Source organism: Dendropsophus ebraccatus, chromosome 13 (genome assembly GCF_027789765.1).
Source record: "Dendropsophus ebraccatus isolate aDenEbr1 chromosome 13, aDenEbr1.pat, whole genome shotgun sequence".
Lineage (NCBI taxonomy): Eukaryota > Metazoa > Chordata > Amphibia > Anura > Hylidae > Dendropsophus > Dendropsophus ebraccatus.
Genome location: NC_091466.1, coordinates 23,147,236 through 23,219,324, shown reverse-complemented (window position 1 = coordinate 23,219,324; position 72,089 = coordinate 23,147,236). Strand labels below are relative to the sequence as shown.

General features: G+C 42.5%; 5 protein-coding genes and 1 pseudogene across 5 annotated transcripts; all 6 read left to right on the top strand.

Annotated features, from left to right (window-relative positions):
* Positions 1-1,451: 1,451 nt before the first annotated feature.
* Positions 1,452-3,595, top strand: LOC138770509 (olfactory receptor 2A1/2A42-like). The gene is made up of 2 exons (XM_069949614.1): positions 1,452-1,478; positions 2,642-3,595. Exons 1-2 carry the CDS (start codon positions 1,452-1,454, stop codon positions 3,593-3,595), a joined length of 981 nt encoding a protein of 326 aa, XP_069805715.1.
* Positions 3,596-6,273: 2,678 nt separating this feature from the next.
* On the top strand, positions 6,274-11,572 carry LOC138770508 (olfactory receptor 10A7-like). The gene is made up of 2 exons (XM_069949613.1): positions 6,274-6,348; positions 10,622-11,572. The coding sequence occupies exons 1-2, from the start codon at positions 6,274-6,276 to the stop codon at positions 11,570-11,572; spliced, it is 1,026 nt and encodes a 341-aa protein (XP_069805714.1).
* A 7,349-nt stretch (positions 11,573-18,921) lies between these two features.
* Positions 18,922-19,968, top strand: LOC138770507 (olfactory receptor 10A4-like; annotated as a pseudogene).
* Positions 19,969-30,041: 10,073 nt separating this feature from the next.
* Positions 30,042-30,977, top strand: LOC138770506 (olfactory receptor 6E1-like). The gene has a single exon (XM_069949612.1). The coding sequence runs from the start codon at positions 30,042-30,044 to the stop codon at positions 30,975-30,977; it is 936 nt and encodes a 311-aa protein (XP_069805713.1).
* A 23,916-nt stretch (positions 30,978-54,893) lies between these two features.
* On the top strand, positions 54,894-55,829 carry LOC138770505 (olfactory receptor 6E1-like). Its single transcript, XM_069949610.1, has one exon. It carries the CDS (start codon positions 54,894-54,896, stop codon positions 55,827-55,829), a length of 936 nt encoding a protein of 311 aa, XP_069805711.1.
* An 11,749-nt stretch (positions 55,830-67,578) lies between these two features.
* Positions 67,579-68,508, top strand: LOC138770504 (olfactory receptor 11L1-like). Its single transcript, XM_069949609.1, has one exon. It carries the CDS (start codon positions 67,579-67,581, stop codon positions 68,506-68,508), a length of 930 nt encoding a protein of 309 aa, XP_069805710.1.
* Positions 68,509-72,089: the final 3,581 nt, after the last annotated feature.

The window sequence follows — 72,089 nt, the reverse complement described above, 5'->3', positions numbered from 1 at the left end:
CCCGAGCATTTCCGAAGATTTCCGACGCTGGACGACTGAACCCGGAAGTGAAGCGAAGAAGACGCGTGGACGGCGCGGACCGCAGATCTTCGCTCCGGACGCCCAGATCAGGTGAGTATGGTACACCTGCACCACACACACCTGTTCTGCACCCCTCAGCTACCTAGCTGAGGGGTGCAGAACCCGGCAAAACTGTTTTTTTACAGTATGATCGCCGTGATGGGCTGGTACTGGCCGGCCTATCACAGCGATCGTGGGGGTGGCATCGGCGCCATCTTTGGTGGGGACACTTATGGCGATTGGTGCTATCTCGGACAGCACCAATCGCCATTGCTTTCCGGGTCACCGGGTCACCGATGACCCGGAAAGCTGAATTTAGCTGCTATATGCTGATCTGTATTGATCAGCATATAGCAGCGATCGTTGGCACGGGAGGGGTTAATCACCCCCCGTGCCGACGAGCAGAGATGGCCTGCTATACATTAAAAAAAAATAATAATAATTGTTTGATGTAGAAGGGGGTAACATGCCAAGTCCAGAAGTAGTTAAATAATCTCCATATGGTGTAGAAGTTATGTCTCTGCTTGGCAACTTTATATATGGCCTAGTGGTTGTGCCCATTTGGTATTCATTACAATAACAGGACCCAACATTATTATAGCTATATGTTTCTTTCCATACAGTTAAGGTTTTAAGCCTCACAGGAAAATATTTTCCCTGAACATTAGTTCTTAAGGTCCCTTTACAATTTGTCTCTGTCTATTACATCAATCTCTATATATTATATAATCTGTTGATCTGTGGATGTGTTTAACTTTAGCTGCTATTCACCAGTTATGCATGTTATGACCGACATGAAAATAATGCTCTGGCACCGTTCACTGTCACCTACATTTCCTAATCAATTATGGAAAATAAATCTGAGGTAAACCATTTTTTATCCTACTTTTTTAGCTTGGCACATTGATATTTTACCACAACTGTAGCTGCTTATGTTGTTAAGTATTTTTTTTACATGTGATACCAAGGGGGAAATCCACTGTGAGATCCAGAACAGTCTTCCTTCCTGTAGCATGTGAATGTTACTTTTATTCTTCTACATGCACTCGACTTTTCTGCACATTTTTAGTGCTTTTGTAAACTTTACTTAAAGGGAAACTGACAGCATAGATATACATATATCTATGCTGCCAGTTTCCACTAACCTACTTAGAGGGCATCCTGTAGGTTCCTTCCTCTTCTTTAAGTGATCTGGTATTTTAAGAAAAAAAGATCTTCATTTTGGGCTAACAGTGTTACAGAGGAGGGTCACCACCCCACCCCCACCTCCTCCAGCCGGCTCTGGAGGAGGTGGGGCAGCGTGAAGACACAGCAGCTAGGGGGCACAGTCAGTGTCACAAACCCACCTCTGTGACACTGTCAGCCTCAATAAAGATACTTTTGTTTCGAAAATGCCCGATCACACAAAGAAGAGGATGGTACCTACTGGATGCCTCCTTCGAACGTAACCGGAAACTAGGATGCCTCCTTAGAACGTAACCTCCTTAGAACGAAACCAGAAACTAGCAGCACGGATATATACATCAATTTACCTTTAAATATCACTTAGGGTGAACCATGTGTGAAAAATTTTGATTGTCTATCCAGTAAGTCTATCTAGTAAGTCTTGTGCTCTCTGCAGTTACTGTTTAGAGAAATAGTACATTTCTCCTCTATACCATTGACTATGGTCAGTTATTCCAAAGCATGACTGATGAGAGGGATTCCTTCTGGATCTCCCAAATGCTGCTGTTAAAGTGCACTTGGACCATGCTGTAGAGTGACTTCCCAGACCCAGCGGACAAGGCCTTCAAATCTTCCACCAACTTCTCATCACAGGAATAAATAGTATTTTTTTGGTTCCTATTAGAGATGTGCGAACCTGGAGCATGCTTGAGTCCATCCGAACCCGAACTTTCGGCATTTGATTAGCGGTGGCTGCTGAAGTTTGGTAAAGCCCTAAGGCTATGTAGAAAACATGGATGTAGTCATTGGCTGTATCCATGTTTTCCAGACAACCTTAGAGCTTTATCCAACTTCAGCAGCCACCGCTAATCAAATGCCGAATGATCGGGTTCGGATGGACTCGAGCATGCTCCAGGTTCGCTCATCTCTAGTTCCTATGAAAGACTCTTCCTTGCTTAATTCCTTTTCTTTAACATTTCCCCCTTAAATATGCACCTACAAAATGAATTTTTTCTCCCACATGATGGCCGCATATAGTGCTAAAAAGACAACCATCTATTAATAATGACAGAAGTGAATAATGATTACGATCATTACTTCAGGCCAGCTTTTTAATGTCTTATTGTATCCAGTTTTGGAAACATAACACGTTTTTAGTTTTTTTTTCCCCCCATAGTAATAAAATTTCCCATAGTAAAAACAAATAATCAAGAAAACGGATCTCAAACTAGAAGAATTGTAAAATCGCTAGTTTTTCAAGTAAAGTATACAGGAGTTCTTTACAAATAAAAAGAGAAAAATCTTATATTTTTATCTGATAGCCTTAGTAAAGTGATTTCAACTTCAAGAGTACAAGAGTAGGATAAATCTTATAGTTGTGATTTGCTTTTATGTTTTTTATTTATCTTTAATATAGGAATTGTTTCTTTACAAAACTGATGAATTTAATACGACTGTGGTAACGGAGTTCATTCTTTTGGGTTTCTGCAATTTACATCGTCTACAGATTTTATTTTTTGCATTTGTACTATTGGCATTTATATTCTGTGTTATGGGGAACAGCGCCATCCTTATACTTGTAAGATATGAGCATTCACTTCATACACCAATGTATTTTTTCATTAGTAACTTTGCTGCTTTGGAAATTATTTTTGTATCTGTCACCATTCCTAAATTTTTAGCTAATCTAATTGGAGCTAGCAGGAAAATATCATTTACTGGATGCTTTGTCCAGATTTACACATTTCTCATTCTGGGAGTAGGGGAATGCTATCTTCTGGCAGTTATGGCCTTTGATCGAGATTTAGCCATTAACAACCCTTTACACTATTACAGTATAATGAATAAAACTCTCTGTATTGAACTTGCAGTTGCCCCATGGGTTATTGGATGTCTATTAGCTGCCATACCTACAATAATTACAGCTCAACTGGAGTTTTGTGGGCCCAATAAAGTCAACCATTTCTTCTGTGATTTGGCTCCAATACAGAATATAGCCTGTTCTAATCCGTGGGTCAGTAATGTGGTCACAAGCTCAGCAGCCGTATTTGGGACTGTCCTGCCATTCATGACGATTTTAGGATTCTACATCCACATCATTGTCGCTATCTCAAAAATTAAAAGCACCACAGGCAAACAGAAAGCCTTCTCCACCTGTTCCTCCCACCTCATTGTAGCCAGCATGTTCTACTGCTCAGCCATTGTCGTATATATTAGACCTAAAGGCAGTCATCATGACAAATTCCTTGCCCTCCTGTACACTGTCATTATTCCAGCAATTAATCCGTTTATCTATACTTTAAGGAACAAGGATGTGAAAACAGCTCTAAAAAAATCCACTAAGCCACTAATAGGTCATTGGCTGAAATAGGGCTAGATATTAGGGATGGCCAAACCTGCCGAGGTTCGGGTTCGTACGAACCCGGACCCTCAGCAATGATTCCCGCTGTCTTAAACCTCCGTGCAGAGGGTGGATACAGCGGGAGGACCGCCTGGAAAACCGGGATACAGCCACAGCCATAGGCTGTATCCCAGTTTTCTAGGCGGTCTTCCTGCTTTATCCACCCTTTCCACGGAGGTTTAAGACAGCGGGAATGATTACCGAGGGTCCGGGTTTGTACGAACCCGAACCTCGGCAGGTTCGGACCATCCCTACTAGATACATTCAGCAAAACCATTGCAGATGTCCATGGATGGAAGAAGAAGCAACTTTTACAAAATCTATATAAAACAGAACACATTATGGATACTGTTCCAAGGTTCCCATGAGGCGTTTAGGACATCTGGGGGTATTTTTCCCTCTAACCATAGCTTTGTGGATGGCTACATGGTGCACAATACGTTCTTGACCCCAGGGTATACTTTAATTAGGTGTCTGTGGGTGGTGTACCCCTTTAAGTGTGTGTGCGTTCGACTCAGTCCACACACATAAGTACCCTGTTTCCCCCAAAAAAACACATCCTCAGATAATAAGGTATAGTGAAGGATTTAATGGATAGCTTAAAATAAGGAATCCCTCTGAAATCAAGGCATCCCCGGAGAAAAGAAATCCACCGAAAGTAAGACCCCTGCCACTACCGTGCCTTTACCCTGTCCCACCCTCCACCACCAACACTTTGTGGTCCTTCCCTGGCAGTGGCGCAGGCATAATGCTGGTCCATGGCCCCCACGTAATGCCACATGTCCTACTGCATCCCTGAGGTCCCGTTGCTGGGTGACGTCACTCAGCACTGCCTGGAGCAAGCACATACTCAAGCCCCAGGACTTTGGAAAGTATTCTTGAGTATTCTTCTTTATGAAAAAATAAGACATCCCCTGAAAATAAGACATAGCGCATCTTTGGCAGCAAAATTATTATGACACTGTCTTATTTTTGGGTAAACAGGGTAACTTGAAAAATAGGAAATAACTTTCCCTATCACAGGGCATAGGACAAAATGGTTTTGACTTGTAATCCATGCCCAAAGGGTACAATATTAGCAGAAGAGTCTTTGTACAGCTACCTTCTCTCACTGATCAATTGGGCATCTATGTCTTCTTAAATATAACTGTCAATTTACCCATCCAAGAGTAAGGGTAGCATTACACAGGCCGATGGGGGCCCGATAACAGCTGTAAACTAGCGCCTTTTCTGGGCCTATTACATGGCTGCATGGACATCGTTACCGATGTCCTTGTAGCCCTTGCTAAACTGTATACATTACCTGTCCATGCTTCAGGGCTCCTCTTGCGCTCTGCTTCTCCCTGGATAGGGTTGATTCGGCAAATTATCATTCTATGTAATAGTACCCTAAGAGCACATCTCGAATGACATCACCACTGAACCATGGAAAGAAAAGTTTTTAAGGCAAAGACAAACAGAAGTAAGTAAGTCAAAAAAAGAGAAGAAGAAGAAGAAACCAGTTCAGAAATGAGTAAACACACAGAAGTTGACACAAATACCAGGAAAAAGGAGAAAAACAAGAAAAAAGTACCAACTTGGTAGTGAACATTTCTGATCTAGAGTTAACACCTGATGATTAAGCAGTATAAAGGGTTGGGGTTTGTCCCTACATTAAAGCAGTCCAAATTTGAATTACATTTTTGTGAAACACCATACAGGGTTATCACACTTCCTGAATGTAAGTTTTTATATTTTCAAGAAGGGTACAAAAACATTTCCTGTGCTCTGAAAGTTCCTCAGAGCACAGTGGCCGCCATAATTCTTAATTTTAAAATTAATAAAAAAATAAGTACTCGTCCTTAAGCTGTCTACCTCGCCAAATTAGGTAATCAGAGGAAAGGGGAAAAAGGGGTGACCAAGAATGCACCGATCACTTTGACTGAGCTCCAAAGATACATTATTCGAGATGAGTGAACCGAATCTGGCAAATCAAGATCTGCTGCGAATCGCGCTGTCAATTCACTTTGTTCTGTGAAGCGAATTTCCGCCGTTTCGTTAAGGAAATTAAAAAAAAAAAACTAAATTTCAGCCACACATTATCTCTGGAGCATCACTGGGCGGAAAGAAAGGGATTAACCATAATCCCTAATGCCCGTCCAATCAGCTGCAGGACCCTCTGTGATGTCAGCACCTCCCCCTCACCTTCTATATAGGGCGGTTTGTTAAGGAGGTGGCCAGTCAGCTGTGTGTGGAGGAGAGAACAGGATGGCAGCAGGCAGTTAGAGAAGAGCAGGGAGAGACTGACAGAGCAATTTAGGGACAGAAAGGAAAGGAGAGGAGGGCTGATTGTGGGTTATGTCAGCACCTCCCCCTCCCCCTCTATATACGTTTTTTTCGGTAACACAGGTGGCCAGTCAGCTCTGTGTGGAGGAGAGAGGAGGATGGCAGCAGGCAGTTAGAGCAGAGCAGGGAGAGACTAACACAGTGATATAGGTGCAGAGAGGAGAGGAATTGGATGACTAACTGGCTGATTGACATTTGTGATTTTACGACTTTTGACACTTTTACAACAACATGCTTTAACAAATCTGCCTTTTTGTAATAGTTCAAGTATTGCAACTACTATAGTTCTGGCTGTTTTTATGAAATTTGTTAAGATTTAATTCATGAATCTTAACAAGTTTGACCAAAAATTTGCAAAGCTTGCAAAACGAATTTCAAGCAACTTTGCTTATGGTCATGTACAGTACACAGCTCTGCTCAACTGCATAGAGGCCAGTGCGTAACATGTTTCTCTGGCACTGGGTAAGCTTCTTTGAGCACATAGAGTGACTTTGAGTGTTGCTGATTTTAACCCCTTGCCGCAAAATGCCATGTTTCAAAATGAGTGTATCAACCAAAGTATACCACTAACATAAAGAGGAATGTGTCACGAAAAAACAATCTCAGAATAACTGCGATAGTTAAAAGCATCGCAGAGTTATCACTACATAAAGAGAGACAGGTCAGATTTGAAAAATAGGCCCGAGGCATTAAGGCCAAAACAGGCTGAAGAGGTAAGGGGTTAAAGGGGACCTCTCAGCAGGGTTAGACAACTCTAACCTGCTGAAATATCCCTATTGTGCAGGAAACAACAAGTATAAAGATATGCTCCCATACACAAAGTCATTCACCCCTTGGTCCGGTAAGACTGTTAGTAGAACTTATGGAGTACTCAGGGGTCAGTAATATGAAAAATAATGCACAATTATTATTATTGTTACATTTTTAGTTCATCTAAGAAAACTCCCCTAGCTGAGGATATCAAGTCTCATGGGAACATTTCCCCTCCAGAATTATCCTCATTCTGAGATTCCCTTTCCAATTAAGCACATTATAAAAAATTTAGATTTCAATCTTAGTTTTATTCATCCCTGACCTATAAGAAGATAGTGCTCTGGCACCAAACAACAATATCTACATTGAATTATGGGAAATAAATCAGAGGTAAAGGCAAATATTTTCTTTCCTATGTCTTATTTTCTGCATGGAAAATGCATATTTTGTCATAAAATTGGCCATGGGTTTTCTTCTTTGCAACACCATGGGTAAAATCAATGGCATAATCCAGAACGGCATAATCCAGAACACCAGAACATAGGATGCCACTGATCTGAAAATTCTCCAAATGTGTCTGCATTTTCAACATTGTGTATGAATTGCCGCTTTACTGTACTATTTCAATTTTTCATTGTGGAATTCTCACCAAAACTCCACCAGTTCTCAACCGATTGTATCTTACGTTTCCTCGCCCAGAAATATGTGAAATAAAGAAATTATCATGGAAGTAGGGTTGCTCCGGATTTCCTGTGAGTAATCCCATTGCAGAACATTATGCTCCACTGTTCCTCTCGGAAACGGCTACTTACACAAAATTATCAATGGTACCCACCTATTTCTCGTCCCCCGCTAATGAGCTGAATGTGCATTGTTTCCAATGGGAGGGAGGAACATTGCCACCAGACTTCTCTCAACAAAGCGTCTTGCCAAAGGTCCTGTTACGAATAATAAATTTATACAGAGGTTGCCCCAGTCAGAGTCTCCCGTCACCCAGCCGCAGTGATATGTATATATCTATATGTTTATATCTGGTTATTTTTATTCTCTCTATCACACCAAACTTCACTTTTCTATTATTTTCCATTGATCCCCATGCATACACATATTTTGTCGAGTTTGTTTCAGTCCTTATTTATACCTTTTTCACTTGTATCACTTTTAATGTATCTATTTTTAAAAGATTTATTTCTTCACAATACCTAAGTTTTTGTTTCAATTGCTTAATTCATTTAATTTATCCATACCAGTACATGGATCACATAATTATTTATATAGTTATTATTTCCTGAATATTTTATGTTGCCTGTTATCCAAGTTATCCAGGATTAGAAAAAAAATACTACTTTTCCTTTGCAAAAACAGCACCACCCCTGTCCTCAGGTTGTATGTGGTATTGCAGTTCATTACCATTCACTCAAATGGAACTAATCTGGAAAACCATATCCAAGCTGCATTAAAGAGTGGTTCTATTTTGGAAGAAAGGAGGCATGTTTTCTTAACCTGGATAACCTCTTTAATCACGCTATTTTTATTTTTGTGATTTATTTGTGCCAACACCAATATGTTTATATGCATACAGTAATTGTATATAACCTTGCACACACTTATCACTTCTGATTCACTTTGGATTTTCAAAATGAATTCATATTAGTTTCTTGGGAATGTCTATAATCGACTATTTTATTAGACAAAAGAAATGCAGCAGCTCACCGCTAATGGCAAGATAAAGACCCAATTCAGAAATGAAAATCACTAAAAGCAGCCCCCCCCAACTACTAAAAAAAAACTCCATAAAAATAATGAGGCTCTTGGTTATCATTTGCAAATGGTGTAAACCATCCCACCATTATAAGGTGGCTCCATGCTCGGGATGGACCCTATACTGTACTATGGCGTCTCCATGGCATATAATGAGACTATGCTCTGGGCTTCCAACTAATACTAGCATGTCCATACTGGCATGCCCAGAGCATAGGCTTATTATATGCCATGGAGAGGCTGGTACAGTGTAGGTCCATCCCGGCATGAGGCCACCTTATCATTGGGGGGATGGTTTACACTGTTTGCAAATGGTAACCAAGACCCTTATTATTTTAATGGAGATTTTCTTTACCAGTTGGGGGGCTGCTTTTAGCGTTTTTAATATCTGTACTGGGTTTTTTATCTTGACATTAGCGGTGAGCATTTGTTTATTGTGTTTTTGTGTGTTTGCAATTTCAGCCATAGCAACGTGCTCCTGCCTAGTGTGAATGGTTCTGTAGGAGAGCTGATTAAATTTGTCTTTTTGCCTATTTTATTTGACCACATGAACCCTCTGGTATTCTGCATTCTGGCTTGTCAATAAATTACACTTCCTGGGTAGTCTGCATGTGTGGCCTGCTTCCTTTCGCTTGTGATGTCATTTCTTACTGTGAATTTAATGGTTTTAAGTAAAAACAAAGCTGTTTTTAAATGGTTGGCTTTATGGGTGTGGACAGTAGTATTTTCTGGGGGTTTTTTCTTCACTTTCCTGATATGTGGGGAGTGTGTCAAAAAGACAAAGAGGTTGACTAACTATCAAGACCAACTATCAAGAATTGGTGTCACCCAGACAGATTGTATTTTATATTAGTAGATTATGCATTTGTCTTTGGGGACGTAATTTTTTATTATTTGTGTGATGTTATCTAAAATTCCACTGATGTATATGAATTAACAAGTAAAAATGTGTAATAATAATAGTAATGTATAATTAATTTTTTTTCATGGCTGCTGCTTTCTCCCCTTTTCTTGTTGGTCAAGCAGAGCCAAGGTCAAGTGTAGCCCTTGGTCTGGTAGAGTTGGCAAATCCATGAATAGCATGGACACCTATTAAATTTTACTCTTATCTTAATAACACATTTTCGTATAGATAAAATACTGTATATTTTAGTAAAAAGTGAGTCTTCTATTTGGCAGACTTCTATATATAACACAATTGTGGAAATGTTCCCTCAGTATAAGGCTATGTTCACACACAGTAAAATAAAAATTAAATATAACTGTAAAATACAGAACAATTATGTGTGTTTTTCTCATCTAATAGGCTATGTTCACACACAGGATTTCCGTCATTCTTTTGGTCAGTATTTTTTCAACCAAAATCAGGAGTGAAACTGACAGGGAAAATTTTAATTGAAAATGTTTGCACAGATTCTGCGTTTTCAACCCTCTCCTGATTTGGTGGCAAAAATACTGACCCAAATACTATGTGAAAACCCAGTTGTCTCATCAAATAAACGGCCCCTAATAATGATCATTATAATTGGCGGCCTATGTTACGAGATGGCTGCCTTTCACGATGTGTTCTTGAAGTGGGATCATGAAATTACTATGAATTACTATGAATACTAAAATTACACATAAAAAAATATGCATATACAAGTATATATTTTAAGGATGTTTTTTAACAGCACATTTCATGCCAGATGGAAAACACTTCTTCAGGCCTTGCCCTTGCTACAACTTTTACAACTTTAACTACAGTATATCAGCTTGAGTCTGTGTTCTCACTATGGAAACGTACCGTTCTATATCAGGAATTATAGATAATGATGACTGCTAACAATGATGATGATCAATATTTGCGACTGTTAATATTAAAAGATGGCCGCCTTTACTGCTATAATCCCATATTAGGAACCTATGTTCATACACTGTACAACAAAGGTAAAATATGGCCGTAATTTTGAGATCAAAATATGGCCATATTTTCAAAATAATATTATGCTCCATTGAAGTCAATGGAAAAATTGTATGCATAGTATAAAACAATGGTTGTAATTCATAACTGTTTTCATCACCTGTTCACACATTATTGTAATGTATATAATGCCGCCTGTTAGTGGTACGGTATTTTGCACAGTTATACTAATATTTGTGTTATTTTTGATGTAGAGATGGCCTCACTACAAAACCTATGAAGTCAATAAGACCGTGATAACTGAGTTCTTACTTCTGGCCTTTTCTAATTTTCATAATTTTAAGATTTTACTTTTTGTCTTCATCCTATTGGCATTTATGTCCTGTGTTATGGGGAACAGCACCATACTTCTATTAGTAAGATATGAGCATTGCCTTCATATGCCAATGTATTATTTTATCTGTAACTTTGCTGTTTTGGAAATTATATTTGTATTCATCACTGTTCCTAAACTTCTAGCTAACTTGCTTGAAGCTAGCAGGAAGATATCATTTATTGGATGCTTTGCACAGATGTATTCGTTCCATATTTTAGGAGTAGGAGAATGTTATCTTCTGGCAGTTATGGCCTTTGACCGACATTTAGCCATTAACAACCCTTTGCATTATTCTAGTGTAATGAATAAAGCTCTTTGTATTGGACTTGTCGTTGCCCCATGGGTATTGGGATTTGTCATAACTGGCATTCCTACAATAGTTACAGCTGAACTGGAGTTTTGTGGACCCAATGAAGTAGACCATTTTTTCTGTGATCTGGCTCCGATTCAGAATATCGCCTGTTCTAATCCTTTGGTCAGCAACCTGATCACAAGGGTAGCAGTTGCCTTTGGCACTATGGTTCCATTCATGATCATTTTAGCGTTCTACATCCAAATCATCGCTGCCATCTCTAAAATTAAAGGCACTACAGGCAAACAGAAAGCCTTCTCCACCTGTTCTTCACACCTCATAGTAGCCGGCCTATTCTACTGCTCAGCCATTGTTGTATATAGTAGACCCAAAGGTAGTCAACATGACAAATTCCTTGCCCTCTTGTATACCGTGATTATTCCAGCACTTAATCCATTTATTTACACCTTGAGGAACAAAGATGTCAAAGCAGCTCTAAAAAAATCAAAACCACTAAGAGTTTGCAGTGTGCGTTAACTAGCAGTACGCAGTTGCAGTAGGCTAAAAAAAATCAATTAAATAGACCATAATACTTTTGTATAGAGCTTGTCTTATGTCCAGTAGCCTGGCATGTGGACTGAAGTATGGACTCCCATAGTTACTTTGCAGTTTTACTACTCTATTTTCCTTAGTAGTCTCTCACAGCCGGTTTATAATAATTCAAATACAAACTTTATAAATAAATTGCAAGTAGTATCCAGAGACTGAAAATCAATAAAAAATCAAAAATACTAATATTTAATATTCATATAAAAAAAAAATTATAAACATGTTAGTACCAAAAAATTAAAAAAGGAATATAGGGTCAATGTGCACAGTATATAAGCAAACAACATAGTGTATAAAGCATATCTGTCAGAAAAAACTTTTGACATGTTACAGAGACATACAAAAAAACAAAAAGTGCAATAGCAAGTACTTACCATACATACTCCCCCCGGCGTATACGCGATAAAAACCTGCTCCATGGATATTAAAAAATTAGGATCTTAGCAAACTATTTGATAAACTAGAGTGTACCATGTCACCACGTTAAGGTGTCCTCAGAGACATGGTCCTATTCCACACCAGCAATAGGCTCTCCTAGGCTACTAATAAACCTACAACTGTGCAGATAGAGAGTGAGTAGGACCATGTCTCTGAGGACACCTTAACATGTTGACATGGAACACTCTGCTTAATTAAATGGTTTGCTAAGATCCTCATTTTTTAAAATCTATAGAGCAGGTTTTTATCATGTGTACGTCAGGGGAAGTGTGTACGGTAAGCACTTGCACCTGTGGGTTGCTGTTGCACTTTTTTTTTTTTTACTGTACTTAAGTACTTAAGTACAGTAAAGTACAGTACAGTACTTAAGTACTGTACTGTACTTAAGCCACATGCGGCATGCATCCTACAGTGTGAACAGAGGCATAGAGGTGCTGCCAATTTTTGCTTTTTTATGTCACATGTCATATGTCAAAAGACATGACATGAGACATGTTAAAAGTTTTGATCGGTCGAGGTCTGAGTTTTCAGACCATGAATGATCAGGAGAACCACGTGAAGAAGTCCATGTGCAGCATGTTTTCTCCTGACTGTGAGCTTGCTTCATAGAAGTAACAAAATCAATGACAGGTAGAGATGAGCAAACCTTAATCTCCATAATACTAGTCATCAAAAGGAGGGGGGGGGGCGTGTCTGGAAACCGATGGGAGCAGACACTTAGCTCCGAGCTCCGCTCCAAGCTGCCGATACATTGCTGTTTACACCTGCTTAACCTGCACCGAACCCTCCCACCATGGGCCAGAAATACCCCCAGAAGTCCTCCGACACTCACTGCCCCTTTCAGACCAGGCTTCCTTGACAGGACCCCAGGTTAGTGAGCTGTGACCTAACGCAACTCTTTTTAGGCCAGATGGTCAGACATGTGGGGAGGCTAGCACTCCACCGCACTCCTGCCCTGTTACCAGAAGAGGGGTCTCCAGAGGCACAAGGGAATGACAGAGAGGGGGATCCTCTGACACCTAAACTGCAGCGCGCCTCCATTCGTCAGGGGGTGACCCATGCAGACATGTAGGCCCCAGACACAGCAGCCACAGCACGACGCAGGCTGGCCCGGCATTTTCCCATGTTGCAGGGAACTGACACCAGTGAGGGAGCTGGAGAATAACATCCTTATATGGGGGCTCCCAGAGGCTACCCCAGATAATGACCTGAAATGTACGGTGGAGGCCATATTCAACAAGATCCTAGATGCCCCAGCGACCCACAAGGTTCAGTTGGACAGAGCCCACAGGGCCCTGTGCCCTAGAGAGACCTCCTCCCTGCCTAGGGACATCATTTGCTGCGTCACTGAATACACCCTGAAAGATTCCATTACGGTCAAGGCTTGTGAAAAACAGGACATTGACTTTGATGCAGCACCTCTATAGATTCTGCCGGATCTCTCCTGGGTAACGTTCCAGAAGAGGAGGAAACTACACCCACTGCTCCAGATTCTATGAGACCTGAACATTCCCTATAGGTGGGGGGTTCCCGTTTAGCTTTATGGCGGGAAGAGATGGGAAATCTGCTACCCTTCGGGTTTTGGATGGCCTTGGAGGGTTCTGTGCAGCCCTGGATATTAAGGTCCCACACCTACAGCACTGGGAGTTGACACCTTCCCCCACTTCCTCCAACTGTGTGGACCCCTGTAACTGGCCAGAGGAAGCGGGCTGCTCAAGGGATTTCCCCCTCCCAGTAGAAGTCTTCTGGGCAAACTTGCTCTGCCTGAGATGTGTGGACCCGCCAGCCCACAGCCCCTTAGACTCAGACGTTGTTGGTGTAACCCCGCTCCTCCCACATATGGGTTCGGTTCCAGCTACTGGATACAGCACACTTTACTATTGTTACGGGCAGCCATGGGGCTGCTCTTTGTTCCTGATGGTTCCATGTCACTTTGTGCAATGTCTATTCTTCAAACAAGGGAAAGACTTCCTCACACAGGTTCTTGCTAAGTTGGCACGCCAACCCCTGTCCTTATTGTTCTTTGGTGGGGATTTTAATTTACCACCCTCCAAAACCTGGGATTGGCATGCTGTTGCCAGCCGTTTGCCCCCTAAGGGCACAGTTCAACTTTCCTCAGCCCTTCGCAGACTGATCAGGCAGCATCAGCTGTTTGACCTGTGGCGATGCCACCGAATCTTGAGGTCTGTCCTGTGTGTGGGAAAGTCCCATGGAGGACTCTCTTTCCCGGATGTACACAAGTATTATCTTGCTGTTCATCTACGGAGGATCTCGTTCTGGACTTCTCTCCAGGTCTTCAATAAATGGACAGAGATAGAAAAGGTCTTTATGGCACCAATTCACCCCAGTGAGGTGATCTGGTCTCTTGAATATTCGGCATGACAAACTGGCTCCTAGGGCCAATGAGACACACTAGGGAAGTCCGGCTAGCATGTGATAAGTTATTTTGCCTTAAGTCCACGCCCTTTCTCCTCACCCCATTTCTCTATACTGACTTTGTTCCGAGAAGCTACGACCATCACACTATGTGGCCCTGGCATACTTCCTGACTCTTTCGTTTTGCCAATGTGGTGTGCCCTTTCTCAAGGAAGGTCCTGCCATTCCAGGTTCCTAAGAAGCGGTTTGACTTGCTGCTACGTGTGGCTGCTTTCCATGAACAAGTTTCCCTGTTTGTTTCTGTGATTACTCAACACCAGCCATTTGCAAAATCCACTGTTCAAACTGTTGTGTAAAGGTTCATCCTCTACTAAAGGTCTTATTTCTTTCATCTATTCCATCCTCAATTCCTTTTTAGAAGACCCTGAACGGACTCATCCCTTCATGCCCAAATGGGAAAGCTACCTTAATGGATCCATTCTTCGTGTTCTTTTGCAAGTAATCTGGTCACAGGCGGCTAAGTTCTCCTCCTGTGTCATGTACCGAGAAAATCAATACAAAATTATATTTCACTGGTATCCCACCCCTGACCCCCTCCACCGTTTGTTTCCCTGGACCCCTTCAGTCTGCCGGGGGTGTCTCTCCGCAGAAGGTACTCTTCCCCACATCTTCTGGGACTGCTCAGGTTTTATGCCCTACTGGTCAGGCACCCAGGGCTTGCTGACTGTGGTCCTTCAGCAGGAGGTTCTTTTGGACCCTATTGCCTATAGTCTTAACGTCCCCCTAAAACCAGACGGCCAGGCTGCTTTTACACATGTTAACAGCTGCAAAATGTTTATTAACCAAATACTGGAAGCAGGCCCTTATCCTATCCACTGTAGAGTTGATTAACAGAATACAGGATGTGCAGGAAAACTAGTATCTGCCGACAGTCGAATAGAACAATTCCAACAAATCTGGGCCTCGTGGGATTCATACTATGAGAGGTTCCATGCTACTGGTCGGCCTCTGCTGCCACTGCTACTCCTGTTACTCTGAACACCCGGATACTGTATATCTGTCCTTTTTTGTTGTGTCTCTCCCCTCTTATCTCTATGTTTTTGTTTTCTAATTGATTGCTATTTTGTTTTGCGGGTTTGCATACTGTTGGAGGTTATGGACTACCAGTCGACTTTGAGTGGGTCGAATAATGGTCGGGCTGTCTTCAGCCATTCTAGACTTTCTCTGTGGCCTATTAACAGATGATTACCTATATTGTACCCTTCTTTGAGCCATGACTTTCTCCGTACCCTTTGTTACTTGATTCCTTGACAAACCTGTACACACTGTTACTACCTTTCTGCTGTGTTATAAATCTGTATTTAAAAAAACTTATAAACAATTCATAAATTTATAAAATAAAATAAAAAAATACTAGTCATCAAAAGAACAATTAAATATAACTACACTTAGAGAGATGTAGAAGACATAGCAACAGTCCTCATAAAGACTTTACAAAGCGAGAGTCCTTGTAAAGAGGAGTAAGGACCTTGAGTAGAGACATAAATGTTGTACCACAAACAGTACAGTACTGATTGGGTAGAACAACCTCCTCCCCCCCCCCCTCCTTGGGCAGGAGAGGAACTAAAGATAATCACTAAGGGTGATTATTTGCCCAGTCAGGAAAAATCCTTGCCACATTTAATAAATAACAATCAGCCGAGGAGCCCATCATCAACTGATCATTTTCTTTTAGCTATTTTGAATATAGCCCCCTTAAGCCCTACACTGTTGCGAGTATTGGAACATAAATACGGAAATACCAGGATGGCACCTTTTGTATCAACATCTAACTCAGTTGCGAGTATTGTGACATGACAAGGATTTACCAAAGCCAGGCATCCATCCACAGACAGCTGTTTCGGGGTATTTGCCCCTCACCAGTGTGTAGCAGGATGCTGGCTAACGATCGTAAACGGACTCGTAAAAAATGAACAAGACCATTGTTTGCGGCTGGAAATGTGCAAATTCACGGCCGTGGATTAACAGGCGGTCCGTACGGAGTACGTCTAAAATAGCCGGCAATAATGCCGAATGCCGATGCCTCTAATAGTTAATATATTAAATTAATAAAACACATTTTCTTTGTAATAAAGTCCCTTTCGTTGTTCAATAATTTAATTCTAACGAATCCATCATTGTGCAATTAAATATACTGTCAAAAAATAAATATATATATAAATATACATTTATTTATTTATATATATATTTATTTTAACAGTATATTTAATTGCACAATGATGGATTCGTTTAAATTTAATTATTGAACAATGAAAGGGACTTTATTACAACAAAAATATGTTTTATTAATTTAATAGATTAACCATGAGAGACATCGGCATTACTGCAGAGGATCGCAAACCCCGGTAATAGCGATTCCTGTAAACTGTTTCCCTGCTTTCCCAGATGCATCCAGAGGTGTTTGCATCACTTTCTTAAGATTTTATTTGTTATTTGTAGTTGAACCAGATTTCCAAGTAAATGACCGTATGTTTTCAGCCGCATGTCTATTTTTTCCCACGGCCGTAGTTTCAGCCGCACATTTACAGCCGCATAAAAAATACAGCCGCACAGAACATAGCCTTAGCCTGTAATATGCAGATTTAGTCTTTTTTGGTATTTGGCAAAGTTTTTTATTTTTTATCCAAACAAAGGTGATACACTCTTGCGGAAAATCCTTTTTTTTTTTTCTTTCTTAAACTTAAATTGTTTCTGGAGGTTCCTAGACCTGTCCATCTCTCATTCCTAAGCTGATTTTGTATGTCTTTTAATAGAGAGTTGAGAATAAGCTGATAGCAGACACTTTTCAACAAAATAACTCTTTTCTAGATTCCCTATTAGGAGCAATGGATGTCGTACAGTTTCTTCCAATGAACCAGGCACAGGAACTAAGAAAATGCAGCCCTTGCTCTGGTAGGCATACCCTGTCAATGTATTATATGATGATCTTACAGTGACCTACAATATTGTGAACGGCTGCCTACACATCTATTATATATTTGCCACAGAAAAGAAGGTCAGCACTACTAATATATATATATCTAGTAAAATATCAACAGCTTTATTAAATTTCACAGCATAAAAACATAAGTTTGTCTTGGCATAATAAAATGTGGAGAAACACAGACATGATTTAGGATGAACACACAAGACCACTAAATTTGTAAATGATAATGTAGAGACACCACCTTACTCAGAACACAACTAATTCCTGGAGGCTTGAAAGGCAAACAGAGGGAAAAGTGGCTAGTGTATGTGCACATTCTATGATGCTAAGAAAATTTATGTTTTTATGCTGTAAATTTAAAAGTTCTGTTAAATGGAAAAAACGAGAGGAAGGCGGTGGGGGGATAATAAACAATGTTTCTCACCCATGCCCTGTAGGACCATTTCCAGGTTCCATTGACAACTGTCAGCCACCTGCAGCTCTTCTAGTGGCAATGTCATGTACCTGGGTGACCGATTGTTCGATTAGTCAGGGATGTTGTGGCTGGAAAAGCCGGGTGCATGATATACCTAGATTCCAGCCAAAAATGACATCTGATGGCCATCAACAGGAACTGGGAGTGGTGCCATGGGGGCACGGAGAGAGGTGATTTTACCTTGGTTATCATTTATTTCCCACACCCCACAGCCTTCCTTACATTTTTCAATTCCACAGGTCTTCTCCTTTAATAAAGCGTTTGGTATTTTACTGGTTATATATTCTAGCGCTAATCTTCTTTTCTGTAGGAAACATACAATGTATTATATGGTCTACCATTAATTTCCCCCCTGTATCTTTCTATTACTTTTTTCCTGTAAAAGCCTCTACTGAAACTCCCACAACTTTAGCACTATTAGCTTATCATTAGAAATTCAGAAGCTGGAGCCCACCATAGGGCTATGTTCACACAGAGTCAAAAAAAAGAGAGAATGCGGGCGTCTTTTCTATTTAAAAAGATGTCCGTTGTTGTAGCAATGTAAATGACTTCAATGGAATGCATCTAAGTCAATGGGATGATGAACGTGCAATGCACATATTGTACAAAATGACATAAGTAGTCTGCACGTACGTCAAAATAAAGATCATGACAATTATTTCCGGACGTCTTTTGCAATCACCAGGTGTTATTTTTTAGTTGTTCACACACTTTTTTTTTCACCGTCCTTTCACCGTTTTTACTATTAAATTCAATGGACTTTTCAATTACAGATACATCCAAAGGCCAATTAGTAAACCAAAACTAGAATAAGGTACCAACAGCTGATATTGTACTAACGGACAGCCAAACAGGGAAATGACGGATATAATTATTTCTTTTTAAAAATGGAGAGGAAAAAAACGTTGTGCGTACATAGTCTTAAGCTGATCACCAGAGTTGCTTTACTAACAAATATTTATATGTTCTCTTTGTTATAGAGGTTCCTATTCTTCAAAACCAATGAATAAGACTGTGGTAACAGAGTTCATTCTTCTGGCCTTCTCCGATTTACAGCATCTTCAAATGTTACTTTTTGTCTTCATCCTATTGGCATTTATGTCCTGTGTTATGGGGAACAGCACCATACTTCTATAAGTAAGAAATGAGCATTCACTCCATACACCAATGTATTTTTTTATTAGTAATTTTGCTGTTTTAGAAATTATTTTTGTATCTGTCACTGTTCCTAAACTTCTAGCTAATCTTATATTTATATTACTAATCTTATATTAATTATAGCTAGAGAGAGATATCATTTACTGGATGCTTTACCCAGTTATATACATTTAATTCATTGGGAGTAGAGGAATGCTATCTTCTGGCAGTTATGGCCTTTGATGGCGATTTATCCATTAACAACCCTTTACACTATTACAGTATAATCAATAAAACTCTCTGTGTTAAACTTGCAGTTGCCCCATGGGTTATTGGATATTTCATTGCTGCCATACCTACAGTATTTACAGCTGAGCTGGAGTTTTGTGGACCCAATGAAGTCAACCATTTCTTGTGTGATCTGAAGAATATAGCCCGTTCTAATCCTTTGGTCAGCAACCTGGTTACAAGTTCAACAGCTGTATTTGCCACTGTGGTACCATTCCTATTCATTTTAGGATTCTACATCCACATTATTGTCACCATCTCAAAAATTAAGAGCACCACAGGAAAACAGAAAGCCTTCTCCACCTGTTCCTCCCACCTCATTGCGGTCAGCATGTTCTACTGCTCAGCCATTGTTGTATATGTCAGACCTAAAGGCAGTCAACATGACAAATTCCTTGCGCTCATGTACAGTATACTGTTGTTATTCCAGCACTTAACCCATTCATTTATACCTTAAGGAACAAGGATGTGAAAGCAGGTCTGAGAAACTTATTGCTACTAAGAGTCCTTGGTCCAAAGAGGACAAGCAACATTCAGCAGGATCATAGGGTAGCAGGATTAAAGATGGTTGTATGTCTTCTTCAGCCTCAAAAACTGTATAACCTTGTAGATGTTCATGTATAGGAGAAGAAACTATTAAATAAAAAAAAAAAAAAAAAAAAATTGAAACAAATTAATTAATGACACATACAGTCTAAGGCTATGTACACACAATGTAAAAGTATGGCCATCGGCAACAACAGCCATACTTTGTATGGTGTGGAACACTGCCTTATCGGCTCCGGCTGCTTGCTTCATTGTGTGCTATGGGGAGTTCTGATGCGGGCGCATGCTGATGCGCCCGCATCAGAACACTGTGGCCGGAAAGATCATTCGGATGGTACTTAACCAACCGGGAAGCTGTGGAGCACAGGAGAGAAGACCGGGAGCCGAGAGAGGTAAGGTGTCAGATGTTTGAGCAATCCACTCCTGAGGAAGTTATGGGAACATAACGGAACGTGTGGGGTTTAGGTGACCCTATACCAGGAGGACAGCAAGTTATTTTATATGAACAAGCCAAAAAGACAGAAATGGCTGCACATCGCACCCATGGCTGACACGAAAGCTTATTCAGCTACATTTAAAACCAACATCAGAAGTTAGTATATAATTTGGCCAAACCATATTGCCTCATGTACCACGTGCAGGTCTTCTGATACACGAGTCCCTAACCAAAAAACATCACTGTGCCGGTCAGCGACCACAATCCCCGCAAAACGTGCGCAAGCAGAGAAGGGGGGCGCTGACCGGCACAGTGATGTTTTTTGGTTAGGGACTCATGTGTATCAGAAGACCTGCACGTGGTACATGAGGCAATATGGTTTGGCCAAATTATATACTAACTTCTGATGTTGGTTTTAAATGTAGCTGAATAAGCTTTCGTGTCAGCCATGGGTGCGATGTGCAGCCATTTCTGTCTTTTTGGCTTGTGCATATTTTATGTATTCTGTCCCTTTTTTCATTGTGGCTAGCACTCGTGATTTGTAAGACCCATGTGATCCAAATTAGCAGGAAGCACCTGTGTACATAAGGGGAGGATCTCCTAGTATTCTCCCATTCTACCTGCAGAGGAATGGAGAGAGAGGTAAGAGCTTGTTCACACTTGTGTTGCTTGGCGTCCACTTTTTACGCCGGTGGCGCCTGTGGGGTCTGGTGGGGCCTTTTAGGGTCTGGTCCTGTGACAATGGGGTTGCAGGGCTATTCCGTGGCCCCCCTTCTCTGCCTGCGCACGTTTTGCGGGAATTGTGGTCGCTGACCGGCACAGTGATGCTTTTTGGTTAGGGACTCATGTGTATCAGAAGACCTGCACGTGGTACATGAGGCAATATGGTTTGGCCAAATTATATACTAACTTCTGATGTTGGTTTTAAATGTAGCTGAATAAGCTTTTGTGTCAGCCATGGGTGCGATGTGCAGCCATTTCTATCTTTTTGGCTTGTGCATGTCATTTTATATGAGATTGGTTCATGGCACTTAGCACTTTTTGATGAACTTATTTCGCTGCTATTTTTGCAACTACTTTGTATATTGTAGTGCCATCTGTCTTCGTGTGTTTATTACATGCTAGCCGTCTAGGTTACTACATTGCCTTTCCTAGTATCTTAGCTCCACTCTAAGGATTGTGGGGGTCGCTAGATTCTGTTTTCGACCCTTATGGTCAATTTTAAGTGGTTTTAAACTTTGTCTGTGATGTTTGTTAATAAAGTGAGTAAAGTGAGAAATTAGAAGCGGGCACTCACCGATCCGGTATGTCTTCAGGCTGGTTTATTGAGAGGTTCACTTCATAACATGCAGGCGGGGGGGGGGGGGAGCAGACACGTCTTCACGGGTAGACTACAATTGTTACTCGCGGTAATACACTTCTTCCGGTCTACGGATGAAGACCAGAAGAAGCGCGTAGTTTGTTAATAAAGATTGTCTATTTTTTCCTACATTTTGTGTGTACATCTGATATATGACGCATCTGCTGCTTGTTTGGTGGTTCATTGTTCTGTTTTGGATGTGTTGAGATGCACCACTCTCACATCATTTAGCTGTGCCCACCATTTTTCAACTTGTTGTGTAGATGTTTGAGCAATCGTCAGCTGTCAGCCGCACATCACTATTAAACGTAGCGATGCGTGGTCGTGCCCAACGATTTAAGGTTCAAACCTAAATCCACAATCAGCCGAGGATCTTGTCACCAGCTGATCGTTGTCTCTATTACACGGAACAATAATCGGTCAAATCGCCCCGATTTGGCCGATTATCGCTCCGTGTAATAGGGCCCTAAATTAGAGATGAGCAAATCTCTTAAAATTATTACATACATTTATTTGAATATGCCATCCACTTTCATTAACTCAGCCCAGCCCAGATTTTCAGTATACAGGGACTCCTCCCCTTGGCAGAACTTCCTGCTCCTGTATATATGTTCTGCAGTGCCCTAGTCTACTGGCAGATGGCAAAGTGCATGGCTGAGTAAATGGTGATTTATTTGATGTGCCACACACTCTATACTATATCAACAAAAAAGGACTGGTGCCTGAAGGGTTTTTCACATAGACAGAACAATAAGAAGACTTAAGTAGCCCAATAGTGACCCTCGTTTCCCTAGCACCTGATTGAGTGTAGTAAAATTCAAATATTTTATTAATCTACATATTTAAAGATACACAGTATTTAAAAACACTGTTATCTAGGGGGTGGCTGTATCCTAAGATGACTTTGTAATACACTGGCATTTCAGTCAATAACTCGCTTTTGCCGCTAGCACAAGATATATTATCAAAACGGACGTCGTGAATGGCCGTTGTATAACGCTAATTGCGGCCGAAATTAATAAACAGGTTCATTATTTTTGGCCGTAGGTAGTGTTATGTTTTTATATAACATTGCTTAAGTCTGCATATTTTCCATCACAATCCAGCTAGAAAAAGTAATGATTTCTTCTTTCACCCCACTCAACATGTTTCAGCACCAAATGTGTCATTGTAAAATGGCAGTGCCTGCCTACCAGTGTAGATGTATAAAGATAAAAGGGGACATTTACAAAGGTACACAGGCGTACACCAGGGAGAAGGCGCAGATTCACCCCCTCTCCATGGCTGAGCCTGCTGTATGCCCCACTCGCCCAATGGGCAGGCTGGAGGAGCTCAGGGGAAGGAGGGTGCGGCAAGGTGGCCTCCTCCCGTACTGCATTTATCATGATCTACGCCTGCTTGCAGCCGTTAATTATAATCCAAATCTACACCTGCTGGAAGCAGGTTTAGATTTGTGCCGCTGTGTGCAGGTTCGGCACCCAGCCGGCTGGATTCACTAAGTGGCATGTGCCTCCACACTTGCCTTCACACTTAACCCGGCAGCTGCCCAGCTAATGCATTACCTGGCCGCACTCCTGCTTGCTTCTAAGGCTTCTGTCTCCTTGGTGTCCTGCTCAGCCAATCCCTGATTGACTTAGTGGCATGTCAAGGAGCCAGGCAGCTGCCGGGTTAAATGTGATGGTGCTTTACATTCTTGCAGTGGTATAAAAAAAATCCATATTATGGATTTTTATGTAAAGCTATGGAAAATGACAGGACACAGGATAGCAGCGGCTCCCCCCCAGCACCGATCTGGCCCGAACCCTCCATTGATAATCATTAGAAGGGATGGGTCAGTGGGGGCCATAGCCAGGCCCTGTCCCCGGTACCCCTAACGGCTTACCAGGCAGAAGAATTCACAGCTAACTACACTAGAACAGCTTTGAGGAAGGTAACAGATGCATGCCCCATGCCCACCAGGGAACTATCAGCAGGTTAGATTAGTCTAACCTGCTGATAGTTCCCCTTTAAGTGTACCTTGTCTGTTTACACATGTCTCTGCTATCTGCTCTATTGATATATGACCATAATGCGACCAAAATGACTATTATGAGCCTCTAAGAGATGCTTTGAGACTACATTTTAGAAAACAAGAGTTTGCATTAAACCGTATGTACAGTAATGCTAAAACAGCATAATCATCCTTTAACCCCTAGACGACCCTGGACGTAGGGTTACGTCATGGAAGTCTGTCCCCAGACGACCCATGACGTAACCTTACGTCATGGGTGTTATTCCCGCTATGAAGCGCGCTCCGGAGCGGAGCGCGCTTCATAGGAGGTGGGGGCCGGCTGCAGTGAGCAGCCGGGACCTCACCGGTAATGACACGCTGCAGCGATCGCGCTGCCGCGTGTCATTAACCCCTTAAACGCCGCGATCGCGGCGCGACCGCAGCGTTTAAGTGTAAGTGACAGGGGGAGTCCCCTGTCACTTACCGATCGGGACCCCCGCAGTGTGACTGCGGGGGTCCCGATCGTTGAAACGGACTGCTGGAGGTCTCTTACCTGCCTCCATGCGGTCCGATCAGCGATCTGCTACACTGAGCCTGCACAGGCAGGCTCAATGAGCAGAGCGCCGATAACACTGATCAATGCTATGTCTATGGCAGAGCATTCATCAGTGTATAAATCAAAGTACTGTATGTAGAAGTCCCCCAAAGGGACTTCAAAAGTGTAAAAAAAAAAAAGTTCAAAACACTATTACACTACCCCAAAACCCCTCCCCCAATAAAAGTCTAAATCACCCCCCTTTCCCATTATATAAATAAAACATATAAAAATAAATAAATAGATAAACATATAATATACCATAGCGTGCGTAATTGTCCGATCTATTAAAATATAACAAGCGTCATTGCGACCGGTAAACGGCGTACACGAAAAGAGGGGAAAAAGTGCGCAGATTACCGATTTTATGTTACATTATATATTAAAAAAAATCAATAAAAAGTGATCAAAACGTCCGATCTTCACAAATATGGTATTAATAAAAACTAGAGATCATGGCGGAAAAAATGACACCCCATACAGCCCCGTAGGTGAAAAAATAAAACCGTTATAAGCGTCACAATAGGCCCATTTTATTAATATTTAATTGCCAAAAAAAAGGATTTCATAAAAAAAAAATATATAACATTAGAGAATCTGTGTAACCTGCATATGGTTGTGTTCGGACTGACCTATAGAATAATAGTGTCATGTCGCTGTTACCATATAGTGCATTACGTAGACACAGGAACCCCCCAAACGTTACCATATTGCATTCTTTCTTACGATTTCACCTATTTATATCTTCATAAATAATATATTTGGAATTCCATCATACATGTTATGGTAAAATGAATGACGCCATTACACAGTACAACTATTCCTGTAAAAAACAAGCACTTACATGGCTTGTAGATAGAAAACTGAAAGTGCTGGAGCTCTTAGAAGGGGATGAGGGAAAAACGAAAGCACTAAGATCAAAATCTGCGCGGTCCACTGGGTCATTTTGGGCCTGGTCCTCAAAGGGTTAATCCCACACCTCTTGGGCCCTTCTATCATAGGACTACTGAAATGTTTCTTGACTTCTTTAAACGGATGGGGGATGAAACATTCTTTAGTAATTCAGCTTACCTAAATGTAATCCTAGGCCTATTTGGGAAAATGATTTTAAGGACTGTCTGCAGTAGAAGAACATTCCAACTGTTTCTCCAAGTTGGCTCTAACCTTTTTATTCCCCATATTGACTGCACCATAAAACAGTGATAACAGAGGGTATGACTGTCATGCGATCAATCATGTCGCAAACATTGTCTCCCTTGTAATCTTGTAGGTTACAGGTAAGTTTACAAGACTCCTGAAAAAAAAAAAAAAAACATATTAAAAGATACTTGGACGTTCAGTAAGGTTCCCAGGACAGTAGGGCAGTGCCCAAAATCTGAGACTGTTCCACTAGATCTGGGACATTTGAGAAGTATGGCCATGCTACGTAAGCCAGCCACCAGGAGGCAGTGATTGATGGAAGGCGCTGCCAGAAGTGATCATCAGTGTGTCCATGGCAGCAGCTTCTCATTTTCATCAAGATGGCGGCCACCTCTCTCTACTAATGCACTATTGGTGTAACATGTGCAAGACACAGATCATGTGCAGTTCACAGCATGAACAACTCCAGCATAAGAAATAGGGTCAGGAGGCGTCCTTATCTTCTATGTCCTGTATGTACAGTACGTCCTGTGTAATTACAGAGAACACAGATGATGTTAGACAGAGCAGCCCCAAGCAAAAGTATTCAACATAATAAAATAAAAAGGCATCACCAAAAGTAACATAACATTATCCTAATATACAAATTATATACCATATACTGTATATATATATATATATATATATATATATATAATATATATATGCAAATAACACAATTCCTTTAAATAAAGTAAAGTTAATCAATGTGATTTCATGTACAGTGGACTAATAAGCTCCATGTTTCTAATTCTGAGGTTAATGAAGGCTCATTATATATAGTATTATCAAAGGACGCTATTCCCTACAGTCATAATCCCTCTTCTGCTTTTCAGTAAAGAATATAAAAAAGTATTTTACACAATGTAGGTAACTGCTCTTATATTACTGGATAAAAGGGGCTTCACTTTCTTTCATTGTATCTTAATTCCATGATGGAATAAAAGATAGATATATTGGCATTGCCTGACTATACAAGTTGTTCTAACAAGTGAGTCCAGTTGTTCTACACAGGGAAAAGGATTGCATTGCTTGCATTTATAATGACTACACAAAACATGGTCCAACTTCTGCTATTATTAAGGGAAATATTGTATTGGAATAAAAGGTTGACTATTGTTGAATGGCAACATATATGACTTGTTGCTCAACTGGATGCATTGCCTCAAGGAAGAAAGAAATCCAATTGTGAGAATGAAACATTGCACATGACAGGTAAATAAAGCAAGAAGCTGTATTTACTTTATCCTGGAGTTGCCTATTCTGTTTTGATTGCTTAAAGCGACTCTGACTCTGCCCCCCTCAAACCACTTGTATTTTTGCATAGCTGCTTTTAATCCAAGATCTGTAGTGGGGTCCATTTGTCAAGTGATGAAGTTATTGTCCTAAAAAAACTACTTTTAAACTTGCAGCCCTGTATCAAATTGGCGTGGCCTAGAGTGTCTATGCCCTAGAGCTGCACTGCCTCTCTGTCACACCTGTTCACACAGGTGATGAATAGGAAAAATCCTGCCAGGGGCATTCCTAATGATGAGGAGGGTGGGGAGGAGGGACGGAGAGGTGGTGCAAGCCTTATGCACACTGTAGGCCACGGCAATTTGACACAGGACTTCAAGTTTAAAAGTTGTTTTTAGGACAATAACTGCATCACCTGACGAGCGGACCCAAGGACAGATCTCGGATTAAAAGCAGCTATGTAAAGGTACAAGCAGTTTTTTTTTTTTGGGGGGGGGGGTGGGGTCAGTATGTGGGTACAGAGTCACTTTAAGGTGTTGAGAAGAGCGATTAGTGAAATATTTGACACCTCAGAAAATGATGCAAACACATCCAGAATGCAACTGGGACATAAGGGGAAGCATGCCTGGGTGCATCTAACCAGCCAAAGTTGCAGCCTCTCTACAATACACTTCAAACCCTCTCAGTATACAGGTATATACTCACTATATAGTATTTTTTTTAGAAATGCCTTCAGACAACAGGTTTTCCAATGGTTAATGTTACTCACAGAGCACAAAAGAATAGTATCAAATTATTATATTTTTTGCACACTCTCAGTATACAGTTGTATACCCTATATCTGGGGTTTTCAGCAAGTAGATAAACTGCAGCCTATTCCTCACAGCTACCTGTCTATCTGAACACACTGATGTGCAGCTAGCCGGTTTAATAGTTGTATATATGTGTGAACAGTCTCTGCTATCTATAATTTTAGCCCTAACGAGGGCTTTTGGGGGTCCCTCCTGCCTCAAATCACCTAACGTCCTTCATTGGTTTAAAAAAATGTTCCAGGGAAGGTGGAAGGGGAATCTAATTTTTATTGTATTTTTGGTCAAATACTCGAATACCTACTCAATCGAGCAGTACTGGCTCCTCTCTATTAAAGCCTAACTGTTGTTTATTTTATTTTTTATTTTTTTGTGATTTTAACCCTTTGAGGACCAGGCCCAAAATGACCCAGTGGACCTCCAAATTTTGATCTTAGTGTTTTCGTTTTTCCCTCCTCCCCTTCTAAGAGCTCTAGCACTCTCAGTTTTCTATCTACAAGCCATGTAAGTGCTTGTTTTTTACAGGAATAGTTGTACTTTGTAATGGCGCCTTTCAATCTACCATAACATGTATGATGGAATTCCAAATATATTATTTATGAAGATATAAATAGGTGAAATCGTAAAAAAGAATGCAATATGGTAACGTTTGGGGGATTCCTGTGTCTACGTAATACACTATATGGTAACAGCAACATGATACTAATATTCTATAGGTCAGCCCGAACACAACCATATGCAGGTTACACAGATTCTCTAATGTGTATTTTTTTTATGAAATGCGTTTTTTTTTGGCAATTAAATATTAATAAAATGGGCCTATTGTGACGCTTATAACGGTTTTATTTTTTCACCTACGGGGCTGTATGGGGTGACATTTTTTCCGCCATGATCTCTAGTTTTTTATTAATACCATATTTGTGAAGATCGGACGTTTTGATCACTTTTTATTGATTTTTTTTAATATATAATGTAACATAAAATCGGTAATCTGCGCACTTTTTTCCCTCTTTTCGTGTACGCCGTTCACCGATCACAATGACGCTTGTTATATTTTAATAGATCGGACAATTACGCACGCTACAGTATATTATATGTTAATCTATTTATTTATTTTTATATGTTTTATTTATATAATGGGATAGGGGGGTTATTTCAACTTTTATTGGGGGAGGGGTTTTGGGGTAGTGTAATAGTGTTTTGAACTTTTTTTTTTTTACACATTTTAAGTCCCTTTGGGGGACTTTTACATACACTAGTTTGATTTCTACACTGACCATTGCTATGCCATAGGCATAGCATTGATCAGTGTCATCGGCGATCTGCTCATTGAGCCTTCCTGTGCAGGCTTAGTGTAGCAGATCGCCGATCGGACCGCACGGAGGCAGGTGAGAGACCGTTTCAACGATCGGGACCCCCGCAGTCGGTAAGTGACAGGGGACTCCCCCTGTCGCTTACACTTAAACGCCGCGGCGTTTAAGGGGTTAATTACACGCGGCAGCGCGATCGCTGCAGCGTGTCATTACCGGTGAGGTCCCGGCTGCTCACTGCAGCCGGCCCCCACTTCCTATGAAGCGCGCTCGTAGAGTTACGTCATGGGTCGTCTGGGGACAGACTTCCATGACGTAACCCTACGTCCAGGGTCATCTAGGGGTTAAGAAACTTTGTAATAGGTTTTATTAGGCAAAAAAAGCCTATTTCTGTACTCAAAAAGCAGTTTTCCGCCCTCCCCCCCTTTTCACTTGCTGAGTACTTTAAAACCTATGGAGGGGGTAGGGACCAAGGGGGATGAGTTAACAGGGAGGGCAGACAAGAAGCTGTTCAGGTTAGTAACTGGGCACATAAAACGCTGGATTCACATGTCAGGAAGGTCACTAGTAGTCTGGGAAATTGGTGAGAGAAGATTGCAGGATGATGTGTTTTGCAGGACTGCCTTCTCTCCTCTATGTCTTCATTTTCTCCTTATTACTCCTCCCTTCTCCATAGAGCATAATGGACACAGAAATCCTGAGTCCAAATTGGTAGAATTGCAGGAAATGTGGCACCATTTTAAAATAGCCTGAGATTGCTCTTACACAAGGTGGGTCAGCTGTGGATTTTCTGCTGAAAACCTTATGTGTATCCACATATAAATGATATAATTCCAGCAAAGTAGATTATTGAAAAAATTTGATGTTTCAGACATTATAAAATGGGGATTATGCTTTCCAGTGCAACTACAGACACTCTTTTGGCATACATGTAGATAATAGAATGTTCTTATGTTAAAGTCCAACCTAGAACTGGTAAATCAGAGGCCCAAAGTGCTCTCTGCCACATAAAAGCAGGTAGGAGGAAGTTAGTACAAAGAGACTTCTTTAAACTTAGGGTAGAGAAAAGTCAATAGAGGAAGTTGAAAGGACCAGTGAGGACTTGAGGATCATCTCCACTTCTCATTTATTATTAAAATATTTTCTTATTATTTTAATCTTTACTTTACAAGAAATTAGGCTTTACATTGTGGTATAAAGTATCTGTATACTTTTTTTATTGCTTTTTAGTTAGAAATGCGAGATGTCAACCAGACCACAGTGATGGAATTTGTACTTCTGGGATTTTCCAATTTTCATGAGTTCCAGAAGTTACTTTTTTGCGCTATTCTTCTGGCGTATAATATTTGTGTTCTTGGAAACATAACTATCATTCTCTTAGTAAAAACTGAGTCCTCTCTTCATTCTCCAATGTACTTTTTCATCAGTACATTTAGTGTTCTGGAGATCATGTTCGCCTCCGTAACAGTTCCTACATTGCTGGCGATTCTTATTCAGACTGAGAAGACCATCTCATTTTTTGGTTGCTTTTTGCAGCTGTATCTCTACAGTGCCTTGGGAGAGACAGAGTGTTTCCTACTTTCTTTGATGGTCTTTGATCGATACTTAGCTATTAGCAATCCATTACGGTATTCTGCTATAATGAACAATCTATTCTGTTATAAATTGGCTGCCATGCCATGGGTTTTCGGTTTTCTTATATCCTTATTTCCTATAGCTGAGACTTTAGCTTTGGACTTCTGTGGACCAAACGAGATCAACCACTTCTTCTGTGACCTGGCACCGATGCAAAATTTAGCTTGTTCCAACTCATTTAGAAGTAACATAACTACAATTGTGGCAGCTTCTTTTTCAATAGTTTTGCCTTTTTTTGCTATAGTTGGCTTCTACATTCACATTATATATACTGTGTTGAAAATTAACAACAAAGAGGGTAAAACAAAAGCTTTCTCGACCTGCTCATCCCACCTCATTGTAGCGTCTATGTTTTATGGCTCAGCTATTATTGTGTATGTCAAGCCTAAAGGTACTCAAAATGACAAGTTCCTTGCTCTTATATACACTGTGGTGACACCACTTCTAAATCCATTTATATATACTTTAAGAAATAAAGAAGTAAAGAATTGTTTAAGAAAAGTAGCTAAACATATTATAACCCATTTTGAATGTTAAAAGTGTGGTCTGGTTTATAAAATTTAAAAACGTATTATAGTATTCGAAGCATTATTGTCATTTGCAGTACAGAGTGTACGGTATGGTGGCTTCCTTCCACCTAAGGGAGCTCACCACAGCACACTTGTAAAGCACATCAGGGACATGGTGGCAGGCATTGGGATGGCAGCTCTACATCCAGCGGTAGTGGACAACAAGTTTACAAGTGACAGCCAAGGAAGGGAACAGTTTTCATGTCCTGTGCGCCAAAAAAAAAATCACAGCTGGATGCCCTCATCTTCTGCTTACCAGGCATCTTTCCAAACAAAAACTTTGCTAAGTCTTACTTTCGGAGGAGGTCTTATATTTAGCAAGTCAGCAAAACCTCTACTAGGTCTTATTTTCAGATTATGTCATATGTCTTGATGACATGTCAAAAGTTACTACAAATGACAGTACCACTTTAATAAAGCTAGATTTCAAAATTCAAAAATTAGTACTTAATTTTAACTTATCATGCCCATATATCTTACACACAGACTGTAAGGTATGGGAAAAACAAGCTTCATTGCCACTTCCACACTTTCTAGATGGTACAATGCTGTAGCCCTCCCATGGCACTTCAGCTTTGGGGCAAAAATGAGCAGCATTGCTGTTCACAATGTAGGGTAGTAACATCCCTTTAGGACAAACCATAGTGCTTACGATGACAGGAGCAGGTAGAGCAATACCATTCAAGGACAGTATTAGATTACAAGCCCTAAAAAAATAAATAAAGGTAGAAAATCTCCCTTACCCGGAAACATGTCTCCCTGAAAAGTCCTCACAACAAAATTTTTGAACACTCCCAGCTTAAGGGGTTATTTCAAAGACAGGGTTCTCATCCCCTACTGAAGATGGATCTGCTTCCCTTTAAAGCCTTTGGCGCTGCCTCATTGCCAACACTTCAACCCATCTCCACATCATGTGCTGTTCTTGAAGATTAACTCTATGACACCTTTATACAGAAATGGGAAAAAGAGATGGGTTTGCTTCTGAAGAATCGAGCAGAAACTTTACCCTATGTCACAAGTTGTTTCTCTCTTGCAAGGCTCACGAAACCAGCATCAAAGTCATTTTGCGATGGTACAGAATGCCTGCCTGAGTGGCACAATATCGCACATCTAGTGAAGTTATCCCCTTCTCCAGCCCTTTTGGTTGAAAGTAATCAAGTTGATTAATAGAATCCATGCACAACTCTATACCCATCACCCTATTATCAGTAATCCCTGGACCCCTTAAGAAGGTTAAATGCTCCTTAGCCTGCTTTCTATTATTAGCTGCATGTACTGTAAATCCACGGAAGTGGAAATCTACCTCTAACCCTAGAGGTAGATAAGAAGTGTAAGAGGCAGAAAAGTGAGGGAAAAAAACTGCCCCTGAGATTTGTTTAACGACATGTGACATAAAACAGTTAACGAATACCTCCCTTCAGCTGTGCTTTAGACGAGTGCTTCTCAAACTTTTTCTATTGGAGCCTCACCCAACAGACCAAGGCAATGCCGGGGCCTCACCATCTGTGATGAAAGTCCATTTAAGAGCTGAAAGTAATGCTAGGACTACCTTTTACCCATCTCCCAAGGTCTATATACTAATCAAACAAATAATGCAAGTACAAAATAAATTAATAATGTTGCTAAAATTGAGATTTTGGAGGATCATAGTTACTTTTGTAAAAAAAATGGCTCCCCAGCTGGGCCTCACCAACAAATAGGGGGCGCCTCCCTGGTGAGGCCCGCCTCACAGTTTAAGAAGCACTGCTTTAGACAATATAAGTAATAGATAAGACAGTGACACCTAGTGGGGAAAATACAAACAACATCTTCTTCATCAGGCACTTTACCCAAGGGGAATAAAAACTAAGCAAACCACCCGTAGAGGGACAATACACATTCCCCCCTTGAAAGCGGGTGAAGACTGTGAGGCACTTCCGGTAGGCAGGTAAAGTCTATGGGAGCTGGCTCCACCAAGATGGCCATTCCTAGTGATGTTAGCGAAAGTGTACAACTCCTTCAGGGGTCCCATTGGAAACACTCTGTGACTCTTTGATCCTGTTTGTAGCATAGCTGGAGGCTGACGGGAACGCTTTACTTTTCCTGCTCTTCTGGAGCAAAAATAGGCTGGGCTGCACACACTGTAACAAACCCCTGCGGGAGCTAAAAGACACTGCAGCTAGAAAAATACACAGTTCTCTTTAAAAGAGCACTCCCCCACTCTTGAATCTTGGTATGGGGAGGTTGTTAAGTTGAGGCAGACTTTATACAAGGCAGTCAGTGTGCACAAATCCCTTGCGATTTATTGACTCTGACATTTTGAGTAAAGATAACAAGGCAGGTTCTCCGTAGTCACTGGAGTGTGTTGCACCAAAAATGCACCACACCAAAATGTTGAAAAACACTGGAAACTGCACAGGAGATCACTTTAAACAGTTGGAGACATACTTTAGGACAGCTCTGAGGCAGCAAAACAGCATGAATCCTGTTTATGATGCCACGCAAGGCGGTGCCACATGCCGGTATAGCTATGCAGTGTTGTGGCAGCTAGGTGGGTATAGGATCATCTGGGCATTTGTCACTGTGGCCAGGAGTGGTGTTGGAACCCACTCCCAAACAAACGGGCACTGCACTTGAGGTGGAACAGTTAACCCAAGTGTAAGGTCTGGGTGCAGATGTGACGCCTCAAAATTAAACAGCAGGTGCAGGTGACAGAGGAAGAGAAAGGTAGAAGTTGAGGTAGCTTAAATGGGCACTGTCGTTTTTTTTTTTTTTGACTGCCGGCATCCCATTGCACCTCTCGGTTATCTTGCTTCTGAACTGCAGTTAATCCCAACTTATGCTACTAATTACACACTGACAACTGTTTTTTTTTTTTTTTTTAAATGCGTGGGGGTAGGCCACAGCTTTTTTTTTAATTTTCTTAAAAACCATTTAAAACTTTTTAAACATGGATTTGTGTAATGTGAGGATAGGACCTTGCTACTGTGGCCGCACCTATCCTAAAGGAATGCGTGCCGAACTCCTTCGGATCAGCCCCAACAGCTACGAAACATTTTTTAAACAAAGATTCAAATTGGTACTTCATCACTGCGGAACGATCTTCATGAACCAAAAATTGGGGAAGTGTGGTCTCCGGCTGGGCTGGCCGGATTTTGACATATTCTTCAACTAGGTGTACCGGACAGTAACCCCCAACTAAACGATTGACAGCCAGCCAAGCCCCTACGGCGTATATATCTGTCTTGGATTTTCTAATGAAGATTTTCATGGAACCGGGAAGGATAACTACGTCAGGCACACGGAGCCCAGTTGGCTTTGTCTTTAATAAGGCTACTAATTCGCTTACCCGCAGGGCCCCAATGAATGCTAAACTAAATGCTGCCTGAAAGACGACCACTTCGTAGGGATAAGAACACAACTCTCGCAAACTAACTATTAATTGGTGCAATAAAGAAAAGGAAATGGGTCTACGATTGTCCCTGCGAACCACTTCTTTCTTTCATTCCCGCAAAACTAATTTTACCGCAAGATCCTTAGTGGAATCAGCAAGACCCCAGAGTGTAAGCATGAAAGAAACCCCGGACAGACGTTTCTTTGCCACCATGGCTGATACCCCAGCCTTTCTAAGGTTTGTTAAGTAAGTCCACGTAACCTGTTTAGAAACCATTGGATGTGACCAGTCCAACCGTGCTGCGCATTCCAACCATTCCGCCCATGCCTTACCATGACTAGACCACGTAGTGTCTGATAATGATGATTCCAGCAAGGGCCTCAGGTGTTCACCAGCTCCCAAAGAAAAACTGGGCATGGCGCTCCTTCCCATTGTGCATGAGGATGCAGCTCCCTGAAACGACTCCACTGAAAACGGGAAAGAGAGTGAGCCATAGAATTACTCTCGCCTGGGACATGCTTAGCCCTAAAGACTATGTTATATTGCAAACATCTCAAAACCAAGTGATGTAACAATGCTAAGACTGGCAAGGACGTTGATGTCAGATTATTAATTAAATAAACAAAATTTAGGTTATCCGTCCAAAAGCGAATCCTCCTGTTTGCCATTTGCACAGCCCATAACTCCAACGCGACAATTATTGGAAACAATTCTAGAAGGATTAATTTTTTGTAAAACCTTCCAACGCCCACGAATGCTCCCATGGCTCGGCGGACCATTGGTCCTTAAAAATTGCACTAAAACCATGGCTACCTGCCGCATCCATGTACAATCGCAGGTCTCTGTTGTCCAACTCCTCTTCCCTGAAGCACGAAATACCATCGTACTCCTGTAGAAAGGAGCGCCAAGTTCTCAAATCCGCCTTCAGGGGAGCCGTCAATCTTATGTAATGCGACGGTTGGCGTCCGCCAGCCGTGGCCATGTACAGGTGACGGGAGAAGACTCGCCCCATTGGCATTATCCTGCAGGCGAAAACGAGAAGGCCCAACAATGTCTGCAACTGGCGCAGCCTGATCTTTTTGGCTAAGAAGCATTCGTCTATGGTCGACAGTAGTCTTGCTAACTTTACGGGTGGCAAACCCACAAACATACGTTGAGTATCAATTTGAACACCCAAGAAGGATAAACATGTTGTTGGGCCCTCTGTTTTGACCAAAGGTCTTGGCCACTTTAGCCTTCTTATCCTCAGATTTGTCAAAACGCTTTTCTTTGTCTACTGTTAAATGGTCAACCAATATCAAAGACCATTCATTAGCAAGAATTTTTTCTTTAACTTCCATAGATGTGTCCCCAAGGGGGCCACCCCACAAAAATGTAAATCTTTAAACATCAAACTTGCTGATGTTGCCATCCTAGCCGGCAAAGATTCCGCCGCTGGGGAATGTTTGCAAGCTCCATCTGAAGCCGTTTGATTTTTTGACATCTTATCCAATACAGTACGCAACATGGAAACTACTTCGCTTTCCCCAACTACTTTGCTTTCCCCACCAGTAACCAACTGCGGTGTATGAGACCATGCCCGAAGGCAAGACAACTCACCTTCGGAGATGCGCAGAGGTGCAGAACCAGGGTTAGAGACTGACTGGCTGGCTGCGGAGCCAATGAGGTGGTGGTGGTGGGGGTCGAGCATAGATCCTGTATGAGAAGATCGCTCAAGCCGGGACTCCCTGCTACTCCGCCTTGATGACCCACGGCTTCTGACCCTGCGATGAGAACTGTGTCGTACTCTGGAATCTTCGGACGATGAACCAGATGATGGTGAATAATGCCTGTGTCTTGATGACCTGCGGTAGCACCTCTTGTGGCGCCTACGTCCTTCTGCTTCTTTGCACGCTGATTTGGGACGGTGCGATCTAGATGCGTGGGAAGTGCGCCTGCGCTGTTTACGGACGGCAGATTTATAGGACTCGACTGAAAAAATTCACTGCTGGAGCTATCCTGTCCTGCAGTTTCTGCTGGGGAGCCAGCAGGTGGTGCTGCAGTGCAGGGGATGGGAAGCATGGGAGCTGAGCTAGGTTTTGGCACACGGCCAAACCACCTAGCCAGCCGACCTGGAGGAGGAGGGGGAGGGGGGGAGACAGAGCAGGAGGGGGAATCGCCACAGCCGTGGGAAGCACAGAGGGAACCAGAGGGCAGGCCGAGGGGACACTGGTGGAATGGGAGGAAGCAGCAGCCGCTGCTATTATCTGTGAATCCAAGGGAGAAGCCGACACACACTGCCCTCAAGCAGCTTTTCCCGCGCTCTGAGCAGGGTGCGCACCCCTGGCTGCAGAGGCACGCACCGCTGATGAAACTCTCCTATGCCCCTGCTCAAGAGCACCTTGCAAGGGGGGTCTTTTCGGACTTCCCATCCCTTTTATCTATACTGCGTCTCCCACTAGCCGGGGGAGACGGACTCAGTCGGGTAGGAGCGCGGGCTGTCCGTTGCGGCCGTGAGGATCAGGGAACCGCCGGGTCAGCAGGCAGGGAAACTGAGCTTACCAGGGGAGCAAGCCATGCAACCCCTTCCAGACGAATCCGTTCCTGGAGACAGGCCAGGACATTGTCATCAGCCATGACAGGAGGAAGCCTGACACTGTAACACCTAAAGCTGTTTAACCTGCTTGTCACACTGGTGTGGTGTTCTGCCACTTCCTGCCTGTTACTTTTATTTGCCCATTTCCACGCCCCTCAGACCGCCCTGAACATGGACCGCCTTTTTGGGTGCTTGCTACGCCCCTGTCCCGGTCATTCACAGTCACCGGCTGCTTAACCAGCGCCAGTGTCCCATAATGAATAGTAAATAAAATTTGGAAACACTTTCTAATTTACTCCTATTAAAAATTTTGTTATCACAATTAAAATAAAGGATATAAATTCTGCCAGCAGGGGGCACTGTTTCTGTTTTTGCTATCTCTCCTCTTATGGCGAAAATTATGTCTGATGGAAAAAAAAAAGTCATGATTGCTCGCTCCCGAACTTGATTGGCAGGTCTACAGAGCGCGCATTAGGACCTTTGCTGCGCGTTCACAGTGAAGATAAAGGACAATTCAGTTCTGTGGTGCACTGACACACAGGAAAGGTATCGCCTGCTGCTGAAAACAACCTCCAGTCCATGGAAGTGAATACCCTGCCGACTCATACAGGACAAGGATTACTTATTTCACTCAGGTAATATTATTTGTGGTAAAATCCGGACCTGAGGGTGGTCTCTTCTTATGGCCCCAGTGTTCACCCTGCTCCCTGGGGAGATAAGCATAGACCATCTGCAGGCCCCGATTTTATAATGTTTATTACAATGGCTCCCTGTCAGCACTATTCTGATGGAGCTCTCTGCCGCGGAATCCCGCCGCGATCGGTGTGCTGCTTTAAGCGAATGGGAAAGCGCGCGCTCGTCCGATTCCTCTCCTCTCTGCTCAAAGAACTAACGTGTTAGTTCTTCGAGCGGAGAGCGGCTGCAGCGGACGAGCGCGCGCCCTCTCATTCACTTACAGCAGCACACTGAGCGCGGCAGGATTCTGCCAGTGTGAACTGGCCCTAAAAGTGTACAATTCGTTTTGGGCAGAAAATAATCTTTTTTTTTTAGGGTTGGGGGCATGGGGAGAACAATATTAACCATGATGAAAGAGTCCTACTCTGTACTGTCCTCCTCTGTGCGATTATAAAGCTGAAGAGAACATAGGGGACAGCAATACACAGTGGGCTGATGCTGGTTGGATTCCGGCATGTGGGGGGGGGGGGGGCTTCAGGCAGGTAGCAGTTCATTTGAGGTTGTTAGGGGGTTGGGTTATACCATGATCTCAGTCTGTATTATCAGCCTCGGAGCATTTATAAAGCTGTAGAAAACAGAAAGGACCACAGTACAGGGTGGGAGAATGTTTTATTATCACAATGAGAGAATCCCACCCTGTACTGTCCTCCTCTCTGTTAATAAACAGCTATAGAAAACATAGAGGAGAGTAATACAGGGTGGGATGAAGCTGATTGGCCGCTGTCACGTGGGGCGGGGCTTCATGCCAGAGCTGTGCACGTTCATGTGAGACAAACTACTTCACTTCATGAAAGTACCCCCTCCCCCCCAAAATGAATGAAAAATCAGTAAGCAGCACATCCAGGGGAATATTGGGGCTCAGGAGAGGTGGATTTTTGCAAAAAATTGCACAGAGCCTAACCTAAGGTTTTTTGCAAAACTACAGGTACACTTTAAGGAGTGAGTATGGGGGCTGTCTTGTGGGCATTATCTAAGTAGTAGTATCCCTTGTCACGACCATTTTTGCCTTGGCAATTGAGCCACTGGCTCAAAAGATACGAGAAGACAGGGGGATACTAGGCATTAAGATGGGAGGTCGTGACCACTGCATTGGGTTGTTTGCGGACGACATTATTTTAGCACTGACTGCGCCACATATATCCTTACAATATGCTAGCAGGATCCTATCCTATTTTGGAGAGGTGAGCTACTATAAAGTGAACCCCTCCAAATCCTTGATATTAGCTATGGGCATGCCCTCAGCGATGAAGTCCTGTCTCCAAAGAATGTATCCATATGGCTGGTCAGAGGGGGCTATCCCCTACTTAGGGATTACGCTTACATACCCTGTAAATAAGTTATCACTTACCAATTACAATACATTACTCTCCACCTTGGATAAGGACATTACTAAATTCTCTAAACTACCCGTATCTTGGATTGGGAGGATTTCAACCTGTAGCTCAAGGGGGTTTGGGCTGTCCCAATATACTTTTATATTACCAAGCAGCAATAATGGATCAACTAAAATATTGGTGTGTTGATGAGGCTCCTAACCTATGGATGGAGATAGAGGCAGCCATACTCCTTGATAGAAATCTCTTAGCCTTCCTGTGGGCCTCTAGAATAGGCATTCCTAGTCCACCGTGGATCTCATCCACCATGTCCGCAGGCCTTAAAATTTGGAATAAAGATATTGTTAAGTCGGAATTGGTTCCTTTAAGGTCTATGGCTTTACCAATCATGCTAATGGAATATCTTATCCCTGATTCTGATTTCAAATCATGGGCGGATAAAGGGATAACATCTCTTTCTCTCCTGTATGAAAATGGAAATTTAGTTCTCTTCTCTCACCTTGTCTCCACATACAATATACCCCATAGGAACTTCTATAAATTTTTACAAGCGCGACACTGTTTGAAAGATATTGATGTGCAGGCCTCACCCCCTATGACTACATACAAAAAATATTTTAATAATCCCAGAAAACCAATTAAGGGCCTCTCTACTGCTTACAAAGCCATGCAAACCCGACTGACCTCTCTACCATTTGTAGTGAAATGGGAACAGGAACTGGGGAGGTCTTTCACTAAGGAGCATTGGTACCATATGTTCACTTTAGCTAATAAGGTATCTCATTGCATAGGCCATTTAGAGGCTTTCAGAAAGTTATTGTATAGATGGTACCTGACACCCTACCGGGTATCCAAAATATACCCAGGTTCTGACCCTATATGTTGGCGTTGTAAAGCAAATGTAGGCACGCTCCTACATATCTGGTGGGAGTGCCCAGTGTTAATACCCTTTTGGCACAAGATTCGTAAGCTTATTGAAAAGATACTGTACTGATGTTCCCACTTAATTGGGGGCCTAGCATGGCTCTATTAGCATATGCGCACCAGCGCACATGCGCACCAGCAGCCTTTTCATTGGCTGGAGCGCATCACATGGCTTGAAGCTTGCTCAGCCCTGATTGGCTGAGGTTGCTGGAAGCCATGTGATGCGCTCCAGCCAATGAAAAGGCTGCAAGGCAAGCGCACTGGCAGCCTTTTCCATCTCCAGGACCCGGAAGTCAGAGACATTGCTGGACAGCGGACGGCGGTGACGGTGAGGCGGACGGCGGGCGAATGGAGTGGCGAGGGATGGTGGGATGGTGAGTATGGTGTCTGTGTGTGTCTGTTTTTTTTTTTTTTTTTTTTTGGGGGGGGGGGGGGGTCCCGCCGGAGTTGTCCTTTAAATGTGTGGTGAAATAGGAAAAAAAATTATTATTTTTTTTTTATTTGGAGGGTTTTTGTTTTTACGCCGTTCGCCCTAGGGTAAAACTGTCTTGTTTAATATATATATATATATATATATATATATATATATATTTATATATATTCCTCAAGTCGTTACGTTTATAACGATGTGCAACATGTATAACTTTTATTGTATCTGATGGCTTTTAAAAAATTCGAACCATTGTTAACAAATATATGTTCCTTAAAATTGCTTTATTCCCAGGCTTATAACACTTTTATCCTTTGGTCTATGGGTCTGTGTGAGGTGTTTTTTTTTGCGCCATGATGTGTACTTTCTATTGGTATCTTAAACAGAAAAAAAGGGGTAGAGGTCTGCTACACCTACTCCGTAGGAATGGGATCCACCCTCTTCGAGTGCACTACTATCCCAGCGCTAACGGGATAGAATAAATAACAAATGTATACCAGTGTAGTAGGCTCTCCAGAAGTGGGTGATATAATGCTAATATGATATTGTGTGACTAGAATGTTAACTGTACGCCTAAATGACTGAATGACAATATTTAATACTTAAATTCATAAACGACAACAGTCTAGATGCATAGAAAAATTGATAAAATAAAATAAATAAACATATATATCTGATAAAACGTCAACATGGACAATAAGATGTCTAACAAATGGTAAAATATATATATATAAATATAATAAGAAAGAGCCAAGTGATGAGTACCGCACTGGCCCAGCGCGGACACCCCACTTAAATAGTAACAGCAGTAGTCCCGAATCACGGTATTTTACCTAGGCTCGTATCGTTGTTGAGCCGTTATACTTGTGCTTTAGATGGATAATTCTCCTTTTAGATTGAAATCATGGGAGGGAGAATAAAATAAAAGTCAAGTAAATGGTGGTGGAATGTCCACCTCTCACCCTGTTAGTGATAACATCTACGATCAGATGCGATATTGTGGTGGTAATCCATACCCCAGTCTATACGGCCAACCTGAGAGCTGTGCGGTCGCGGTCTAGTGCAGCATGATGTGCTGTCTTGCGTTGTTGTGGCGTCCGCGTGGATGAGAGCGCGCGCTCTTTCCGACTGCCGCTGTGTAAGATGCCAAGGGAATATGGCTCCGGTTCGGGATCTACACTTTAGATGTAAATATTTGTGAAAGGTGAGAATCAAGGATAACAGAGCCTTTCACAAATATTTACATCTAAAGTGTAGATCCCGAACCGGAGCCATATTCCCTTGGCATTTTACACAGCGGCAGTCGGAAAGAGCGCGCGCTCTCATCCTCGCGGACGCCACAACAACGCAAGACAGCACATCATGCTGCACTAGACCGCGACCGCACAGCTCTCAGGTTGGCCGTATAGACTGGGGTATGGATTACCACCACAATATCGCATCTGATCGTAGATGTTATCACTAACAGGGTGAGAGGTGGACATTCCACCACCATTTACTTGACTTTTATTTTATTCTCCCTCCCATGATTTCAATCTAAAAGGAGAATTATCCATCTAAAGCACAAGTATAACGGCTCAACAACGATACGAGCCTAGGTAAAATACCGTGATTCGGGACTACTGCTGTTACTATTTAAGTGGGGTGTCCGCGCTGGGCCCGGCGCGGTACTCATCACTTGGCTCTTTCTTATTATATTTATATATATATATTTTACCATTTGTTAGACATCTTATTGTCCATGTTGACGTTTTATCAGATATATATGTTTATTTATTTTATTTTATCAATTTTTCTATGCATCTAGACTGTTGTCGTTTATGAATTTAAGTATTAAATATTGTCATTTAGGCGTACAGTTATCATTCTAGTCACACAATATCATATTAGCATTATATCACCCACTTCTGGAGAGCCTACTACACTGGTATACATCTATTGGTATCTTGATTGCGCATATGTGACTTTTTGATCGTTTTTTATATATTTTTTCTGGATTTGATGGGACCAAAAATGCGCAATTTTGCACTTTGAGATTTTTTGGCGCTTACGCTGTTTACCGTGCGAGATCAGGAATGTGATAAATTAATATTTTGGGCGATTACGCACGCGCCGATACCAAACATGTTTATTTATTTATTTGTTTATTTATAAATAAACGGGTATGCCCAGGGTCGTCTAGGGGTTAAAAAAAAAAAAACACATTCTTGGTTTGCCTAATACTGATGAGTGCTGTCTGTTAGTTATCAAAGCATTTTAGCAGTACATTTTAGGCTCGCCAAATACTGGTGCGTGCTCTTCTGTACTATTCACAACAGTCTAGTGAATACGTTTTTGCCCTCAGTTATATTTACTGCAGTCTAGTGTATAGGTGTTTGCTTTCAGATACATTTACTACAGTCCAGTGAACAAGTGTGTGCTCTGCGGTACACCAACCACAGTCTAGTGAATACGTTTTTGCTATCTGTTTGATTCACTGCACTGGAGTGAATGTGTGTGTCCTCTCAGTTACATTCACACCAGTCTTCCACACAGTCCACCCACGCTAGCAAAGGGAGTGGAACTGTGGCACCTCCAGTTCAACCTCCTTCCCCCCAGCCTGGCCCCTCCATGGAATTTAGGGATTTAGATCCGGTATACTCCCAGGAACTCTTTTCAGAACCCTTCCCAGAGTCACAAAACACTGCTCAGCAGCAACCTGAGCGGTTGCACTGTCCCGATGCCCATAATATCAAAGTTTTGCAGTCCGTGGGTGATGAGAGTGGGGACTTGCAGTTAGTGTGTGAAGAAGCTTCGTATGATGATGATGAGACACGGTTGTCAGACAGTGACGTTGTTGTCAGGGCAGTACGTCCGAGGGGGCAGCAGAGTGAGGATTTGGAGGAAGATCTGGTGGATGATGAGGTGACTGACCCAAGCTGGTTTGGTAAGTCTAGTCAGGACAGTGCTACTGAGGGGGAGGCAAGTGCAGCACCAGAACAGGTTGGAAGAGGCAATGGGGTGGCCAGAGTGAGAAGCAGGGCCAGACAAGTTGATCAGCAACTGTTTCACGGCGTGAAGCTCCCGTGTCAAGGCCTAGAGGTTCTTTAAAGAAAGTGAGGATGACCTACGGACTGTGGTGTGCAACCTATGCCACACCAGGAGGTTACAACAGAGTGACCAAGTCAGATGAGGTAGCAGCTGAACCACCCAAAAATGTAGCCTGACACAGCATGGGGTTGACAACAGAGTGACCAAGTTAGATGAGGTAGCAGCTGAACCACCAAAAAATTTAGCCGGACACAGCATGGGGTTGACAACAGAGTGACCAAGTTAGATGAGATAGCAGCTGAACCACCAAAAAATGTAGCCTGACACAGCATGGGGTTGACAACAGAGTGACCAAGTTAGATGGGGTAGCAGCTGTCACTGAGTCTAACCCTTGGGTCCGCTCATGTGCTGCCCATAGTGAGGATTAAGGGGCCTATGTCAGTCATGGTTTCTCAGGCTTACTTTGCACCAACTCCTCCTCCTCTCAATTACCATCTGTGAGCACGGCGCCTTCAGTTGGTAGCTCTAGGCACAGCAGCACTGCCGTGGGTAAGCGGCAACAGGCGGTGCTGAAACTGTTAGTCAGGTTGGTCAGTTTCCTCAAGTCTACAATAAGGAGTGGATGTGGATGTCTAATAAATGTCAGGTGTTAAGTCTCTTTGAGGAGTCAACACAGATGTTCAGCAACGATGCCGCCATTATGAGCGTCACTATCCCGCTGCTTTGTCTGCTGGAAAACTCACTGCTCAACATGAAGTCAGAGGCTTTGCACTTGTCACAAGAGATGGGGGAAGAAGATATGTTGCTTGATAGCCAGACCACCCTCAGGTCTGTTTCTCATATTGGAGGAGGGGGGGGGGGGGGGGGGGGGGGGAGGAGGATGAGGAGGAAGAGGAGGAGACTGTTGGCGAGACTGAAGAGGGTACCTATGCTCATTCCTTCTTATCTGTTGAGTGTGTATGGGCTGAAAAGGAGGAGTTGGAGGAGGAGGAAATGGAGAATCAGTCTATTAAGGAGAGGGAATTCTTGCATGTTGGGACTCACCTGTTTGACTTCATGTTAACCTACCTTTCCCGTGACCCTCGCATTAGAAACATTTTTGACAACAGCGATTACTGGGTGTTCACCTTCCTGGAACCCCAGTACAAGCAGAACTTTTCCACTCTTATTCCTGTAGAGGAAAGGAGTATAAGAGAGCCGGCAGCTTGTCAAGCACTGGCAGGGGAACACACTGCAAAGTCTTTTCAAGTTTTATGGCACCCCAGCAAGACTATGTCACCCGTGCCCAGTCTAGACAGAGTAGAGGGGAGCTGTTCAGAAAGATGGTGAGGGAATACCAATGTCCTGCGTGATCACTCTGCTCCATACAACTACTGGGTTGCAAAGCTGGACACGTGGCCCGAACTGGCGCTGTACGCCTTGGAGGGGCTGAACTGCCCTGCTGCTAGCGTGTTGTTAGAGTGGGTGTTCAGTGCAGCTGGTGCCATCATCACTGATAAGTGCACCCGCCTGTCAACTTACAGTGTTGACAGGCTGATGCTTATTAAAATGAATAAAGCCTGGATTTCACCGAAATCCAACTCTCCACCGTGGGAAAGCAGCTCAAAATGAAGATTCTTCATCTATCCTCTCCTCCTCCATCTCTTCTTACTCAAACAATGAGCCAACAGACAAGTTTTCAGAGGGTCAACTGGCTCTCTTCAAACAATGTTTACAGAGGGCCACCTTTAGGCCCTCTCTCCAATCAATTTTTTAGGAGGGTCAACAACAGACACTCAAAAACAATTTTTAAGGACAACTTTTTGACTGCAATCTCATTGGTGACTCTGTTGTCACTGCGCTGTGTCAGGTAAAATTTTTAGGTGGTTCACCTGCTACATCAGTCGAATTTGGTAACTCTGTTATCACCCCCCCCTGCTGTGTCTGGCTAAATTTTTAGGTGGTTCACCTGTTACCTCAGTCGAACTTGGTCAATTTGTTGTCACCACCATGCTGTGTCTGGCTAAATTTTTGGGTGGTTCGCCTGCTACTTCAGTGGAACTTGGTCAATCTATTGTCACCGCCATGCTGTTTCTGGCTAAATTTTTGGGTGGTTCACCTGCTACCTCAGTCGAACTTGGTCAATATGTTGTCACCGCCATGCTGTATCTGGCTAAATTTTCACCTTCACTTCACCTCTCACATAGCTCAAGGGTAGCTTCACATGCACCGCAATCACAGTGGATTTCACACTGAAAATTCTGCATCGAAATCCGCTGCAGTTCCGGTACGTGTGAACCCACCCTTACAATACACAGCAGGGGATCTCTGAAGGTAGCATCATAACCATAGCAGCCTGGATAGAAAAACCAAGGAGGACCCTGGCACTAGACAAAAGCACAGGCAAGGGAATGGGCAGAACACCCTGCACCAGAAGACAGTAGTAACAGAGGGTACCACTCTCATGTGATCAATTATGTGCACAATCATTACCTTCCTTGTAATCTTGTAGGCTACAGGTAAGTTAGCGTGCAGATTACAAGCATTTGAAAAAGGCCCGTTCTTTCATTGCCGGTTTGAAACACGTTGCATTTAATAAACCACCCTATGGTAAAGAAATGCATCTACGTGTTACTTAAATCAGTACACTTGCACACTGTTAATCTGGCCTACCTGGGCACCAGCGCCAGGCAAAGGGAGAACCTCCAGGTCCTACTGTCCTCTCTGAATCGCCACCTTCATGTCCATTCTATGTATGGCATCTGCCTGCCGCCAGGAAGCAGTGGTTGATAGAAGGCACTACCAGAAATGATCATCAATGTGTCTAAGGCAGCAGCTTCTCATTTTCAGCATGATGGCGGCCACTTCCCCCTACCTGTGCACTATTGGTGTGGCATGGCATGTGGCATGTCCTGTATGTATGTAATGATGAAAAAAAGGGAAAAAAATTGGTCAGCTCTCCTAGAACACTGTTCACACTAGGCAGGAGCACGTTGCCATGGCTGAAATTGCAAACACACAAAAACACAGAAAAATGCAACAGCTCACCGCAACAGCAAGATACAGACCCACCATAGACATGAAAATAATTAAAAGCAGCCCCCCCCCCCCACCTGCAGGTATTAGACGGATCTTGCATGCCCAGAGCATAGGCGTATTATACGCCATGGAGAGGCCATAGTGTACATACAGTGTAGGGTCTGCCTCGATATGAGTCCACCTTATCGTGGTGAGGCAGTTTACGCTGTTTGCAAATAGTAACCAAGAGACTCATTATTTTTGTGGGAATTTTTTGGGCAGTTGGGGGGGCTGCTTTTAATTATTTTCATGTCTATGGTGGGTCTGTATCTTGCTGTTGCGGTGAGCTGTTGCATTTTTCTGTGTTTTTGTGTGTTTGCAATTTCAGCCATGGCAACGTGCTCCTGCCTAGTGTGAACAGTGTTCTAGGAGAGCTGACCAATTTTTTTCCCTTTTTTTTCTGTTTTCCAGTTGGGGGAGCGGCTGCCTCTATTTGGTCGTGCACTCCACCTGTCTCACCCAGGTGATGCAATTATTTTTGCAGGTATTAGACGGATCTTGCATGCCCAGAGCATAGGCGTATTATACGCCATGGAGAGGCCATAGTGTACATACAGTGTAGGGTCTGCCTCGATATGAGTCCACCTTATCGTGGTGAGGCAGTTTACGCTGTTTGCAAATAGTAACCAAGAGACTCATTATTTTTGTGGGAATTTTTTGGGCAGTTGGGGGGGCTGCTTTTAATTATTTTCATGTCTATGGTGGGTCTGTATCTTGCTGTTGCGGTGAGCTGTTGCATTTTTATGTATGTAATGATACAGTATACTCCAACAACTTCAATATGACTAATCAGCCTCACTGCCGTCCAACCTCTCAGGTGTGTGAACTGGAGCTTGCAATCCAGTACTCAATCCAATTAATAAAAACACAACACCAAAAAGTTCATTGCTGTACGTTTTATCACAATTGGCATGTGTCAAACAGTAACATATACATCACCATGGTGCATTTGATGGTAGCTGTTTTGAGGAGGACATAAATATCTTTTATCTTTGCCCACTCTGGGCTAGCAAGTCATAGTCTGGGCTTGGATAGAGACACCAGCTGCAGTTCACAGATATCATTGTGGATTAAGTCCACACAGTATACAGATGATGTGGGACAGGGAAGCCCCAGGTGAAAGTATTTAATATCATAAAATAAAAAGGCATCACCAAAAGTAACATAACATTATCCTAATATACATATTAAAGGGGTTATTCAGTGCTACAAAAACATGGCCACTTTCTTCCAGAGACAACACGACTCCAGTTCAGGTGCGGTTTGCAATTAGGCTCCATTCACTTCAATAGAACTGAGCAGCAAAAACCCGCCCAAGCTGGAGTGGGGCTGTCTCTGGTAGAAAGTGGCCATGTTTTTGTAGCACTGGATAACCCCTTTAAGGCTATGTTAACACTTTGTATTACAACGGCCGTTCAGTGACCCGGCTGATTCATGGCCGGTGTCAGAAAAGATCATTCCTGGCCAAGACTGCCATTCCAGACGGATGATGTTTACTGCCGCTGAATTCGGATGCTGGCGCATCCTTGCACGCCCACATCCGAATTTCCCGCTGCACACAATGGAGTGTGTGGCTAGAGCAGCACACTACATTGTATGAACTGACAGGTTTTTTTTTTGACATGTCAGTTTCTTGCGGCGCCACTAGGGATCCCGTCCGGAGGGTATACTACGTGTATACACTTTGGCGGGGATTCCTTAGAAGGTACCACTACGTAAGTTCTGCAGTAATCACGGCCCTTGTTACAAAGGCCATGATTATTACAAAACTTACGCAGTGGGAACATGGCTTTTATATATATATATATATATATATATATATATATATATATATATATATGCAAAAAACACATTCCCTTTAAATAAAGTAAAGTTAATCAATGTGATTTCATGTACAGTAGACTAATAAGCTCAGTGTTTCTAATTCTGAGGTTAATGAAGGCTCATTATAGATAGTATTATCAAAGGATGCTATTCCCTACAGTCATAATCCCTCTTCTGCTTTTCAGTAAAGAATATAAACAGGTCTTTTACACAATGTAGGTAACTGCTCTTATATTGTCTTACTGGATGAATGGGCCTCACTTTCTTTCATTGCATCTTAATTCCATGATAGAATAAAAGTTACATTTATTTGCAGTGCCTGAAACAAGTAAGTAAAGTTGTTCTACACAGGGATAAAGAATTGCATTTATAATGACTACACCAAACATGGTCCAACTTCTGCTATTATTAGGTGAAATATTGTATGGAATAAAAGGTTGAATATTTTAGATATGAAAAAAACGTGTAAGTATGTACAGGTATGGCATTAGATAAGGTAGGTTAAAAATAATGACTAGCAGAGATGAAGACGACATGTAAAATATAATATAGTACAGATGACAATGAGACACAAAGAAATGTTACATATGTTGCAGATGAAACATAATTTCAATTTTTTGTTCTTTTACTTTTACAGTACATGGCTCATTTCTACTAAACTGGACTTAGAGCACAACAGGATCCTAATATGATCTGAGTCCAATGGGGTAGAAATCTGCTGCCATGTTAAAATTGCCTGAGGGTGCTTTTATGCAGGGTGGGTCCGATGTTGATTTTCTGCTGAACCCACATATTAATCTGCAAATAGCCAACGCAAATAGCCAATGAACAACTTGGAAGTAACAGTGGAGGCACTCACCACGTTGTAGCAAAATGGATACGCGGATAGCGGATGAGTGACAGGCGAACAGCTGTTTCACATGTCAATGCGTGCTTGATCACAGCCCTGACGTCTTCCCGGCCATAGCACTTGAATTTTTCCACCTAGAAACCCACATGAGCCCTTATTTTTTGCGTCACTAATTGTACTTTGCAATGACAGGCAAAATTTTTGCATAAAGTACACTACAAAACCAGAAAAAAATTCAATGTGTGGTGAAATTGAACAAAAAAAAACCTGCATTTCTTTTATTTGGGGGGACTGTGTTATTACGCCATTCGCCCTGGGGTAAAACTGACTTGTTATCCATGTTCCTCAAGTAGTTATGCTTAAAACAATATATAACATGTATAACTTTTCTTGTATCTGATGGCCTGTAAAAAATTCAAACCATTGTTAAAGTACAACTCCCGTGGGACCCCCCCACAAAAAAAAAACACACACAGACACCATACTCACCATCCCTAATCATAGTTCGGGTTCGGGTGATTAATAGTTCGGTCCGCCGTCCAGAGATGTCTCTGACTTCCGGGTCCTGGGGATGGAAAAGGCTGCCAGTGCGCTTGCGCACCGGCAGCCTTTTCATTGGCTGGAGCGCATCACATGGCTTCCAGCAACCTCAGCCAATCAGGGCTGAGCAAGCTGGAAGCCATGTGATGCGCTCCAGCCAATGAAAAGGCTGCTGGTGCGCATGTGCACCAGCAGATTTTCCGTCCCATTCACTCTCTATGAAGACGCCGAGGAGGAAGAAGACCCGGACTGCCCCCCGGCTCTGACGTCGTCGTCACCAGATGCCGCCCGGGAGAAGAGGACCGTGACAATCGTAATAGGTAATGTATATATTCTTTAACTTCCGGGCGGGGGGGTGGGGGGCCGAAAGTGGGGGAAGGGGGCCAGACCGGGTATTTAACCACATTACAAAGTTATATAACTTTGTAATGTGTGTTAAATAAGCTAAAAAAAAATTTCGTGGGAGTTGTTCTTTAACAAATATACGTTCCTTAAAATCGCTCTATTCCCAGGCTTATAACGCTTTTATCCTTTGGTCTATGGGGCTGTGTGAGGTGTCATTTTTTGCGCCATGATGTGTTCTTTCTATCTGTACCTTGATTGTGCATATATGACTTTTTGATCGCTTTTTATTACTTTTTTTCTGGATTTGATGCGACCAAAAATGCACAATTTTGCACTTTGGGATTTTTTGCGCTTACGCCGTTTACTGTGCGAGATCAGGAATGTGATTAATTAATATTTCGGGTGATTACACATCGGCGATAGCAAACATGTTTGTTTATTTATTTATTTACTTTTATCCAAAACATGGGAAAAGGGGGTGATTGAAACTTTTATTAGGGGAGGGGGCTTTTTACTAATAACAATACTTTTTTTTTTTTTTTACACATATACTAGAAGCCCCCCTGGGGGACTTCTAGTATATACACTTTGATCTCTCATTGAGATCTTTGCTGTATACTTATACAGCAAAGATCAATGAGATCGGCACTCGGTTGCTTTCGGCTGCTGCAGCCGAAAACAAAGGAGTGCCGAGCCGGGGTCGGCGCCATCTTGGAGCGGACCCCGGTCGGCTGCAGACATGGAGATCGCTCCTCCGGGACAACGCTCCCCCACTAGACACCAGGGAACGGCTGCCTCTGGTAATCGGAGGCAGCTGTCAACTTTGACAGCTGCCTCCGATTACTTGATTAGCGGGCATGGCGATCAGACCGTGCCCGCTAATAGCCGCGATCCCGGGCTACACACTCTGAACACCTCCTGGGGACATATGACGTACGGGAACGTTACATGTCCTTAAGAGGTTAAATACACTTCACAATTAACATATTTAAAAACTTCTAAATTAGAAAGACAATGACATCTTACACAGTGCAATGATAACATATATCAAAACAGGGATTACCAGCAAGTACCATGAATCCCTAGTTGATCGTTGAGACCCAAAGGGCCCAACGCATCCAATCGCAAGATCAGTTCAGTTTCTTTCTGTAATAATCTGGTCTCGCGATTGCCTCCTTCCGGTATTTGTTTCACCTGCATTAGACCCATAAAGCAAAAATCAGAGGTATCACTGTTATGCACTGGACGCATATGGGTAACCAGCCGTGGACAGCCTTTTCCTGTCCATATTGAGCAGACATGCTCGGCAAATCGTTTATACATGGGTCTTATAGTTTTGCCCAAATAATAATACCCACACGTGCAGATTACCACCTAATGTCACACTCTAAACATCATTTAACTGTTCACAATACTGGCAATGATGGCACTTATAATTACCATTCTGTTCCATACTCCTACCAAACCACATAGTCTTCCTCTCTAACTGATCTCTATCCCTAAGGGCCCTATTCCACAGAAACGATAATCGTCCGGATCTGCCCCATTCGGCCTGTTTCGGCCAATTATCGCTTGGTGGAATAGAGAGAACGATCAGCCGATGATCATGTCATCGGCTGATCGTTCATTTAGGGCCAGACCTAAAATCATCGTTCCCCTACCACGCATCGCTACGGTGGTATAGCGGTGCGCGTCGGGCGACCTAGGATTTGAGAAGCGCAGCATACATTACCTGCAGGGCTTCTCCTCCGCTCCTTCTTCCTCCCCGGGTCCCGCGCGCTCTGGCTTCAGAATGGCCTGCGCTCAGCCAATCACAGGCCTGGACCGCTGCGGCCTGTGATTGGCTGAGTGGCCTGTCAGCTAACAGGCCATTCTGAAGCTAGAGCGCGCGGGACCCGGGGAGGAAGACAGAGCGGAGGAGAAGACCTGACAGGTATGCTGCAAGGGCTGCAAGGATATCGGTAACGATGTTCCTGCAGCCCTCGCTCAACGGTCATCGGGCCATGGACTAGCCCCAGTAAACGAGCGGCAATCTAGCAGATCGGCGCTCGTTTACATCATTGATCGGGCCCTGCTCGACCCGTGGAATAGGACCCTTAATCTGCCTTTCACTAATTCTAAGATTCTTACATCTACGGAAGGCTACCAAAGGTCGTTGTGCTGCTATATTCGACAGTGCTGTCTCACCCCTTAAGGAGTCTGCAATGTCCGAAGATCGCAGATTTAATTGCCGCATCTATTGGTGAGTGTCTAAATGTGAACACGAACCTAGATGCGTTTTTCTGTTTTTTCTCTTTAGATTCTCTGAGTAATATAGTGCGTCATAGACTCCGGGCTTTGGAGCATGCAAGATTAATTACCTCTAGGGGGTAGCCACATTCAAGTAATCATTGTGAGAGCATCCCTGCTTGAGTGTCAAAGAGTGTATCAGTGTTGTTGAAACCGCAGGTTTAGTGTGAACGATTGATAACTATTGTAGTTTAGAAGCATATTAGTTGCTGTGGGTTTGCAGTAGCCACTTGTCTGTAAGTAATTATCTACAACCTCTAACTGGACATCCAAAAAATGTAGTTTAGTCCCTCCGAACTCATAGGTGAATCTCATATTGAATTCATTACAATTGATGTAAGTTATAAACTGCTGGAATTCCTGTTCTGTCCCTAACAAGATTATTAGTATATCATCAATGTACCTAGTGAATATTGCTATCTTTGAAATAAAAAAATTCCGGATGTTAAAAATCATCTCATCCTCCCACTCCCGCGAAAGTTGGGGCGACCAGCGTCCCCATTGCCGTTCCAGCCCGCTGACAGTACCACTGTTCAGCGAACTGGAAGGCATTGTGGCTGAGGACAAAAGATAGCATTTCACAGATATAGTTGATGTACCCTTCATCATTATTACCTGACTTAAGTAATCAATGCTGTACAGCCTGTACACTCACATCCTGAGGGATGCGGGTGTACAGGCTCTCAACGTCGATACTTGCAAGTTTATATCCCTCCACCCAAGGAAAGTCTTCCAAAATGGTTAAAAGTTTCTTGGTATCGCGCAGGTATGACGGTACCCCCCCTTAGGAGTGGACGTAATGTCCAATCGAGATACTTGGACAACAGTTCCGTGGCCGAACACCTACCCGCCACGATTAACTTTCATTAATTTCGGCTGTAATTAAATTTGGTGCAGGTGTAGGGTAAAGTAGTGCCCTAACATCTCTAGCCACGTATTGTTCAAAGGGATCGAGGTTAGAACCGGCCGGCAAGGGAGGATTAAAAGTGAAAGGTTTACCTCCACAAAACCGCTCTGTCTGAACTGGGTCCTCACTTGGGGTTCCCCCTTGCAACTCCATCAATATAGTCAGTATGTCATGGTCAGTCTGATCAAATTCTGAACTTAAACTAAATCCCAGAGTATTAATTACACATGGTTTCTCACCCGTAAAGCTATCTGGATTTTGGTTACTGGTTTTGTTATAAAAATATTTCTGAATGTTTAGCTTTCTTATACTTTTATGCGGATCTATCGTAAACTCTACTGGATCAAAATAAGAAAACACAAAGTAATTTAAACCCTTTGACAACAGTGATACACAATCTGATGATAATGGGATGTAAGTTAAATTCACTATAGAATTAACCCCTTTAGTACATGTGGTGTTGTCGAGGACAGTATCTCTTACCTCCTCCAAGAGACCTGTTTCCTCTTTGCACCTTCTATTATATCTCTTGCTTCTCCCATGTCGCCCCCTCCTCGTTGATTTCCTAAAGGGGTAGTTCCCGATGCAGTCATACCACTACCCGGGCCCACCCCTTTAACCCTGGCACATGCAATGTCCATGCTGGAATCTGAACCAGAGTCTGTGGTCCAATAGTCCGTTTGTTTTTTAGGTTTACGGGGTCGTCTCCTATTGGGGCAAGCTGGTCTTGAGCTCCAATTAAATACTTTGCACGCATCGTAGTCCTGCTTGTCGGGCAGAAATTTATTTATTTCCTTGTACATCAAATAAATGTTCTACTTTAATAATTCCCTTTTGTACCCAAAAAAATTGCCATTTTGGCTTTAGTGGCCTGCCATATTTTACGTGCCAAGAAATTTAAAGGATTTTTTTGTCTCTTAATATTCCTGCCTCCAGGGTGGTAGGAAGATCTTGAAACCATTTTGTTTGATTTTTAATTCCCAATAATCTGTAAAATCAAAACTATTCACCTCGATAAAATAAACCATCTAGGAGGCCAGAAAGTAGAGCTCAAAATCAGGTAGATTCATCCCCCCCTTATCACTAGGTAAGCACCATATATTATATGGGATTTGTATAGATTTTTCTCTCCATATTATTTTATTACATATCTCTTTTATCTGGAACCAACAAGCTCTACCCAACCATACTGGACTATTGGCTAAGATATATAACACCTGGGGTAAGATGATCATCTTTATAATCCCTAGTCTAGCAGCAATACTCAGGGCATACTTTCAGTTTACCTCAGAGTTTTTCCAACAGTGGTATCTATCAAATTTAGTTTAGGATACTGATCCACTTGTGGCGACAGAACAATTCCGAGATACTTAAACGCACTACATACAGTAAACATAGGATTAATTTTGTGTCTTCTTCTATCTACCTCATCAAAAAACATAATTGCAGACTTTGACCAGTTTACTCCAAATCCGCTATATTTTTTTCTAGTTATTTATAAACCATGATATAGAACATATTATGTATTATTTAGATTTAAAAAAAAAAATTAAGAAAAATTCCCTTAAAATAATTTTCTTATTATTTTAATCTTGAATATACAAAACATCAGGCTTTACCTTGTGGTATAAAGTATCTGTATACATTTTTATTATTGTTTTCTACTTGAAAATGCGAGATGTCAACAAGACCACAGTGATGGAATTTGTACTTCTGGGATTTTCCAATTTTCGTGAGTTCCAGAAGTTTCTGTTTTGCGCTATTCTTCTGGCGTATATTATTTGTGTTCTTGGAAACATAACTATCATTCTCTTAGTAAAAACTGAGTCCTCTCTTCATTCTCCGATGTACTTTTTCATCAGTACATTTAGTGTTCTGGAGATCATGTTCGTCTCCGTAACAGTTCCTAAATTGCTGGCAATTCTTATTCAGACCGAGAAGACCATCTCATTTTTTGGTTGCTTTCTGCAGCTCTATGCCTTCAATGCCTTGGGAGAGACAGAGTGTTTTCTACTTTCTTTGATGGTCTTTGATCGATATTTAGCTATTAGCAATCCATTACGGTATTCTGCTATAATGAACAGTCTATTCTGTTATAAATTGGCTGCCCTGCCGTGGTTTTTTGGTTTTACTATAGCGTCATTTCCTACAGCTGAGACTTTCATTTTGGACTTCTGTGGACCAAACGAGATCAACCACTTCTTCTGTGACCTCTCACCGATGCAAAATTTAGCTTGTTCCAACTCGTTTAGAAGTAACATAACTACAATTGTGGCAGCTTTTTTTTCAATCGTTTTGCCTTTTTTTGCTATAGTTGGCTTCTACATTCACATTATATATACTGTGTTGAAAATTGACAACAAAGAGGGTAAAACTAAAGCTTTCTCGACCTGCTCATCCCACCTCATTGTAGCGTCTCTGTTTTATGGCTCAGCTATTATTGTGTATGTCAAGCCTAAAGGTACTCAAAATGACAAGTTCCTTGCTCTTATATACACTGTGGTGACACCATTACTAAATCCATTTATATATACTTTAAGAAATCAGGAAGTAAAGAATTCTTTCAGAAAAGTAGCTAAACATATCTTAATCCCATGTAAATGTTAAAGATGTGGTCTGGCTTATGAAATTTAAAGGGTATTATAGTAGTCAAAGTATTACTATCATTTGCAGTAATATTTGACATGTCCATAGACATGTCAATATCTAGTTTCCCCGAAAATAAGACAATTTCTGCTCCCAAAGATGCACTAGGTCTTATTTTCAGGAGATTTCTTATTCTTCCATGAAAAAGAATTTGAATTTCACATGCACAGCAGGGACACAGCATACAGTATGGAAACTTCCGGCCACCAGGGGGTGCTTACCACTGAACACTCATACAGCACAGCATGGACAGCGTACAGTATGGCAGCAGACGAAGGGATAATGGCAGACTGTGTGCAGCTCTACATCTAGCAGTGGGGGACATTGGGGGTGGTGGCAGGCAATGGGCCTCTTGATGCCTTGCCTGCACATTTACGTTTACTCAGAATTTTATTAAAATATTGTCGGCACATTGGCCATGGATGGGAACATTGGGGTTGGTTGCAGGTGACGGTCCTTATGTCCTACATGCAGCTGCTCTGCAATGGACGGTGAAGGTAGGGTACAACAGTGGCGGGCTAAAGAGAAAAACAGCTGCATGCCCTGGTGTTCTGTTTGGTGGGCATGCTTTCAAACCAAAACTTTGCTAGGTCCTACTTTCGGAGGAAGCCTTATATTTAGTAATTCAGCAAAACCTCTACTAGGTCTTTTTTTCCGGGGATTTTGAGGGTAGTTATTGATTGCACTGGGTCTCACTCTTGATATACAGCTGGAGGAGTATGCAGCACTGCGTTCCCCTCTTCAGCAAGCAGAACACCTGAATCATTCGCTTAGGGTCAATTTACACAAAAAGATTATCTGATTTGGCATCCACAGCCCGTACAGCTCTGGGAGTCGGGTCGTGACATCACCATTTTATCCAGGAAGTGAAGCCTTCATGCAGTAGTAAGTGCAGGGAAAAAAGCAGTTTACAAGCATTTCCTGTAATAAGTGTATATTGATGATTTGTATAACTTTTAGGGGGGCAACTTTTACAGACCCCCATGATCCCTTATCTTTTGCGATACCAATTATACTTTCCAATGACAGACTTACCTTTTCCATAAAATACAGTATGCTGCAAAACCAGAAAAAAAAAATGACCTGTGCAATGAAATTGAAAAGAAAGTGCAATTCTTTTGATTTTGGGAAGTTTTGTGTTTATGCTGTTCGCCCTATGGTAAAACTGACATGTCATCTATGTTCCTCAAGTTGGTACGATTACAAAGATATGTAACTTGTACAATTTTTATTATGTTATTATTGTATAACTTGTATTATTAGTATTTGACAGCTTTTAAAAAATTAAAACCTTTTAAAAAAAAAAAAGACTAAATGTGTTTATAATTGTTCCCATCCTTTACAATTACCACCCTTATAAAGCTTCTATTTTTTGGTCTATGTGGCCGTTTGAAGTATCATTTTATTTGCAACATGATCTGTAATTTCTATGGTATCTTGCTTGCATATATGCGACTTTTTGATCAAGTTTTATTACAATTTTTCAGGATTTGATTTGACCAAAAATCAGCAATTTTGCGCGATCGCAGCGGACCGCCATTGAGAGTGAGGGCCTGGCTGCTGATAGCAGTAGTCCTCACCTACTATGGGGTGAGCTCAGCTCCTGAGCCCATTCCATAGCCTGGGACCCCCGCAGGGTGTACATTTATGCCCACCTGCAGGGGCGTAAATGTACGCCTTAGTTGGTTAAGGGGTTAAAAACATGATCAGCACGCTAGGAATGAGCAGAGTCAACAGGAGGTCAAAGGGTCAAGGTAGGTTCAGGTGACACAAGTGTCAATATACCTGGTCAGAAGCAGAAATTAACTCAATAAAGGGGGATTAGAAGTTGGACTATACTCAGGAAAGCTTGATCAGGAACAAAACACCTTAATTAAATGACAATATGCATCACAATAACACTCAGGCATCAAGAAGAGAGTGGAGAAAGCTTTAATAGATGCTTCCCAGCGATGATAGGAAGGGGACATATTCAAGAGATGCACACTGCCCATGAAGTATACAGCAAGAATTGGCACTCACACCCTAGTGGCAGACCCAGGAACTGCATTCTTCTTACGTGTAAGACGTCATTAAATTATCAATAAAGGGGTAATCGGCTCACGATTGAAAAAAAAATTAAATGCTAGACAACCTTTCCAGTCATACTCACAAAATACTTACTAAGTATTTTGAGCCATCTCAGGCCTCTCTATGTGCTGACTTTCTTGTTTTAGAGCTCTTTTCTTAATGGTTGCATAAAGCTAACATGGCGCCGGCTGGGAAACCACATTTGCCATCAGGCAGTGCAGTGCCGTCATTGGTCCGTATGTGTCCTGCAACCCGCTCGTCATGCAGCAGTTGGACACTTAACACAGGACTTCTGGTGAAAGAGAGCAGCTAAGCTCCCTACAATGGTAAAAGTTCTATATGGCACCAGCATCTGTACCCAGCCCCCGCCCCCCCCCCCCCCCCCCCCCGGCTGCCCAGATCCCGGACCCAAGTGTTTCCCAGCAGCCAGTAGCAGCATCTGAAATCAGCCGCCCCCTGCCCCCACTTTCTCCTCCCAGACCCCCCGACACAATTGTCTCCCAGCAGTAGCATATATATCCCCCTACCAGTGGTAGGCTCTCATTGGTTAGCTAACCCTGCCCACAGATCATGGATCACGTGACCCAGTCTCAGGCGAAGGAAGGGAAATAAAAGGAGAAAGTTGGAGTGGACCTGGATAGAAGCTGATAAATTGGTTGAAAAGGTAAATTGGCACGGCAAGCTAAGGATTGATGCAAGAACGAAAAAAGAAGCATATTACAGAATGTAGGTAAGTATGCTTCTACATTTTACTAACTAATAAAAGAGGGGAATACCCCTTTAATTTCAACATTGTCCTCTGAATACCAGGAAGGTGCGCAGATTTTGACACGTGATTGTCAGGACTGTGCCTTGCCACTTCTCGGTTCGGGCTGTGCGGCCGAGAAGGCGCTGAGTTGAGGTTTCTTTGCAGTTTCCTTAGTCCTGTCTGAACACAGGTGAACATAGGGTTGTTCAGCCCCACCCTTCTTGCTCGCTGCTGCCTGGCAGCTTCAGGGTTAACCCTGCTGCTGTGCAGGTGAGCTGTGTAGAGGATCAGGGGCTGGTCCAATCTGCTGCTGGACTGAGTCCCTGATCCTGCATAAATTGTATTCAGCTCCAGCACTCCTTGCTGGTTATTGCAGTTCTAAATTCCTGCTCAGCTTGTATGGTATCTCTCTCTCTGTTTGACCCTTGGCTTTCTCTGCTTGGACTATCCTTGTTTGCTCCCTGCCCTGAACCTTGTACCTGTATCTGGACTTTTCTCTTGCCTGTTGCTTTGTACTTCGCTGCCCACTTTTGCTGACCCGGACTGTTGACTTTGATTGCATTGTGTTTGTCTGTCTGTTTTGTATTTGTGTTCCACCTAGCCAGTGGAGGGACTGCCGTCCAGTTGCTCGCCACCATCTTAGGGCGGATAGTGACAAGTAGGTAGAGGACAGTGGGCGGGGATGAGCTTAGGGCTCACTGTCTCTGTGTGTCTGGTGTCACCAGTTCCTAACAGAATAACCAGCCTACCAGTTTTTTTTTTCTTTTCCCCTTTGACCTGGCTATGGAACCTATAAAGGCCATAGTGGAATAAATGCAAGGTCTAAACCAGCGTGTCTTGGACCTTGCACAACGTGTGCAGCAACAGGAGTCTTCCTCTAGGCAAAATGTTATGGTGACTGCTACAATTTCCCAAGAACCTCCTGTTCAGCTCCCTGAAAAATTCAAAGGAGACAGAAAGGCCTTTCGAACTTTCAGGGAAGGCTGTAAACTTTTTTTTTCGACTGCGGCCCCAGTCCTCTGGGGATGAGAGCCAGAGGGTGGGCATTATTATGTCCCTCTTGCAAGGACCCCTGCAGGAGTGGGCTTTTTCTTTGCCTCCAGAGGCCGCTGAATTGACTTCTGTGGACCATTTTTTCTCTGCACTGGGACTACTATATGACGATCCTGACAGGGCAGCAGTAGCTGAGAGACAATTAACCACTCTGAGACAGGGAATGAGACCAGTAGAAGAATATTGTGCTGAGTTTCGCCAGTGGTGTGTTCCATCTGGGTGGAATGATCCAGCGCTTAGGTGTCAGTTCAGATTGGGGTTGTCAGATCAGCTTAAGGATTTACTTGTAGGGTATCCTACCCCTGACACCCTGGAGGAAATTATGACATTGGCTATCAAGGTTGACAGACGACTTAGAGAAAGACTTAGGGACAAGGGAATCTCTGAGTCTTCTAAATCTCTCCCCTCTGCTAATTCTGCTCCTAAGTGTAATCCTCCTGTTCCTCTGTCTCAAGACGAACCCATGCAGCTTGGTGGTGTGGACGCCAAGGCCAGGCGAGCTCATCGTCTTCAGCAAAACCTCTGCCTGTACTGTGGCAAGCGAATGTGGCAAGTGAGAGAATGTTCCTCTGCCTGACCGACCGACAGAAAAACTCCAGCGTCTGAGTGATGATCGAGGGAGTCACTCAGGCGCTCAGGTATATTTTGAGAATAAGAACAAATTAATGTTGCCTATCATGTTGTCTTTGGGTAACAGGTGCATTTCAGGTTATGCTCATGTTGATTCTGGGGCTTCTGCCAATTTTATCAATTCTGCATTCTGGTCAGATTTGGGGATATGCCCTCTGTTGCTTAAATTTCCCTTGACTATAACTGGTGCAGACCTTACCCCTTTGGCCCGGGGTAAGGTCCAGTACATCACCCCTCACCTTGAGGTACAAGTGGGGTCTGTTCACACTGAAACTCTTGGTTTTCTTCTTATGGATAATTTATCCTCTGACATTATTTTGGCTTTGCCCTGGTTGGATCAACATAATCCAGTATTTGATTGGTCCACCAGGGAATTGATCAAATGGGGGCCCAAGTGTGCTGCTCATTGCATTGCGTTGAATGTTACTGAGTGTTCTCCTAAAGAAGGAGAAATTCCTGGGTTTTTATCTGATTTTGCAGATGTTTTTGATGAAAAATCTGTAGATATGCTACCTCCACACCGTTCTTATGATTGTGCGATTGACTTGATTTCAGGGTCCAAGTTTCCAAAAGGGAAAATTTTCAACCTGTCCGGTTCTGAGAGGGAGGCCATGCGAGATTATATCCAGGACAGTCTTCGCAAAGGTCACATTCGCCCCTCTTGCTCTCCCTTAGGTGCTGGGTTCTTTTTTGTGGGGAAAAAAGATGGTGGTCTTAGACCCTGTATAGATTATCGTGAACTCAATAAGATCACCATCAAAAACCAGCATCCCCTACCCCTTATTCCGGATCTTTTTAATCAGATTGTGGGCGCCCAGTGGTTCTCCAAAATCGACCTTCGTGGGGCCTACAATCTGATAAGAATAAGGGAGGGAGATGAGTGGAAAACTGCTTTTAATACTCCCGAAGGACACTTTGAGTATTTAGTTATGCCATTTGGGTTAGGTAATGCACCGGCAGTTTTTCAACATTTTGTAAATGATGTGTTTCGTGAATACCTTGGGCAATTCCTAGTAGTCTACCTTGATGACATTTTAATCTTCTCATCAGACTGGTCCTCTCACATACGTCATGTTCACACGGTCATGGAATTGCTCCGACTAAATCATCTGTATGCTAAACTGTCCAAATGCCAGTTCGGGATCCAGGAAGTCACTTTTCTGGGCTACATTATCACTCCTAACTCATTCTGTATGGACCCCCTAAAAGTTGCAGTGATTGAAAATTGGGAACGGCCTACTAATTTCAAAGCCCTGCAACGATTTCTGGGGTTTGCTAATTACTACAGAAAATTTATTAAAGGTTTCTCTGTCATTGCCAAGCCATTGACTGATTTGACCAGAAAAGGGGCAGATCTGAAGAACTGGAGTCCCGAATCGGTACAGGCATTTGAACAGTTAAAGAAATGTTTTTCTGAGTCCCCAGTACTTATCTAGCCAGACCTAGAACAACCATTTGTTATTGAGGTGGATGTTTCAGAGGTGGGGGTTGGAGCGGTCCTCTCACAGGGTCCTGAGACACTCACTAATCTCAGGCCAGTCGCCTACTTCTCAAGGAAATTCTCCCCAGCAGAGTGTAATTTTGATATTGGAAATAGAGAGATATTGGCCATTAAATGGGCCTTTGAAGAGTGGAGACATTTCCTTAAGGGGGCAAAACACAAAATCAAGGTTTTAACTGATCACAAGAACCTCTTATACCTTGACAAAGCTAAGCGCCTTACTCCTCGACAGGCTAGGGGGGCGTTATTTTTTACTCGTTTTCATTTTGAAATTACTTTCCGTCCTGGTTCTAAGAATGTCCGAGCTGATGCTCTGTCTCGCAGTTTTGATGCCAGCAATGCCCTCAGGGAAGAACCTGAGAATATTTTAGCACCAGGAGTGGTCGTCGCCACCCTCCAACCTGACCTTGCGGCTCAGGTAGTAAACTCACAGTCCCTAGCTTCCAGGAACACCCCCGAGGGTAAACTCTTTGTTCCCCTTAACCTTCGACTCAGAGTTCTTGAAGAAACCCATAGTTCAGTCTTAGCGGGTCACCCTGACATTGCTGGCACAAAATATCTGCTTTCACTTCATTACTGGTGGCCATCATGGTCTAGAGATGTTAAAGTGTTTGTGGAGGCTTGTGAAGTCTGTGCCCGGTCCAAGGTCCCTCGCAGATTACCTGAAGGTCTTCTGCATCCTCTTCCTTTGCCTGAGAGACCCACATCTCAATGGACTTTATCACTGATTTGCCTCCATCAAAAGGAAAAACTGTTATCTGGGTTGTTATAGATAGATTCTCTAAGATGTGTCATCTTATCCCTCTAAAGAAACTTCCTAATGCTCGTACACTTGCATCTTTGTTCATCAATCACATTCTACGATTACATGGGGTTCCTGAAAATATTGTGTCTGACAGAGGAGTGCAATTTGTTTCTAATTTCTGGAGGAAGTTCTGTGGACGGTTGGGGATTTCTTTGTCATTCTCATCTGCCTTTCATCCTCAGACTAATGGGCAGACTGAAAGGGTTAACCAATCTCTGGAGCAATTTCTCAGATGCTTTGTTTCCAGTGCCCAGGACAAATGGAAGGAGTATTTGTCTCTGGCTGAATTTGCTCTCAATAATAGGGAAAACAATTCCATTAAAATGTCACCATTTTTCTGTAACTATGGTTTTAATCCGAGATATTCATCTGTCCATGGTCCGGAATCTGTTAATCCATCAGCTGAAGCTACCTATAGAAGACTGTGCACAGTCTGGGCCCAGGCTCTTAGGAGCTTGGTTAAAGCCCTGGAGGTATCCAAAAAACAATCCAACAAAAGACGCATACCTGGCCCAGAATATCAGGTGGGGGACAAGGTGTGGCTTTCCACTAAGAATATGAAACTCAAGGTACCGTCTGGAAAGCTTGCACCTAAGTACATTGGTCCATATGTCATCACTGAAATCATTAACCCTGTATCTTTCAGGTTGCAACTGCCAAAAACCATGCACATTCATAATGTGTTTCATAAATCTTTATTGAAAATGTACGTTACTCCGGTGTTGCCATCTACTCCTCCTGCTCCTCTAGTTATTCAGGGGGATCTTGAGTTTGAGGTAGAAAAAATTCTGGACTCTTGCCGGGTGAAGAACTCTGTCCAATACCTCATCCATTGGAACGGATTCGGCCCAGAGGAGCAAACTTGGGTGGCAAGCAAAGATATTCACGCCTTCCGTCTCATTCGCCAGTTTCATGCTCGCAATCCCTCTAAGCCGGGTCCTTTGAGTGAGGGTCCTGAGTCCCCTCATAAGAGGGGGGGTACTGTCAGGACTGTGCCTTGCCACTTCTCGGTTTGGGGCTGTGCGGCCGAGAAGGCGCTGAGTTGAGGTTTCTTTGCAGTTTTCTTAGTCCTGTCTGAACACAGGTGAACATAGGGTTGTTCAGCCCCAGCCGTCTTGCTCGCTGCTGCCTGGCAGCTTCAGGGTTAACCCTGCTGCTGTGCAGGTGAGCTGTGTAGAGGATCAGGGGCTGGTCCAATCTGCTGCTGGACTGAGTCCCTGATCCTGCATAAATTGTATTCAGCTCCAGCACTCCTTGCTGGTTATTGCAGTTCTAAATTCCTGCTCAGCTTGTATAGTATCTCTCTCTGTGTTTGACCCTTGGCTTTCTCTGCTTGGACTATCCTTGTTTGCTCCCTGCCCTGAACCTTGTACCTGTATCTGGACTTTTCTCTTGCCTGTTGCTTTGTACTTCGCTGCCCGCTGTTGCTGACCCGGACTGTTGACTTTGATTGCATTGTGTTTGTCTGTCTGTTTTGTATTTGTGTTCCACCTAGCCAGTGGTGGGACTGCTGCCCAGTTGCTCGCCACCATCTTAGGGCGGATAGTGGCAAGTAGGTAGAGGACAGTGGGCGGGGCTGAGCTTAGGGCTCACTGTCTCTGTGTGTCTGGTGTCACCAGTGCCTAACAGTGATCCGCTTGCATGTGCATTGTAAGTCACAGTGCACTTTTTGCTTTGTCCTGGAAACCATGTAACAGAAAGCCAAACCATTAACCTTGCCCGAGGGACAGACGATCTGACAGGGCGAAGGTAAGGAAACCTTCTGCTCTTGTCATTACAAGTGATTGGGACGCCCTATTGCCGGTAAGGGCGTTCAGAGCGGGGCCGCACGGCGACCCCGCTCTGAACCGCGGCGGTCCCGGGTGCCGCTTGTAGCCCGGGACCGTAGGTTTTATATTACTAATACAGTAATCAGATGCAGCTGTCAAACATGACAGCTGCATCCGATTACCGGATCCAGCGTCTCCCGGAGGAGCGATCTCCGTTTCTGAAGCCGGCCGGGGACCGCTCCAGATGGCGCCGTCCCCGGCTCGGCACTCGTTTACTTCCGGCTGCAGCAGCCGAAAGCAAACGAGTGCCGATCTCATGGATCTCTGCAGCATATCTATGCTACAGAGATCTCAATAAGAGATCAAAGTGTATATACTAAAAGTCCCCCAGGGGGGCTTCTAGTATATGTGTAAAAAAAAAATATATATAGTGTTGTTGTCAATAAAAAGCCCCCTCCCCTAATAAAAGTCTGAACCCCCCCCCCCTTTTCCCAGGTTATAAATAAAAAGTAAACAAATAAATAAATAAATAAACAAACATGTTTGCTATCGCCGCGTGCGTAATCGCCCAAACTATTAATTAATCACATTCCTGATCTCGTACGGTGAACGGCCTAAGCGCAAAAAAATCCCAAAGTGCAAAATTGCGCATTTTTGGTCGCATCAAATCCAGAAAAATGGTAATAAAAAGCGATCAAAAAGTTGTATATGCGCAATCAAGAAACCGATAGAAAGAACACATCATGGCGCAAAGAATGACACCTGACACAGCCCCATAGACCAAAAGATAAAAGCGCTATAAGCCTGGGAATGGAGCGGTTTTAAGTGACGTATATTTGTTGACAATGGTTTGAATTTTTTACAGGCCATCCGATACAATATAAGTTATACATGTTATATATCGTTTTAATCGTAACGACTTGAGGAACATGGATAACAAGTCAATTTTACCCCAGGGCAAATGGCGTAAAAACACATTTCCCCCAAATAAACAAAATGCGTTCGTTTTTTTTCAATTTCACCACACTATGAATTTTTTTCTGGTTTCGCAGTGTACTTTATGCAAAAATTCAGCCTGTGATTGCAAAGTACAATTAGTGACGCAAAAAATAAGGGCTCATGTGGGTTTCTAGGTGGAAAAATGCAAGTGCTATGGCCTTTGATGCACAAGGAGGAAAAAACGAAAACGCAAAAATCGAAATTGGCTCTCTCCTTAAGGGGTTAAAGTGTCGTTTTCTTTAAACTGTCGTTATAATTTTCAAAATCTAAATTAACAGTAGATGTGATATAAAGCAAGTTTGCAATTTACGTTTATTTTTTATTTTTTAAGTTATCATGGAAAACACAGCTCTTTTCTAACTTTTTTTTCTCAAAAAACAGGAAACAGTCAGAACTCAGGAAGTCCTGTGTTTTCCAGGCTATCTGAGCACTCACAGAGAAGGCAGTCATGTGACTGATGGACACATTAAGCCGTGACTCTCTGTACTGGCCGAAATTCCTGTGTTTACTCTATTTTATTCTACCAGCACAATCAGAAAATCTGCCTTCAGGAGACTGGACCTGGATTTCTGATAAGTTCAGCTTTGTTTTACAGTATGATCACAACAACAAAAAATAATGAATGTATATGGAAAACTTGCTTTATATCACATCTACTGCTGATTGAGATTTTAAAAGTTATAACGACAGTGACACTTTAAGGTTAACAGGTTCCCAATAACACCATTAAAGTAAATTACCAATAGGAATATTATTCCCTATTGCATTAATTACCTTTTCAAATAAAGATTATAAAAGAGGAATGTCTGGCTTACATATTTTAGTATATGCAGTAAGATGATAAATTATTAGGGTTGCTTTTTTCTGCATGTACTGTGTTTGTTTCCGTCAGTACCAAATGCGTGAAAAGTCTCTATATTTACACATGCAGCAAATTGAGTGTTTTACCTCGAAAGTCAGTCTTTTGTATTCTATTCAGAAGGCTAATACCACATAAATACAGAAAATTCTATTCTTAACTTTTTTTTTTTTTAAGGAAGCTATACAAAATTTATCCTTTCTAAGATGCAATACTAAAGTTTTAATTTTTAAACAGATTGCTTTAAATATTTTTAACCTGACTTAAACTCTTCCAATGACTCAGTGTATGTTAAAGAACTTAAATTTGCTTTAAGCGTGCTTAAAATATGAAATACAGCTCTAGTGTGATGTTAATAAATGGTTATTTACAGCTTTAAAACTGATACAGCCTAAAGGAAAAAAAATCACAGTTGGGGTGTACTTTTTTTTTGTTGTTGCTTTTTCTTCTTCCAAAATGCATGTCCTTGAGCTAAATTGCTCATTTTTGAATTCAGAATTGGTTTCCTGGTTCCTCCCGATTACAAAATATTACAAGAAACTTTAACCCCTTAATGACCAAGCAATTTTCTTACTTTTTCGTCATCGCCCCTCCAAGAGTAACACCTTTATTTTAATTTTTTTTTATTTTAGCCATATTTAGCCATTTTAGCCAGACAATTTTACTTTCTATTGGCGCCATTTTGGGAATGATGTAATTTATTAATGAAATATTATTAACCCTTTTTGAGGGGGATAATGGAAAAATGTAATTTCTTTTTATTTTGCATATTAAACTTACGCTATTCGACTGGTTGTGGCCTAATGTTTTGGGGGAAGATTTATAGTTTTGATTAATACCATTTCTTTTTTAAATATGAATTTTTGATATCTTTTATGTAATTTTTTTTCAAGGTGGATTGACAAAATATAGCAATTCGGTTTATATTTTATTCTGTTTTTTTTTTTTGTTTTTTTTTGCAGTGTTTACCACACTATATAATTGACGGCATAGTTTTATCGATATGGCAATAGATGTGTAATAAATTTTCATTTTCTTAGTGGGCAGGGGGTAAGATTGTAGTGCAGCCTATTGTAGCTGTCAGCACTTTGCTGAGAACCTAAACTACCATGTCTCTGAATATACTTATTCCGATCACGGCATTAAAAAAGTGTATGTATCAGAATAAAGCCTTAGCGACTGCCTTAAACAAGGAGTATTTGCGTCCACAAAGTGGTTAATATTTACTTGTATCTTTCTGCATTTATATTACTTTGTTCATTTTATTACAGCCACAATGCAACACGTCAACAGAACTACCGTGAACATGTTTTTTCTTTTGGGGTTTTCCCACTTCCACTCGTTTGAGCAGTTACTCTTTTATGTTGTTTTTTTTGCCTACATTACTTGCATCTTTGGAAACGTTACTATTATTTTATTAGTCAAATCTGAGCCTTCTCTTCATTCTCCTATGTACTTCTTCATCTGTGTATTTACTGTTTTAGATACAATGATAGTCTCAGTAACAATTCCAAAACTGTTAAGTATCCTCATTAAGGCTAATAAGACCATCTCCTTCTTAGGTTGCTTTGTCCAGATGTATGCCTTCAATGCCTTAGGAGAAACAGAGTGCTTTCTGCTGGCTTTAATGGTTTTTGACCGATATTTAGCCATTAATAATCCATTGCGTTATTCAACCATAATGAACAGTCGATTCTGTCCTAGACTGGCAGCCCTGCCGTGGCTTCTTGGTTTTATTACCTCTTTTTTTCCTACAATTTTTACTTTTTTGTTGGACTTCTGTGGACCAAATGAAGTTGACCATTTCTTTTGTGATTTTGCACCATTACAAAGTCTAGCTTGTTCAGACACTTTTATTAGTAATATGACTACCAGTTTGGCAGCTGTTGTTGCAACTGTTTTACCTTTTTTTATTATCTTGGGGCTTTACATGCAAATCATATACACTGTGTTGAAAATTGACCAAAAGGGGACTAAAACAAAGGTCTTTTCAACTTGCTCATCCCATCTCATCGTAGCATTTCTGGCTTATGGTTCAGCTATTATTGTGTATGTCAAGCCTAAAGGAAGTCACTATAACAAGTTCCTTGCCCTCACATACACGGTGGTAACACCCATACTAAACCCTTTTATTTATACGTTTAGAAATAAAGAGATTAAGAATGCATTGAGAAAAGTAACTAGACATATTGTTAGCAATATATGAAAAAGCGTTCCTTAATTAAAATGTCACTTTATAATGGATTACTATAAATGGCTAGAGTTTTTTTTTTATAACAGTTGTATAGTATTTCAAACAAGAAGGTCCAGTTTCGGTCCAGTGCTACTTTGAGCTGAGTTAGATATTCCAGGCCAGTCTCATTCTCTTGAGAAGATATTAATTCATCATTCAATAAAATTCAAGAGGAAATTATGGAAGACTTGCAGTTCACAAACCGTCACCGGTATGCTATCATCCTTTAACCCTTAGGTACGGTACGTCCAGGGCCACCTCACCACGTTCAGAACGGGGCCGTGCCGTGACCCGCCGCGGTCCCGGGTGCCGCTCGTAGCCCAAGACCACGGGTGTTAGCGGGCATGGTCCGATCGCCGTGCCCGCTAATACAGTAATCGGATGCAGCTGTCAAAGTTGACAGCTGCATCCGATTACCGAATGCAGCCGTTCCCTGGTGTCTAGTGGGGAGGATCGCTCCTCCGGGACGTTGTCCCGGAGGAGCGATCCAAACATCTTACCCCTTCCGGGGTCATCACCGTAATGGCACTGATCCCGGCTCGGCACTCGATTACTTCAATCGATGTGCCTATCTCATTGATCTGTGCTGCATATCTATGCAGCACAGATCTGAATGAGAGATCAGTGCACTTATACTAGAAGTCCCCCAGGGGGGGTTCTAGTATAAGTGTAAAAGTTCAAATAAAAGTGTTATTATTAGTAAAAAGCCCCCTCCCCTATTAAAAGTCAGAGTCACCCCCCTTTTCCCAGGTTATAAATAAAAATAAACAAATAAATAAATAAACATGTTTGCTATTGCCACGTGCGTAATCGCCCGAACTATTAATTAATCACATTCCTGATCTCGCATGGCAAATGGCGTAAGCGCCAAAAAAAATCCCAAAGTGCAAAATTGCGCATTTTTGGTCGCATCAAATCCAGAAAAATTGTAATAAAAATCGATCAAAAAGTCACATATGCGCATTCAAGGTACCGATAGAAATAACACATCATGGCGCAAGAAATGACACCTGACACAGCCCCATAGACCAAAGGATAAAAGCGTCATAAGCCTGGGAATGGAGCGATTTTTAGGAATATATATTTGTTAACAATGGTTTGAATTTTTTACAGGCTATCAGATACAATGAAAGTTATACATGTTACATATCATTGTAATCATAACGACTTGAGGAACATATATAATGAGACAGTTTTAACCCAGGGCGAACGGCGTAAAAACAAATACCCCCCAAATAAAAGAAATGCTTTTTTTTTTTCAATTTCACCACACTTTGAATTTTTTTCTGGTTTCGCAGTGTACTTTATGAAAAATTCAGTCTGTCATTGCAAAGTACAATTAGTGATGCAAAAAATAAGGGCTCATGTGGGTTTCTAGGTGGAAAAATGCAAGTGCTATGGCCTTTTAAGCACAAGGAGGGAAAAACGAGAACACAAAAATTTAAATTGGCAGGGTCCTCTAAGGGTTAATTGTCTCATAACTCTTGCTAAAGCCAGACATGTAAGAGGATGCCCAGGTGGCAACTTTGAAAAAAAATCTTGCCATTTCAGAGTAATAAATCAAGTTAATGGAGATTAGCTGTAGTGATACACACCATCTATACAACAGTGTGGGACTGATGTGAAAGAAATCAGCCATACCTGTCTAATCATGGACAGCTACTTTATTGGGGAACTCTGGTCAACCCTTTCACGACCAATGGGCATTGATGCCTCAATGCCGTGGTCATTTAAGGACTTCAGCTTATGTGATCATAATGATCCCATAGGCTAAAGTCCCTTGCTCTGCGCCCTGACCATGTTAGAAGCCTGTAACAGTGGCAGGGGAGAGAGGGGAGGGGGTAGAGCTCATATCCGCGCACTACAAGGGGCTGCAGGGGTCTCCCCTACCTTCCCTACTGTGTAGCCAGGAAACAAGAAGCTGGAGGCTTTCGGTTTCCATGGCTATCATTAGGGCTGTGCAACCACATCACTGAGCCCCAATGGCTACCAGACAGAGAATTCTCCCTTTGTAGAGGGAGAATTTGCTGTCTGGATCCCTATAGATGCTGCAGTCATACCGACCCCAGTATCTACAGGGTTAACTGTCAGCACCGCTGTGCGGCTCTGGTGTTGACAGCTACGGCAGGTCCCCAGCTATCACTAACAACATGCTACCATAATAGCACAGAATGTGTTGAGACTTCCAAAAACCCTGCAGGCTACACTACCATGTCTCCCAGCAACCAATGGTTGCGGCAGGTCCCCAGCTATCACTAACAACATGCTATCATAATAGCACAGAATGTGTTGAGACTTCCAAAAACCCTGTAGGCTACACTACCATGTCTCCCAGCAACCAATGGTTGCGGCAGGTCCCCAGCTATCACTAACAACATGCTACCATAATAGCACAGAATGTGTTGAGACTTCCAAAAACCCTGCAGGCTACACTACCATGTCTGCCAGCAACCAATGGTAAATTAAAGTTTTTATTTTCCATATATTAATTTGTATCACATATACATATAACATATCAACAGTAAAACAAGTCATACGAAATTGGCTGTGTGGTGCTATGTGATACAAAAGGTGGCCATACACCTTAAATAGCTGATAGCCGAATGATCTGTCAGTCTGAAAAGCGGTGGGAACGGTTAACAAAAGTATAAGGTGTGTAGGGATCTTTACATTAAGTCCTTATTCACACGTCCAGTAAAACTGTTTGTGGTCGCAGATCCGCAACCACAGACAATTTTAGGGCATTCATACCATCCATGGTGTCATCTGTGCCATGATCTTTGATGCAAAAAATAGGACAGGTCATATGTGGATCACGGCATGGATGGCTCTCCCGGCTCTTCCTTTTCCTGTCACCAGCACCCATCTCTCCCACTCCTGTCACTGCTCCTGTCTCCCCCACTCCCATCTTTCCCACTCCTGTCCACACTTCTGCCTCTCCCCTGCTCCTTTCTCTCCCCACTCCCATCTCCCCTGCTCCTGTCTCTTCCCCCTCCTATCTCCCCCGCTCTTGTCTCTCCCTGCTTCCACCTCCCCTGCTCCTGCCTCTTCCCACTCCTATCTCCCCTGCTCCTTTCTCTCCCTACTCCCATCTCCCCCACTCCTGTCTCTTCCCGCTCCTATCTCTCATGCTCCTGTCTTTACCTGCTCCCACCTCCCCCGCTCCTGTCTTTCCCCGCTTCCATCTTCCTCGCTCTTGTCCCCGCTCCTATCTCCCCTGCTCCTGTCTCTCTCCGCTCCTATCTCCCCCGCTCCTGTCTCTCCCCACTCTCATCTCCACTGCTCCTATCTCCCACGCTCCTGTCTCTCCCTGCTCCCATCTTTCCTGCTCCTGTCTCTCCCCGCTTCCATCTTCCTCGCTCTTGTCCCCGCCCCTATCTCCCCTGCTCCTGTCTCCCCCACTCCTGTCTATCCCCACTCCCATCTCCCCTGCTCCTATCTCCCACGCTCCTGTCTCTCCCTGCAACACTGAACTAAATGAGGCCTAATAGGGCTTTCTTACTATGTTTTTTTTTTTTTTTTTTTTTTTACAAATCTTGACGTATCTAGACTTC

Excerpts from the sequence above, each read along its gene's own strand:
- LOC138770508 (XM_069949613.1), top strand. The coding sequence starts at position 6,274 with ATGAATCTTAACAAGTTTGACCAAAAATTTGCAAAGCTTGCAAAACGA. Across the intron at positions 6,349-10,621 it reads GCAACTTTGCTTATGGTCAT|AGATGGCCTCACTACAAAAC; the intron begins GTACAGTACACA and ends TTTTTGATGTAG.
- LOC138770506 (XM_069949612.1), top strand. The coding sequence starts at position 30,042 with ATGCGAGATGTCAACCAGACCACAGTGATGGAATTTGTACTTCTGGGA.
- LOC138770504 (XM_069949609.1), top strand. The coding sequence starts at position 67,579 with ATGCAACACGTCAACAGAACTACCGTGAACATGTTTTTTCTTTTGGGG.
- LOC138770505 (XM_069949610.1), top strand. The coding sequence starts at position 54,894 with ATGCGAGATGTCAACAAGACCACAGTGATGGAATTTGTACTTCTGGGA.
- LOC138770509 (XM_069949614.1), top strand. The coding sequence starts at position 1,452 with ATGCCCGATCACACAAAGAAGAGGATG. Across the intron at positions 1,479-2,641 it reads ATCACACAAAGAAGAGGATG|GAATTGTTTCTTTACAAAAC; the intron begins GTACCTACTGGA and ends TCTTTAATATAG.